Below are 72,089 nucleotides of genomic sequence, written 5' to 3'. Positions count from 1 at the left end.
GACAAGGGAAATAATGGCAAGGAGAGGGATGGTTCCGAAACAATTAAATTACTGTCTATTTTGTGAAAACATAGACCTCTCTGAAACTCTGCAGCACTTGCTAGTGAGCTGCCCAGCTCTAACTACACTAAGAAACTCCTTTTTCACTGATTTATTATGTGCTTATGTCCCTATGAATGAAAATGATATTTGGATCAGACTATTTAGAAGCTCCAAACTGGTTATTAGAATTGCAATAACACAATATTTAAGTGCTATTTTACCCAACGACCACAATGAAATCGAATGATCATTTCCTATATTATAACATATCAAGTTTGTTGTATAGATCGTGATTCTTGGTTAATTGAGCAATTTTATACTTTGATTGTTGTTTTAAATAATGAATGAATTGATAAAAATGTACATTGTAAGTTTGTATTTTCACATATTTGAAAGGTTGATTTTATCAGCCAAATCAAATAAAACATTTTTTTTAAAAAAGAAACATTTTTGTCTCCTATCGCCACCTGTATGCGTGGTTCCTCCGCAGTATTAGGTGTTTCTGATAGGATGGGACACATCAAAGACATCTGTGGCCTGTCCTATTGTGGATGTAATGACTGACCACTTCCTGTGTAAGGGTTGTGACCCAATATTGTCACCTTCCCCAGCTCTGTCTGCTGTAGTGGTGCATCAGTTGTTGATACTGCATTGTCCTGTATTTGTGTGAGCTGCTGTACCGGTTGTACTTGATGTTGTTGCGTTGCTATCGCCTGTTGCTGTGGTGGTGTGCATGTTTGTACCTGTTGCTGTGGTGGTCTGTATGTTTGTATCTGTTGCTGTGGTGCTGTGTATGTTTGTACCTGTTGCTGTGGTTGTTGCAGTGGCGCTTGTTGTTGTGGTAGGCATTGTTGTATTCCTTGTTGTTGTTGGTAAACTTGTTGTTCCCCCATAGGCTCTTGTTGCCCTTGCTCCCCCCAGGCTGCTTGGGTGGGCCTCATCCTGCAAGTGCGTGACATGTGTCCCATCATCCCACAAATCCAACATATTGGTGGTTCTCTGGCCTGCCATGGGAAACCCCCCGTGTTGTCTTGGTATCCTTGGTGACCATTTGGGTAGTAGCCCCGGAACCCGCCCCCTTGTTGTTGTGCAGGCGGGCCATAGCCCCTCCCTCTCATCATGCCGCCCCTCCCCCTGTAATTGTTTGAGTACCCATTTCCCATCAGCATATATCCTCCTCCTGCGTATGCCGTGTATGGTGGGGGCGAGGACATCTGTTGTGTTATTATTTGTGTTGGCTGCTGTAATTGTGCTACCTGTTGTTGTGTTGTGTCTTGTGCAACGTGACCTGCGTGGGGATTGGTGTTGCTACCACGGGTGTTGTTATTAGTGCTCCTTCCATGGCATATTTAGATAGCTTTTTCTGCACCAATTTTGCCTCCTTTGACTTTCTATCTTCCTCCTTTTGTTTCATCTTTTCCTGCCACATTCTGTAGTGGTGTACTATAGTTAGTTGTATTTCCGGCCAGGCCTTAACTTCCATCCCCAGTATTTTCTTCAGCTGCCTTTGTACTTGCTCCGGGAGCCCTTGTATTAATATACGGTAGAAAATTGCTAGTGTTTTATCCCACGGCTCCTGCGTTTCCAGGCGCCACTTCTCCTGAATCTCCTGGATGTAATCAACAGGATCTTCATTCTAACGCATCTTGCGTGACGTTATTGCTCCTATGTCTGACGTGTCTGGGTACTGAACCCTCAAAGCCTGACACAGTGCATGCCTGCAGTTGGCAAATGGCGCTCCATCATGTGACATGTCTGTTATTGTGACCCCTGGGAAGCCCGCCCTTTTCCAAATGTCATCTGCAGCATCCCCCAATATTGATATTAGGAGCCCCTTCACGTCCCCCACCGCTAGTTTTTGCCCTGCAGTGTGTTTTTCCATCTCATATATCCACTTCCCTGCTCCTCCACTTAGTGATGGGAGTCTCCATTTTATGTTCTCTTTATCGGCATGCTTCCAGGGGACATATTGTGGCCTGGCCCCTCCCCTTTCCAGAAGTGGCATTAAATTGTATCCCCTCATTTCCCCCAGTGCCCATGGGGTTATGTCAGTGTATTCATCTTCTTCCTCTGTGTCAGGTAACTCTGTAATTATATCAATATTACAGTGGTTTGTTCTATCGTCCCCTTCATCCTTACTCCCTTTCCTTTTACCCTCTTGTCTCACCATGGGTGTGCTTGCCCTTTCTTCCTGCCTGCGTCCTGGGAGGTCCCTAAGTCTGCCGACATATGGGGTGTGCGCAGGGGTGGGTGTCAGTGGGCATGGTGTTAGTGGGCGTGGTGTTTGTACTGGTGTCGGTGTTAAAGGTGTGGCGTTCTCCTTGCTACCTCTCTTACCTGTGTGTCACCTATGTTTCCTTCTTCCCTTCTTCCACATGCCCATGGTGACTTGCAGTTAGTGCGTGTAATGTACAGTTTATCTAAACTCTCTCTATTGCTATCTCTTCCACCTTTTCCCAAACAAACATTCTTCCTCCTCGCTGCAAAATCCATTAGGAAAAGACAATCCCCACTCTGTTCTTTTTCCCCCCACTGTTACCGTCCTTAAATCTATTAAGTCCGCTTCCTTGTGCTCACCTCCTTTAACAGCTGCCCCCTGTGTTGACGTTGTAGCCACCTCCGAGTCCTGGCGTGTATATGTTTTTACTCTGTGCTCCACTCTCCTATCTCCTCTCTCCTCTTCCTTCTTTCCCATTATTTCCCCACCTATTTCTGCTCTCTTCCTGTGTAATTCTTCCATTACTTCTGCACTTACCTTCTCTAATATCCTCTCTTCTTCTTCCTTTCTCCGCCATTTTGCCCCTTCCCCTTTTAATATGCTCCCTATTACTTTACCTTCTTCATACTTCCGGGCGCTTTCAGATAGTATCTTCTTTTTCCACAGTTCCATTTCCCTATCCTTCTCTTCCTCTTTCCTTTTCATTTCCCGTTGCTCCACGCGTGACACCCTTTCTGCTATTGCCCTCATCCGCTCCTCCTCCTTCTTCCTTTCTTCGTTCCTTCATCCTCGCCTGCTCCTCCCTATTCTCCTTTCTTTCCTTCTTCATTCCTCGTGTTTCTTGCTCTAACAGTCTGATCAGTGCGCTTAGTACTTCTCTTAATTCAGCCAACCTTTCCTCAAACATGTCTTCCTCTACCTATGACAGATGGCCTTCTCTTGTCTTACTCACCTCGGTCCCTGTCTGTGTGTTTTCCATTTCTTCCTTGTTCACCTTCCTCACTGCGTCCTCTTCTTCCCCTGTTAGCGTCCCTCTGAGCTTTTGGAGCACCTGTGCTGCTATCCATTCATCTGGTCCTATGTTTGCGATGTGTTCCCCACTTTTCTTCCCTGCCCCCGTGCCTGCCTGTGTGGTGTTTAAGTCCATTTTGCACGTTGCCGCCACTCCCCCTCTGGTAGCTGTCTTTAGGGGCGTATGGTGGAGGGCTGTACGCAGGGTTTGAGTACCCCTCAGCGGCTGTTAATTGTTGTCTGGCGGCTTCTCTTAATTCTGTTACTGGGTACAACCCTCCTTCTTCCTTCTTTAATACCTTCGCCAGAGGCGTATCGTCTGTCCCTTCCTTTTTCACCTTTGCTTCTGATACTGCAGCCGATCCTTCTTTTTCCTTCTTGCCCTCTTCTGTGCATAGTGCATTACTGCTCGTCGTGTTCACGCCCCCTCCGTTCTCCTTCTCCTCTTTACCCTCCTTTGTTTCTTTGCTCCCTTTCTCCTCTGTTGCCCCTTCCATAGTAAACATTCCCATTGCCCCTGGCCTGGCTCCCTGGAACATCTTCCATAAGTTAAACATCTCTATATGGTGAGCTAATTTCTTTCCTTTGTACGTTTTGTGTATGTATGTCAATAGCGAGTGTTGGGTGTATGAGTCAAAGCTTCCGTTAGGGGGCCACGGTGTTAGTATTTTATTGTCTGTCCCTTGTGTCCAGTCAATGCTGTACTTTATAATTTTCTCCTTGTGTGATTATAACGACGTGCAAAGGTGCTGGAGGGGTGTAGTTAAAGCGTTTTCCCTCACTCCAGACCCCGACCCATAGTATGTGGCCATGTTACAGTTTTCTTTTTCCCAATATCAACCTTCCTTACCTGGCCCCATAAACTGGGGACTTCCGACTGTCCGCTGAAAAGTAATACAATTGCAAATATACAGTTCCTTCTCCTTTATTATTTGTCACCCTTGATGTCACTAGTATGGCCCCCTGCGGTTTCGTCAAACCTCTCCCTGCCCTTTTTCAACCCGCTTGCTGAGCGTGACCAGCGTTCTCCGTGCGCGGCCACCTCTCCCTTTTTTGCCCCTCCCCCGTGTGCTGCCTTCTCTCCTCTTCTGTCCCAGCCTTTCCCACTTCCTGTCCCCCGGCCACCCCTTGATCAACACGAGATGGTCACAGTGTCCTATACAAGCCCTACGGGTGACGTCACCAACTTCTGCAAACTATTACCGGTAAAAAAAATAAAAAAATCTTTATAAAATCAGAAGAGCGTGCAATATGTTCTAACCCTCTTATCCCCCATAAACCCCACAGATGTCTTCCCACCAAGAGTGGAGGATACAACAATCAATTAACTTATTACAATCACTGCCTTGTGTGTGATACGCCCCCCCCTCCCTCGGGGAGCTTAACCATCCAATCGTCTTGCGCTCTTGGGAACAAAACTAGCTCCCTCCTGCGGGGAAACTTCATCTACCTAACGAGCTTCAACACTCAATTAGTAGGGATCCTCGTCTACTCATTGATCTATAACGCCAATTCATAGGAAAGCCACACCCCTCCCCTACAGGTGCCCGCAATCTGGACAAATCAGTGCCTTCTAACAACCACACGTGGTACCTTTCGGCTCCACCCAATTCGCTTTGTGACGTGGTAGAAGACGGCCCTCGTGCCTTTCTAGCTACCGCTCACTCGTCTATCATCACTTATTAATCGGCTCCCGAGGGCCAATATCCGGGTTGCGTTGTCCGGTCTTCTCACAGTTCCGCGATGGTCCTGTAGTCCTCAAAAGGGGGCAATGGCAGAGGGGGCCGCACTGCCGGGTTGCCTCATTGCAAGAGGCCTTGGAATTCTGTTCTAGGGGAATAGACCTCAAACAGATCTCAGCAGTGCCTCCAACTTGTCGGGGTGATTTCCCAGGAGCCGGCAGAGCCATCTGCGGACCTCTGGGGCTGGGGAGGCCCCAACTCCTCCAGCGTCCCAAAAGGAGTATGAGACACACACAAGGAGCAAGGTAATTACTGCTGTTTATTATAGTAACGGTAGGGATAGTTCTCAGCTCGTATGCATCCGGTGAGACTCTCGTCGTTAGTGGGGCTCGCAGGCCCTTTTTACAGCAGTATGACACGCAACTTGCGTCACCTGGGAAAATCATCACAAAAACTATCACCACTTCGGGTTGGTTTCCCGAGTGGTAGGGTTAGTATAGTTACCCTATTTGAGGAAATGTTAGTGGATAAGGATGGGTCAGGCGGTGGTACACTTGGGCTGTCAGAATCACAGTTGCTACATTGGAATTGTTACAAGGGGACCCTTGGTGATTGGTTAAGAGTAATGGCGTCAGTGATGAGCCCCCTGTATTCTGATTGGTTCTCCTGCGAGCCCCCAAGCCTGGGACCATTGCCGTTCCCAGCTCGCGGTGTACCTGACATTAGCAACAATGTGCAACTATGTGTTTGTGGCGGACAATGGACAGGTCTGCTTACGGGCTGGTAAACAGGTCTTTCCCATCGCTGTAGGTGTCCAACTTGCAGCTTCGTTTTTACAATCTGTGTCCCAGACGTGGGACCCTGGCGATTTTCTGTCTCATGAGCTTGGCATCTTGTCAGTTCGGCTTGGTCACGTGTGGGGAGACTGTAGCTGAAGCAGAATTGTGAGCATTAGATTTGTATTTTTCGGCTCTGATGGCTTGGCACCGGCAGGTATAACCTTGGCGCTGGGAGCGCGGCATGGGGGTTGCAACATTGTGGCCTTGGTTACGAGCTCTCGTTGGGGGCTTGTTCTGCATGATCAGCACTTGCATTTTCATTCTGGGAGGATTTTCGTTTGCGAGGCTCCTGCCTGGGGACTCTTGCTTGCGGCCTACTTGGGCCTAGTTCGTGGATTGCCGGTACATGATCCATACTATGGAGGTCGCGGGGTGACAGAGTGTCATACGCAGCATTAGATATACATGGTGACATCTTCATAGTGATAGGTAGCGAGAAAGCATCAGCAAGCATATACACAAGCTCTTCAGGCGTCTTGCATTTCTGCGGTGCTGTTGAAGGCCTATGTGAAAAATAACAACGATGCATGTCCGTGGGTATGTCAGTCCGCTACGTCATAGCACTGAGTATATTCTTTGTGTTGGTTGGTGTGTGAGTGACCAGTGTGCATGGTGACACGTGTGTTCTTGTCTGTTGGCTATGTCGTCATGGCATCTCTAACGATGAGGATTTCCGTGGTTGGTGTCTAATCGAGCTGGTCCATGGCGCAGGCATCGGCCTGACCGGGCGTGCTAGTGGGCATACTCCTCATATGTGTATGCTTTTGAAGCAGGATACTTTGTCATCCGGTAAGGAAGGGAATTGTTGGAACTCCTCTCGTGGGGGGTGCTTGGGCCTTGATCCCCTAGGCCATGGTCTGGATGAGACTGGGGGGAGGGTGTTTTCCCATTCTCCTACTTCAAGACGATTGAAGGATGTGATGTAGGTTAATAGATCCTGTTTTCCCTGTCTGAGTGACAATAATTAGTTGTCCAGAGCTTGTCCTTGAGTATGTTGTGCAAACAATTTCTCCATCTCGTGCTGAAAACCCCCAAAGTCCTTTCCATTGCTGTAGCATTGCGGGCACAGATTCTGTTTGTTGCACATGGTAATCTTTGCTTCTTTCTCTGTGAAAAAAACAGCATAATATGTTAGGTAAGGTACTTCACAACATAGCATTGTACATAATGTCACATATTAATGTACTTTGTAGATCCTTATAATGAGTACATTGCAAGTACTATGCTTCAAACAACATTACTGTGCATTTTGCACAGTTGCTGTGTTTGGTTGCATAATCATTGGGTCTGTGGGAAAAAAAATCCATGTAGGATTTTAAAAAACGAGGACATTTATTTGACGTTTCGTGTGACACTATGTTTGTTTGAAGTGTGCGGTACTTACAGGAATGTTTAAGGTGCACAAATATGTGCTTTTGCTGTTACAAGCACTGTTTCAGTAGGAGGAATTGAAATGGTGTTTGTGTTTTGCTTTTCGCACGTTGTGGTGGTGACATGGTTGAAGTTAGATACCAGTTGGTGTTTTCTAACTGTTTATCATTTTGCAGTTTTTAAGACTATCCTTTGATGCAGTTTGATTCCTGTTGGTGCATTTTAAGTATTTTACTATTGAAAACTAATATTGTAGTACTGTGGGTGCAGATAGATACCAGTTGGCTCATTCCAACTGTTGCCAGTTTTACAGTTTTCAAGTGTATGTTTTGAAGCACTTTCATTCCTGAAGGTGGATTTTAGCCGTTTCCCTATTGGAAGTAATATTGCAGTACTATGGGTGTAGTCATATACCAGTTGACATATTCAGACTGTTGATAGTTTAAGAGTCTTGAAGGGTATGTTCTGAAGCACTTTCCTTCTTGCTGGTGGATTTTAATTTTCCCAGTATTGGAAAGTGATATTGCAGTATTATGGGTGCAGTTAGAGACCAGTTGGCGTATTCATTGCAGTGGTATGGGTGCAGTTAGATAGCAGTTGGCGTATTATAATAGTTGATAGTTTTACAGGTTAGTGACTACAGTTTGTAGACCCTCATAATCAGTACATTTTAAGTACTATGGGTAAAACAATGTTAGTGAATGTTTTGCACAGTTGTTGTTTCTGTGTGCATAATCATTGGGTTATTGGGGAAAATAACTGTATAGCATTATCAAAAATTTACAAAATGCACATCTGTTGACATATTGAAACTGTTTTCCATTTCACAAACAGCATTGTAGTGCTATGGATGTACTCACATACCAGTTGGTGTATGCTAAGTTTTTATACTTTACAGTTCATAAGGGTATTTTTCTTTAGCACTTACATACCTGTTGATGTCTATCATTCAGTAGCTTATGCTACTTTGAGAGGTCAGTGCGTAAATTTAGGTTGCAGGAATATTAAGTAGGCATTCGTTAGATTTGCTGGTAATCTCTGTTTTAGAGTAATGGAAGTGTCATTGCCTTCAAACCAACCACATTTTATTAAGATATGCTGTATAGTGACCTGCACTGGTTGTGGCACCCGTGTGGTAGATTATGCCTACTGTTGTCCAGGTTTTCTTGGCAAGCAATACTTGCCCTTGTGTAAAGCTAGTAAGCTTGCAGTTGTTTTTGGTACGATCTGTGTTGCATCTTAAAAGAAGAATTACTATTACATATTGTCTTATGTGAGTTTATGTGTAAGGTGGAACGATTGAAATGCAAACAGTACATAATATGCCATGATTTACATTACGCACCAGCTGCTGAAATGGAATGGATTCACAATTAGGTATAGATACATACACAAATCGTTCATTAGGGACTTGCTCTTGCCCAACATGTTTGCAGAGAGTGCATGTGTGTTTCCACGTATATGAAATCTGGTTTTGTGGATTATCCTGTGTGTTTATAGTGAATCTTACCCTTCCCGCACAATAGTCGAATTCCTACCTTATTCCTGAGACACTGTAAATGGTTTCACTACAGCTACCACAATTCCTAGAGACTGCAACAGCAATTATATTGGATTCACAGAAAGGCAACTCAGCCTCCCTGATGAGTGTTGGCAATACGAAAGCGCTAGCAGGAGAACAGCAGTGCAAGAAGGGAATCAACCCTGTGAACAATTGGGCAGCAATTGGGATTTAACCCTGTGAAATGTAGGGGCACTTTGGGATTTAACCCTGCAACCTTTTTTCAGGTAATATATTGGCCAGGAACTGGAGTGCACGCCTCGCCCCTTCTTTTTTGACCAGTTGTCAGGATTGTTTGTTGCATTTCTATGAAGGAGGAACATTTGCAAATACAACTGGTCTGTGCCGTTCAAGTAAGTGTTTTGGACAATTGGTGGCAATTGGAACAGCCCATTGATTACTACATTTGAAAAGCAATTTACACCAGTTGTGTTGGGAAATTTAAATGGACCACAGAGTTCTGTGTCTGTGTTATTTGCTGGACCGCCTCTTGTTTTTTTAGAAGACATATTTCTCTTTGTTTGTGCTGTTGGATGTGCACTTGCATTTGCACTACATAGTTAGGTGGCTGAGCTACTTGATGGAGTAGGAGCTGCTTTCACTTTCTTTGGTGGTACTGTTGGCAGATCTCTTATAAGTTCTGTTTGCATTACTTTTCTTTTAACACGTTTTCCTTTTTGAGGAACAGGGTACATATCAAGAAGGGATGTGTAGAGTGCACATAGTCCGTTGTACTCCATGATGCAAGGAATGGCAGCCTTGACTTTGTTTATATCAAAATTGACTAGAAATAGTCCTTCCAGTATACGAAGACATGACAGTGCTATGTAACTCATACCTTCTTTAAAGACTGTGCTGCCAATGTCAACCAATGCCTGATCTAGGGTTAGTCCTTGCGATTTGTGTTTAGTGACTGCATATGCAAGAGACAGAGAGAATTGTTCTCTGTGTATGTACATGTCTTTGCAAAGAAGGAATTGTGCTTTTGAGCAACCTATCCTTTTAATTTCTGAAAGTTTGTCAAAGTGGATGTTGACAATCTGAATATTGTTGTCACATGGATATGTCTGGAAGCCAACAACTGTTCCAAGTGCTCCATTAACTAAACCTTGCTCCAAGTCCAGTTACATTTCAGAATTACTCTACAGTTTAAAAACAATGTTAACATTTTCTCAAAGCCAGCTGTGTTGGAGATACAGTTTTCTAAGCTATTCAGTCGTGCTGTTGCCAGTTGACAAATTTATTGGGAGTGTCATGCTGTGCACTTCCAGTTTGTCTGTAGAGGTAATATGCACTATTGGTTGCATTTCTTTTTTTTAACATTGTCTCATTGAATTGCGTACAGCTTGCTAGGGTTGGCATTAATTACATACAGTTCACATTTCTGTGTGCTAATTGTTCCATGACATCAGGAGCAGATGTGTCATGCCCATATAGCTCATGGATGTGTCTACTATTTAGGATAGATGGTGCATCCTTAGAAAGAGGACCAATCCAAATGCTTTTTAAAATGTTTGCATAGGTGAGGTCTGCAGACTGATGCATGTTTTGTGTTTGTTCTCTGCATTGGAAATGTTGCCCGATATTTACGTTTCCTATGCTGCCAAGTGTATTACAGCACAGTTTGTGTCCTAAGGTTTTAAAGATAGGTTCACCTTTCACTGGTGTTAATTGTAGGAGATCTCCAAAAACAATAACGTGTTTTCCTCCAAAGAGTTCTTCGTAGTTCGTTTTAAGGAACACTTGCAATCTGAGGTGAATCAAAGCTAACATTAGGTTGGAGACCATGCTCACTTCATCTATTAGGTGCATTTTCATTTGTTTCAGAATTCGGTGGTGCTCAATAGCCGCTTCTGGTGAAAGTTTGTAGCACTCTTATTTTTTTATGGAGATCCACTGAAAGGAGAAGCAGTAACACCACATATGTTGTAGGTAGCTAAACCTGTGGGGGCTGTTACAAATTTGCAGGTGATTTTTATTAAGGAGATTTTGCCTGAACCACCTTCACCCCTTACATAGAGGAGCAGAGGCTTATGATTTTGACAGCTACAAGTTTTACTTTCATGCTGCAAACCATGTTACATTTTTTTAGTTACTTCTAGGAAAATGCTTCGTTGCTCATCATTGAGTTGTGATTTCAGCAGAGCAAAGTTTCCTTCTGATTCCTCATATTGACACATGGTGTTTTCTACTTCAGTCATGGCTAATTCTGCTTCATTTACTATGATTGTCTATCCTGGTTATTCTTGGCTTCCTGTAGGAGAAGGTTGACTGCCCTTCATTTAGTTGTGTTTCTTCCTCTTGTTGGCGTTCATTGTCCAACATGTTTTTGTACTTCTTGAAATTGATATTTGTTATACTGCTTTCATTTGCAGTGAAAGCATCTTCAAATGAGTTATGTGTGCCTAATAAATCTTCTTCTTTTCTGAATGGTTTAAAAAGTTTGAGTAGGGACATGTAGTAAAGTTCTCTATGTTGAGGAGTTTTAAATGATAACTTTATATGATTAATTAGGCTGGGTTTGGTAAGTTTATCAAGGCTGCCTTCACAAGTTTTGACTATGTATTTACATTTCTTTTCATCTGGTTTAAAATTATTCTTGTATGAGAATTTTGGGCTATGTAGTACGGGCATATGTTTTCCGAAGCACTACTTCTGTTTGGGTAGTATGTGTCTACTAAATTGTTTTTCAAAATGTCCTGGCTGTTGGGATCGTGTTTGGCTATCATTTCTATGTCTTAGTACGATTTCAGCACACTTTTTCTTGATGCAGCAGGACCAAGGCTTGGTCAGACAATTTTGTCAGATTTGCCAAATGAGGCTGTGCCTGTTAACCAGTCTGTGGTTTCGTAGCATTCACATTCTCTAGGGAGAGCATTTTGATGCCAAAGCTGTACAATATTTGTGACAGTGTTTTTTCAGATGTTATGTCATCCCAGAGGTCTTTTAGCTCTGTTTTCTCAGCGTTGGTTAGGTAGGCTGTGACATATCCTGCAACAGCAGTGGAATTGTCTGCAATGTACTATAGATCTATGTTTGCATTCCACAAGAGGAATTGCATTGTAATCATTGATGTACTTTGAAGCTTTGTTTCCTTTAATGCAGTATGTGTTTTTAGGAAATTTGCCCTTCACACTGTGTATAACAGAAGACATGAAGCTGTTAACTTGTCCTTTTGCTGAAACTGGTTTAGGGAAACCAAAGCAGCATTTGGTGTAGTATTTGCCTTTGTTTTTATATCTGTATTGACAATATTTGCCACAGTTATGTCTTTGGAAGCGTAACCTTTGTGTATGTAGCTCACTATGTGTGCTTTCTGAAGGGATGTTGCAGGTTATATATTTGTGAATGAACTGCAAAACAGTGGCATCACTGTCCTGACCAAATTTATGAGCATCTGTTATCCATAAAAGCATGTGGATGTGTGGTGCTCCTCTGGATTGATATTCTTTTCTCCGAGGGGAGGAATTGTTTTATTACAGATGAAGTGGAACATGGTAATAAAGCGGTGGTGAAAGTATCTTGATACATTTACAGGGTCAAGAGAGTCGAGTTCTCCTCGAGTACTTAAGTCTATACCTTCTTTGTTTTGGTTTGCTATGTTCAGGAAGTCGTGCAAGTCCTCCCATGCATATTCTGCACAGCTCAAAGTGACAAGGCATGTGGGTGGGTCAAGGTTCTGTAGCATACACCATACATCAGTGTGACGTCGGAACCAGTACTCTTTTGTACCATGCATGTTTGCCAAGAGATTTGTGATACTTGACTGCAATAATTCATCTTTGTCTTTTACCTTTTGAAGTAGTTCGTTGGCAGACATGTTTAAAAAAAAGTGGAACCTGTTTTCAATGTGTGTGCAACTCCATAACATAGAGTTGCTAATTCACTTTCAAGCAGGAGGTGGAATATGTATTCAACGTTTTGTCTGAATATGGGATCTTCAGAATACATTCGTAAAGAGCGGTAAGCTAATGCTGTTATTTGTTCACATCTTTCATCATACCTGCCCTCTTTTCCAGTAGGAAAGAGTAGAAGAAAGGCTTGTGCTTCTACACTTTTCCCCATATGCTGATTGGAGACCCTTTGGCTGCCGCATTTGATATCTGTCTAGTGCATCGTCTATGGTGTCTATAGTGCAGTGGTGAATTGTACACTGGTCTAAAATATTGGATGCCGTAATAGGATCTACAATTTAAAATTGGCCAGTTGCTGAGGAATCCTGAATTATTTCGGTGGTTTCCCTTAAGTTTTGTTCAATGTGTATTTCTTTGTAGTACTCATTGTTCTCTTTAAGATATTGTAGGGCTTGTCTAACTTTGTTTAAGTCTACTAGTTGTTGCCAATTTTTTTGTCTTTTTGTCTTTCGTATGTACACCATTAACTTGGATAATCAAAGATTGATCTATTGGCTGTTGCACTCCTAGAGTGTGTACATTTCCTTTAAGATCTAATGGCAAATAAATTACTTTGCCACAAATGCCTTTCAGTAATTCAGAAGGAGACAACTTGTCTGTTTTAAGTTGAAGGGGTATTATAGCTTGAAATGGGTGTACTGTTTGGACTATAATGCTCTCATATAAATTAAGCTATTGGAGTGGAATATTTCCAAGCTATTAGTGATAGCCCGTGAAGGGAGTTGGTTGTTATCAAGCTTTATATTGCAGTATGTGGAAATTAATGAGGGTTTAGTAATTTTATATTTGTTTTCTGCTATAAGATAGAGAGCTAATTGGAACCATTGAGATTCCTCGTTGTCTTCTATTTTGTACTGTATATCTACAGTTTTGGTGCTCTTTGTTTAAAAGGTTCTGTGACAATATACACATACTTGGTTTGGTACTTCAGCAGATGTGCTTTTAAATGTGCTATTTCTTTTTTGTATGTGTGTATTAGAAGTTTGACATTTGTAAGGTTTTCGCTACTGTTCTCTAAAGTTACTGGATTTTCTAAGTGATCTTCACTTCCAAAATATTTGCTTTCGGTGTGGTCTATTTCTTCAAGGAGTTCTTTGGCTGTGCCATGTAGGAGAATGTTATTGAAATGTCCCAGTTCTAAATCAGGACTTTTTGCATAGTGCAGTCTATGGAAAGGGTTCTGTATAGTGGAATGGTGTGTCGCTAACATTTTGATGTGGTGGAAGGTGCTTTTGCAAGCAGGTCCAGAAATCCAGGCTATTGAATGTCCTTGCAGACCTGTGTAATTGCACACTGGACAGGAGTCCATGGTTTGCAAAGTTTGTATTATTATTTTCTGTTTCATTTTTACATAGTGATTGAGGAATTGCCGTAAAGATTTGAAGGATTGTTTTAGTACGTTACACATTGAGGTGCAGGGCCATTTGTAGATTGGATGGATTGGTTCGGCGGAATGGAGTGTTGACTGTAAGTTTGTTGGGGACATTTTATCAATGAGGGTTTCTTCTGCCATAATGGTGTTGTCTACCATTTCATACCCTTGGCCACTGATATGTATGGCAATTGGGGTTGTCTTCTCTTTTTTGTATGCCTCTTCATTGAAATATGGCTCTGTGCTGGTTGTGTCGATCCACTCACCTGCACAGAAGTTTTAAAAGGTATGTATATTGATTTTGCGCATGTTACGAAGTACTTTTAGTAGTTTACTGATTAATTTTTTTAGTGGTTTCATTCTGTTTAAATTAATATATACAATTTTCTTTTGAAGAGCATTGCACTGTCAATGGGAGCTTCCAGGATTAGTTTTCTGCAAATTTTTTAAGTGTTGAGCGTGATTTCTCTGCTGTTTTTATAAGATTCTGAAGTACTCTACGGTGAAACATTTTTTATAAAATACATTTTTTGGAATGCTTAACTGTGGCTACGTTAACATTGGTAGATGCAGTGCTAGCGCTACTGGTAGTTTTATTCTTCTTAATACATTTATTTTTATTTTTACTTTTTGGAAGAGGAGCCATATGTTTTTTCCTGCTAGCTGGTTCAGTTTTGTTCAGTGACTGCATTAGGTGATTTGTTTGAACATTTGCTCCAAACTCTGCTAGAAGTGGATGACTATTTTTCATGCTTTTAGTTTTATCTGCTGTATTTTTGTGCTGTTTTCTGCGAAGTTCTTTTTTGGTAGACATTCTCTTTTGCCTGTTGGATAAAAAAGGAAAGTGTGGGTTTGAAAGTTGTGCAATGTATTTGTGTGCACTGTGCATGTGTGTCTGAATATCAGGGCAGGCATAAATAGAGTGGTGAGTGACTGTGCAATGGGCTGTTATTTCTGGTTGGGAAAGTTGTAATAGTAACTGTGTGTGTTGTTGTGAGAGCGTTTGCTTCAGTGTGTATGACAGTGTACTGTGCATGAATAAGTAAGGACATTACAATGTTTTCACAATACTAGTGGGTGTTACGATACAGGTGTTTAGATGAGAATACAAAGAGTGTACCTGCTGAGGTGCAATGAGTAAGAGTGAAGCAAATGCTGTTTGATTGGATAGAATTTTGTAGGCTACTGTACGACAACACTGCACTGTATGAGATACAGAAAGAATACTACTACACTACTGCACTTACTTGGTTGGATGTGAAGAATAGTTTCCTTCTGAGTTTTATCTTCTAGTAGAGACATTTCTGTCTTTCAGGAGGCTGTTCTTCACTGCAATTGCGAAATTGCAATTGCAAAAGAAGAAAATCAGTGGGTATGTGTGGTAATGGCAAAATAATTGTACTAGGAGAACACATTATTTTACACTGTAGGATGATTTGTTGGGAAGAACAGTAACATTGCACGTGATTACAAGTATTTCTGCTGTTGGTGCTGATGGGTTGCCACCAGATTCCTAATACTTGTTTGGCAGCAAGCTTCCCAGGGTCACTAGGATATTACAGACCATGTTGGCCTGGAAAGTCAGGTGTTGGAAAATGTTAGTCTTTATGTGTGTGCAATTGTACGGCACTGTATAGGAATGGTACGTGAGAGTACCAGCATCGTTGGTATTGGGGCTGGTGGTCCTGTGATAAGTATCCCCAACGGGGCTGCAGTTTTCCAGGTGGGAGAGTTGCTGGTGCACTTTTTGTATTGGAAATGGAGTAGTGCAAGTCCTAGTAGGCTGAGAAAAAGGCAGAAGCCAAGAACGATGTACACATTAGAAAGAAGAATGTTAGTGTGTGCAATTTTTTTAACTGTCCCACACATGGATGCTTGCTCCATGAGTCCTATTGCAGTATATTGGAGAAATCCTTTCCTGTTCCTTTCATTTATTTATTAAAATGTACAGACAGTACTGTTGTAAATGTGCACATGCATTTATTTGGTTTCCTTCAAATGGTGCTGAAATTAGTAGTTGTAAACGCAGTGCATTTTGTTAATTTTGCAATCCATGTCCCTGGCATGCTTTGGTGACCTACATGCACCTTTCATTTTCTGTGTGCATTGTGGAAGCTTTACTGCAGGTGTGTTAGTGGGAGAAGTGGTATTAAAAGTGACAGAATGAAAGAAGAAAATAAGAGTTTGCACATTAGAATGGGTGATATTGGCAAGCATGCATGTTGTGGTAATATATTGAAGTCTCACGGAGGATCTGGCACTTGAACATGCTGTGGAAATGTTCCTAATGTGGTTTTCTTTTTTTTCTTTTTACAAAATCAATCACAGAGAGTGCTGCTAAAATTGAAATATGTGGTTTTAAATTGTTATGAAAGTGGGCATTAAAAGAAAACTTTGAAAGCACACAGCATTGTAACTAACTGCCACTTGATGTCAGGAGATGGGACAAATGAGAGTATCATTATTGGGTAGGTAATGCAGGGTAAGTGTTGAACAGTACATCTGAAGTGTTGAACTGTGATGACAGAGTTAGATGTAGAGTTCTTGGATGTGATTGGTGGATGGGTGTGGAACTAATTAACAGTAGCCAATGAGGGAATGCTGCAAAGAGTAAAGTGGAAAGGCAAGAAGGGCTGCTCTGTGTTACGGGGTCCGCAGACACCGCAGTAGACCACTGACAGGGTGTGCCACATCTGGGTCTTCTCAGCACGCATGGCATGCAAATGGGACTGTGGGGATTAGCCAATCAGGTGTTCAGGTTGTGCTTTATAGGAAGAGAGGGTAATACGTTTTTCATTGCTGTGTGTAGTGAAGATGGCTGTTGTTCGAGAGATGGAGAGAGTTAGTGTGTGGATGGTGGGAGATTCCTTTGTGAGTGATCTGCAGAGGTATGCAGAGAGAAGTGGCATTTATGCCAATCTTGTATATCAGGGAGTGGAGCTTTTGTGGTGCGGTGTGCCTGGCCGCAATTTGCAAGCAGTGCTTGCACTTTGCAGAGATATGGCCACTCCTGATGTTCTAGTGGTGCACTGCGGAGGAGTGCATTTGGGTTATATCAGTGCTGCAAGTATGCTCAGTGCACTGAAGGACTTGGTGAAGGCACTGATGCTGCTTTTTCCCAGTGCAAATGTGGTTTCCTCACACATACCACCTAGAGCAGTATGGAACAGCCCCAATGTCTTCTGTCCACAGCAAGATGCAGGAAGGTGTCTTGTAAACAGAGGCATGTCTTCATTTTTGTGTAGGGCTGGGATGTTCTCTTTCCACAATGAGAACCTTAATTCTCTGAGTGTGAACATTTTCACTGCAGATGGCATTTCTTTGTCCAACATTGGAAATGCCATTTTCCTTTACAATGTAAGGGATGCTTTGAAGAGGTTCATGTAAGCCTGTAAGGAAGAAAAGAAAAGAAAATGGCAAAATAAATATAAAACAAAAGGTGTTTGTTTACAAGCATCTTATAAAAAAAGGCACTTTTCAGAGCTACCACTAAAGAGGAAATCTCCTACCCTGGATTAAATTTCTGTCCCCACCCACTTGAATTGGATGATATGCCGCAGACACCGTGGTAGTCCATGGATCGCACATGCCACATTCACGGCTTTTGAGTATGGAAGGCATGAAAATGGGACTATGGAGGTCAGGGGATTGGCCAATAAGATTTCCTGGGTGTGGTATACAAGGAGAGATTGTGGCAGAAGGTTTGTTTGCTGAGAGGAGTGCAGGTGGCTATAGCTATAGCTGTGTCTTTCAGGAGGCAGAGTGAGTGGATTTTGGGGGACTCATGGATACATTGGTTGCAGATGTATTCAGAGCACTGTGGAGTGACAGCACATTTTGGATTTGATCATGTTGATGTGCAGTGGTATCGAGTGCGCGGCATGAAGTAGGTGGACTTGCTTCCACTTTGTGCCACTTTGGTGATGCGCCATCATCCGGCCATTATTATTGTTCATTGTGGAGGGAACAGTTTAGGGCATGTTACTGGAATCTCACAGCAGTGTGTGATGAAGGAGGCATTTGGGAAACTCATGGACACGGTTCCAAACTCCCGAGTAATTTTTTCCGCATTGCTCATAGACAGATGTGGCTGCACTCCAGTTCATTTGGTCCTCAAATGGAGAAAGCAAGGTGCAATGTCAACAAGGCTGTTTGTGCATTTTTTAGAGATGTTGGCATGTCGTCCTTCCACAATGAAAACATTACATTTCATAGCACCAATACCTTTCGCAGAGATGGAGTCTATCTTAGTGATGCTGGCAATCAGCTTTTTTTTGCAAAATATCCTAAATGCTTTGCAGCCCTTTTTTGCAACTGTAGCTAGCATTATATAATAAGTGTTTTCTACTTTACTCTAAACCTTGAAAAGAAACTTCCAAAAACAAAAAAAAACAAAAAAGGCTCTTTTCGGAGGCACCACTTTCTCCCACAAAAGAGTGCAATGGTTTAGATGCTGCCACCACCTACATATTTTTGGATTTCCAGGGACGACCCCGCTGTCTGCAGACTTCGCACGATGCGCAGGGGCCTGCTCAATTCTTTGGTACTTCTATTTTTCAAATGTGAAAGGTGGCTCTGAAAAGAACTGTTTTTTTCTTTAACATTTTTTGTTGTTTTTTGATTTATTTGGTATTTTTATACAGGACACACAAGGAGGGAAGTGAAGGGAGGGTAGGGCAGCAATCACAGGGACGTAGGGGCAGGTTGAGGCAGGTGGGGCAGGTGGAGAGAGGAAGATGGTGGGTGGGCCTGACTTAGGTAGGGAGCAATGTTCCTCATGCTCCCAGACCCTAGCCTCGAAAGCACTTCGAAACTGTTCCCCCCTGCAGAGTACTGTGTCACAGTACATACAAAGTACAGTGACCCTTGAAAGGCAAGGGTCCACTGCGTTCTGTATCGCCTGTGAGGCATGTTCAGGGATCTGCTGCCCCACAGGAGTGTCTCCTGTGGTGGCAGGAGCAGATGGCGAGGATGTGACAGAGGAACTCAACCTACTACCGCCTCCGAAAGGGACGACCCTCCGAACTGCTGCCTTTTGGTTCGACCTATGGTGTTGCCGCATGGAGGTGGTCCCGTAGCTGTACAACCCAGTCTTTCCATGACTGAGTGCACTCAGTGCATCAAACCTTGGATGCACGAGCCTTGGGTATGCCCCCAATGCTGGTAAATAGCCTCCACACCCAAGACTCATGCTGGCCGCTGGTAGTAGGGACTTCCACTACCTCATCCTCTTTGTCTTCTTGATCCCTCTCTGCATCACCACGCCTTTTCCCCTCTCCAGGCTCCCCAGAAGATGGTGGTGGAGGTGGTGATGGGGGTGGTGGTCAGGAGGCAGCAGCCATGGATGCCATAGTATGGAGTAGTAGGAATCAGCAACACCAATCCCAATCTCAGAAAGTGCTCTGTCCTGGTTAGCCAAAAGCAGAATGAGGAGCAGCAGTGGGGTGTGCCCTTTTATAGGGGTGCGCTCCGTGGACAGTTGCATGCTCTGCGGACACTTAGAGTCCCAGGGCATCTCAAGATCGACCAGGGCATGGTCTAGGAACTCTGAAAGGGTGAAGTTTCATTTTAAAACATCCTGGAATGGCCAGAAATACACTTTTAAACTGTTCGGGGTTAAGGACAGTGTCTGTTGATACTCCCAGCGCGCAGTGCCAGTAAGGTTACATGGTGACGTCCCCAGATGTCAGCGGATAGGGTGGCTGTCTGTAGAACACCTATTGCGCGGGATGTAGTGTGCGCAAGCGCCTAGGTGTCCGCAGGACAGGAATGGGGTCCCCAAACTAAGTAAAAGAGTGACACATGTGCAGCAGACAGTTCCGGACAGGCGCAGTGTTCGAAGGGCACATGGGATCAGATGCGCATGCGAACAGGTGTCCGTAGGACAGGGGCGGGACTCCCGAACTAATTAAACGTACACCACAAATTTATGGACATCTGCGGACAGGCGCAGTGTTTCGGAGAGCACAGGGGATAAGAGGCACATGCGCCCAGGTGTCTGTAGGACAGGAGCAGGACCCCCAAACTAATTAAAAGTACATCATGAGTTTATGGACATCTGCGGACAGGTGCAGTGTTTGGAGGGCTCAGGTGATCAGATGAGCATGCGCACAGGTGTCCGTAGGACAGCGGCTGGGCCTCCGAACTAATTAAAAGTGTGCCATGACTTTGTGGACATTTGCGGATGGGTGCAGTGTTTGGAGGGCGCAAGGGATCGGATGGGCATGTGGCAAGCTGTCCGCAGGACTGCATCTGGTTCCCCGAATCATATAAAGGTGCATCATGATTTTGCAGACATGTCTGGACAGGCGCGCTGTTCGGGGGTACCTCCATTTTGATCACGGTCAGGCTCCAAACAGGGCTTTTTAAAAAATACACACACACTCACAGCAAAAGTAAAGACATAGAAATGTATTAAGACACAGAAATACACTTAATTAGAAAAGGGACGGGGTAGCAGAATGGGAAACATATACAGGGTATATGGGGGAATTGGGGTTTTTCACAGGCTGTTCATCAGGGGATGAATGGATTGAGGTCTCATCATAGCGTCGTTGCTTAAAGGGATTTGGGGAGAAGATTGGCTGGGACAAGGGGAAGGAGCACAGGTACAAGTGGAGCAGTGGTATTTAATATTGTCCATCATATGCCTTTCTACAAATGTCTTCAACTGTGCAAAATTGGTGTTAGGCTGATCCATTTTTAAACAGAGATTTATCAGCTTAATTTGCTCCATTTGTATTGTGGGTCTGTCTGTGCCCATCTTCTTGCACATTCGGTGGTAATTTCATCCCACTTTCTTAATGTGCACTATGGAATGTTAAATAAAAAACATGTTTAAGTGACATGTGACGCAATGTACATTATTTTTCTTGCTTTCAAAATTGTACTTTGTACCATTAAAGTTACTTCCGTCACTCATTTCATCATGGGGGACATTTTCCTCTGCCACTCCACGGTGCTTGCCATTTCTGTGTAAAGAAAACAATATTTCTTACAAGTCATGTACATACAACAAACTCTAATTTTACAGGAAGAAATGTAGTGTATGCATGGGTTTCTTCTTTGAAGGTTGGACTTGCTTGTGACAGTTGTTTCTGACTGTTGTTAGATGCACAGGTCACTTTTGTAGTTGGTGCACACCATTATGTTGCAGGATCTATGTACTTGCACTTTCTGGTTTTATAAGTACAGAGTTTGTAGACATATTTAATTTTTGATTGTGGTACATATATATATGTGTGTTGTCCTTTAAATATCTTCTGTTTGTTCGCTGCACGCTCCAACAATGTAAGGTAACCCCTGTCTGTGCTTTTGAGCAGTACAAATGCTGTCCGGAATTCTGTGGCCATGTTGGGGCTGGGGGAGGTCAGTATAATGTTAGGTACATGTAAAAAAATTAAGGGTATCCTGGCAAAAACCTGTGAAATTCAATGAAAAAACTTTGTTAAAGGGACGTTATGGTTAAGTTGCACTAATAAAAACCTATCAAATTCAGTGGAAAAACTTTGTTAAATGGATATTATGGTTACAATTAAAATCGAAAAACCCCAGAAATTCACCAGTTATGGTAAGCTAAGCAACCATAACTCACACCACCACCGTGCCCTGCTAAAACTAACACCCAGGAAATCAAAGATGACATCACAAATGTCATGGATGACAATCCTTAAAGCTAAGAGACAAATACACCATCCATTTTTACTCCCTAAAAACAGGAAAATGTGCCCAACAAATATGGCAAAATTGCTATGCAATTCCGCAGCGGCCAACATGTAATGAGGCCAAATGCTATGAATCTGCACAATTATTTAGCAGTGCATACTTGATTTCTTGCAACATACCCCTTCAACCAAGTGCTCAGTGAAGCCATTTTTGTATAGCAGCGAGTTACCATATTGTAATAACTCGGTACCTGAAAAACACCCGGACCAGCAGGTAAGTTATTTGTAGGTTTAGCGTATGCAAGTTGCTAGGAAGAAACACCGGCACGTCCCTTCATGCCAGGTAAGATCTCAAACTGTAAAGTATGGAACCTGCATTCAGAGCATAACATTCCAACACTACATACATATTGACATCACCACATTCCACACACACTGACATCACCACATTCCACCATCAGTGATGTCACCACCTAACATACACATTACAACACCTCTCCCTCCTTACACTTCTTGAACAAGAAGGAGTTAACTAAAATATCACCCAACACAATCCCCTACATACATGTGTGGCCAGCACGTAAATGCACCAACAACCATACTCCACTGGCGACGAGAAAAACTGACACCTGGAGCTCGCCAACACCCCCAACACCACACATTATCTGACACTACAGAGATGCTTAGCCCTAAAACCATGGAACAAGCATAGCCTACGTGGCACCCCAAGAATACGCACCCTAATTGTGCCTACAACAAATTGGAAAACACAATCAAAACCATGTCACAAGGACAAATCCAACTCCAACTCCAACAAATTGGATAACAAAACCAAAACCTTGTCAACAAGGACACATCCCACTCCAACTCCACTCCTTCCCCACAAAACACAAACAATGAGGAACCCACCGAAGTAGAATAGGGGCTAACACCTAATTTAAGACCTGAACTGGAAATACATTTGAGAAACAAAAATAATAAACTAAGCACTACGACCTGTTTCAAGCTGCCTCTTGAAACCTAGGGCCTGCCACGCCCCAGGGTTCCCCAAAAGTATACTACCTAACACGCCAACCCAACCGTGCAAAAACAACATTCCACCCTTGTCTGCACCCTAGGGCACCATGGCTGCCACCCCCGGGCACAATCCCAGCTCACCAAGAGCAACAACAAGCACACCATCCCAACATCACCCACACAGAGCACACCTAAGACAACCACGAACACCTAAGAAACTACAGTCCAACTAGACTGGCAAAAGCACGCTCCTTGACCACCAGAATATGACACTCACATCCCAACCAACTGCCATTGACAGTACACCCACACACACCTAGGACCCCTAGTCCAGCCAAACTGCAACCCCGCAGCACACCAACACTACCCCTGGGGACCCCTAGTCCAGCCAAACTGCAACACCGCAGCACACCAATACTACCACTCAGGCCCCCTGGTCCAGCCAAACTGCTCCACCGCAGTTTACCACAACTACACCGCAGGACCCCTAGTCCAGCAAAATGCAACATTGCAAGGACCACCAACCTATGGGACCCCTAGACCAAGCTAGGCTACCATAAGAACTCCATTCCGCAACACACCATGTCACAGAAAACATCCTTTATGCAACTCACGTAACAGGACCACTCAGTCACTCAACATCATCACTGAGCGACGAAATATTACAATTCTCCGGTTGGCATTCCATCATGAATAATGTTGATAAAACACAATGCAACATAAGAAATTGAGCCATCACCCCACAAGTCCAACCACCCACGAGTCATTTGTGGACCCACAAACCACTAGTCCAGACCCACCCGTGAGTCCAAATCGGAAAGTAATTTGGCCCCTCCTGCAAAAGAAATCATGTTACAATGAGAACCAGATAACATCAAAACAATTCTATGCTATTGTATTAGAACCCGCCACCCACAAGTCGAAAACCGAAATTTTAGGTCAACCTGCAAGAACAATAGTTACGACTAGCATATTGTAACATATTAAATTCAAAATATAATTTGACTGAAATCACAATCCGGGCCACAAGCAGAACACCACACACATCCACACTGGCCCATAACACCATTCAGAAGCCCAGACACGCAAAACAGTTCAAACACAGGTCACGCCACTACACGCCATTCATACCGACCCATTGCACACACGCGCCGGTGCAAAACACATACAGGCCACAACAATTAAACAGGACATCACACAACAGGCCCTTGACCATACTCTTACTATTGTCTTTGACAGACACATGTTATCCTTGTCCTCAAGAACAACACGAAGGAAACCGAACAGAACACCTCCAGGTTTCCAAATGCACACCAGAATTCCTGTCGGTCTCCAGAGAGGAATACGCTCCAGCAACTCCAGAAGTATAGTCTGTCCTCAAGGTGTTCCACCTCGCACGCTCCAAGTGACTTCCACCAATCACTGTCACTGGGGCACGAATCATGCCAGTCCCATAATCACTGGCTGGCCTGCCATCCGAGCCCCTTGAGCAGTCATCCGTACCGCTCCATGTCCGATTCCGCACTCCAACACGCATGTCTCCTTCAAAAGTCGCATACGCAGCACGTTCGGAAGTTCTCACACGTTGCAGCTCCTCACGCTGGAACACAACACGATGACGCATCAACGTCATAATTTCTCCACGGATCCTGCAGGGGACGCATCCACGCTCTCTCCCCATTGCTGTCAGCAAGTTCTCCTTGGTCACTGCGCCGGGAACCCTGACTGGGGGCACGGCTCTCTCCCTACTCACAGCATAGGGAGCTTCCCTCTGGGTACGCTCCATTCGCCCCTCTGCCACACGTACTCTGCCTTCCTGTTGTATGGAGCAAGGCGGATCTCCATGCACCGGATCACTTCAAACAGCAATCTATCCAGTCGGGCTCTGCACTGCCTGAGAGGAGCTGAACTGCGCCACCCCCCTTCGGGCAGACTCAACATGGAGTGGCTAGAACACGCCTTCCCTGGCACTTGCTGCAAAACTCCAGCAGCTACCAACACCGCCTGACGTGCTTGGGCATAGGCTCCTGGAGCGCAGCAACCCGCTTGGTCACTTTCTCAAAGGGTACCAGCGAATTCACCGCACATCGAACTGTGTGCCGACCAGCGCCCCCCTTCCCACTAGCATGGGGAGGGTCACAATGAACTTGCGTCTTGGTCAATCCAGAGACTCCAAAGAGGCACAAGTCTTAACAGTACCCCTTCGTCTGCACAGGGCTTGATGTGCAAATCAGCACCACCCGGCCTGCTGAGACACCATCCGCAGGTCAGGGAACCAAGAGCAATATCAGGGAACCAAGAGCTATAACTGGCTTCACCCATGGAACGTGGGTACATGGAGGGTGATGTTCCTGGACTTCAACTCCTGTCCCCTCCTCGACAGGATCCCATCCTCGTCGCCAGTGTAATAACTCAGTACCTGAAGAACACCCGGACCAGCAGGCAAGTTATTTGTATTGTAGGTTTATTGTATGTAAGTTGCCAGGAAGAAACACTGGCACATCCCTTCATGCCAGGTAAGATCTCAAAATGTAAAGTATGGAACCTGCATTCATAGCATAACATTACAACACTCCATACATACTGACATCACCACATTCCACACACACTGACATCACCACATTCCACCATCAGTGATTTCACCACCTCAGATACACATTACAACACATATCATTTGTAAAGCTTTTTTACCCAATGGAACTCTGAACTCTCAGAAAGGATGCAGATTGTATGAAAAGCATTCTACTATCTGAATATCCATCACCCTAATATTATAGAGGAGTAATGCCAGGCATATTCCATACCCATTATCCCTTGCAGGCCAAGTAAATGATATTGCAATGTTGCTCTCCACTTAGAGGGTAATGCTAGCAATACTAAAGTGGGAGATGCTTAGATGACATTTGTCTACTCAAAAACCTTTTGTGGCAAATTATATTTGAGTTTCATAATGTGTTATCTTGCAAGGGGACTTCTGCAAAGCACTTGCTTGACATATGTACAAAGAAGAGGAAGCATCGGATAAGGCTACACATCCAAGTAGTTAGCTTAAAGTCAGTATCCAATATTTGGCTGATAAATGTGATATAGTGTGGGTGACACTTTTGGTAAGGCACCATGAGCAACAGAAATTCTGGCCCTTGAACGTTATCCATATTACAACAAATATAAAACAAGTGGATGTAGTTACAAGTCTGGTAACCTTTCATAGATACAAGAGAGGAAGAGTCAAGGTTGATATCTAAAGGTGTTCTGGGGCAGAAGTTAGTCATTAAGTAAAAGCACTGTAGAGTCAAGCATCAGAGTCATGGGTGGGAAGGGTACATTATTTGGTTAATCTGTGCAGGCACATCTTGGTTAGATTCTTCGGTTTATGGAGCCCCTTTTTCATATTAGTTTTTAACCTCTTGTGTGTGTATTCTGTTGTTGGGTTTTTTACGTTTTTAATGTCACACTTGCATAGTAGGGTAATGCAAATGATTACCAGAATATCAAGATTAGTTGTGGCTTGTACCTTATTAAATCTTTTAGAATAGGTGAGAATTGTCTGTGCGCGCTGCTTAAAATCTTCTGAGCAGCACCCAGAAGCTAGCTGCGCAAGCGTACATGCATACAGCTTAGAGGGAACATTGGCTACAACCCAGGATGAGCGCAATTGAAACCGGCACGTCTCTCTAATTACTTGAATTTACACTAGGAACAGGTCAGCCTAAACAGTGTCGGTTGCTGCAGCTTATCCTACACTAAATTGGAGCACTCATGGATCAATGACCTAAGCGCACCCACCACCTAGTTTTGACCCCACCCAACTGTTGACATCACTGATGACATCACATATCTGGCAACTTGTTTTTGTGCACTGACATATCTAGGCCAGGCGGTTTTGTTCACTCAGAATATTAAAATAAATTCAAAAGGTGCTGTATATCTAGACATTAACTTTGTCGCATGTTCTTAAACTACTTTCCTTAGGGTTTGGTCTCAGCTCATGGTGCACATAAGCAGGCTTCAAACACACAATTCATTTGTATACATGAAGATAAACTTAATGTTATCAACATTTTCTGGTGATGCTGGTTTTTTCTTCCTTGTTTTAGTTTCCCAGTATGTGCCTCTGCTTTGTATGCATTGTGGCTAATCATATGCATTGTTTGTACTAACACAAGTGTGTAGTAAGTCTTGAATTGGTAGCTAGTTATTACATGTTTAACATTACTCAAAACTCTGATAAGGTAGCATTTATTATTTTACCATCAAAAATCACAAGATTATAACTATTGTACTTCTATGGTGCATGATGCAGCCATTGCTTATGTTTATGTGTGATAAGGTTCCTGTATAAACAACAACACTGCAATACAATGTTGTTTAGATGGGTACGTTCTTTAACAGATTAAGTAGTTCATGATAGGTCTCCCGATCACCCCTGACATCTTATAAACACAACCCCTTGTAGGGACTTTTCATCAAAATTAATTTCACATGTGATGTCATCAGTAAATGTCATCAATGACATTTGTGATATCATTTTTGATGTTCTGGGTGTTAGTTTTAGCAGTGCGCAGTGGTGGCGTGAATTATGGCTGCTTAGCTTACCATAACTGGTGAATATATACATATATATTCAAGGAAAAAACTTTTGTTGCAGGAACGTTAAGGTGAGAACTTAATGCAACAAAACCCTGGAAATTCAGCTAAAGCCACCCTAACTTTGCGCCCCCTGTAGTGCAGACTATGACTACAATGATGACATCATAGATTACATCACTGATGATGATGAAAATCATTTGAGGACCCATCAGTTGTGACGAATCAACTTCTGCAGCACCAGTCGTCCACGGATGAATATCGGTTTCTAAACCTTCATTCAGCCCCACACCTCTAGTACACCAGAAGGGGGTACGAACAGATTGGAAACACAAGCAAATTATAAACTTCCTTGTCCCATTTTGGTAATGTGGACTGAACAGCAGGCTTATCTCTGAAGGATCATGGATCGTTTGTTAGTTGCAACACAGCAAAAATACAATTATTACCCAATGATAAAAGGGACTGTTCAGTCAAGATTGAATAGAAATATCTACTTTACTATTATCCCAACAGTGGTGGAGAGGGGTAATCTCCTCTTCTAATATATGGTCTTTTTCTAAATATCGACCAACAATTCAAGTTATTTGATCAATGAAATCAATTTAATTGTGTCACACACATTTTATAAAAAAATTCATAATAAATATACAAAATACAAAATACATTATACATTTAAACAAAGACCTGTATTACTTCCAGGTTGATCATAGAACACCAAAGCTCACATTTCACATATACTACCACTCATTCACTTTCATTCTCCATACCATTCAAACTCTCAGGGGGTAATTCATAGAATTCAGCGCACAAGTGGCGCACGCGGCTGGCGCAAAAGGTGCGCGTGCGAATCCCTGCGCCAGCCGCGTGCGCTAAAATCCATTTCCGCGCACAGCGTATTCATGGATTCCAGCCACCAAAACCAGCCGTGGCGCACAGTGACGCAGCGACCCTGCAGCAGCGCCAGTCACGCCCCCAAGAACGCCTCTCGCACAGGGAAAAGCCATCAATATACCCAATCCAGCGCAAAGGGCTGCGCTAACCCTGTACCAGCAGGGCAAGCGGGCTACGTGTATCACTGGGGTGCGCGGGAAGTACCTCACACGATTGGCCCCGTGCAAGCAGGGTACGCGTATTTCAGGGGTGCGCAGGAATTTCCACACGCGATTCCATCATGGTACGTGTATTTCAGGGGTGCACGGGAAGTTCCACACGTGATTCCATCAGGGTACGTGTATTCCAGGGATGCGCGGGAAGTTCCACATGTGATTCCATCAGGGTACGTGTATTTCGGGGTGCGGGGGAAGTTTCACATGCGAAATCTGCAGGGTACGTGTATTCCAGGGGTGCGCGGGAATTTCCACACGCGATTGGGCCCGTGCGAGCAGGGTACGCGTATCTCAGGGGTGCGCGGGAAGTGCCACATGCGATTTCAGCAGGGTACGTGTATTCCGGGGTGCGGGGGAAGTTCCACATGTGATTTCAGCATGGTACGTGCATTTCAGGGGTGCGCGGGAATTTCCACACGCGATTGGGCCCGTGCGAGCAGGGTACGCGTATCTCAGGGGTGCGCGGGAAGTGCCACACGTGATTTCAGCAGGGTACGTGTATTTTGGGGTGCGGGGCAAGTTTCACACGAGATTTCAGCAGGGTACGTGTATTCCAGGGGTGCGCGGGAAGTTCCACACGCGATTCCATCAGGGTACATGTATTTCAGGGGTGCGCGGGAATTTCCACACACAATTGGGCCCGTGCGAGCAGGGTATGCGTATTTCAGGGGTGCGCGGGAAGTTCCACAAGCGATTCCATCAGGCTACGTGTATCACAGGGGTGTGTGGGGAGCACCACACGTGAATTGCACAGGGGCCTACCCTGCACATGTCCTGCAGGCACCCCATCCACCATGGCCATGCCCCCCAGCCAACCCACATGTCAACTTGCACTACTGCCCACCAACGCAAGTCCCCCTGCACCCCCAGCCACCAGGGGCAGCCTCCACCAGGCCCCCACCCATGTCTCCCACCACCCCCACCGCCCAGCAGTGCAGGGGCAGCCACCACCAGGCCCCCACCCATGTCTCCCACCACCCCCACCCCCCAGCAGTAAAGGGGCACCCTCCACCAGGCCCCCACCCATGTCCAACTCATGTTCCCCACCCCCCCACCCCCCAGCACTGTGGGGCACCTGCCAGCAGGCCCCCACTCATGTCCAACTCATGTTCCCCACCACCCCCACCTCACAGCACTGTGGGACACCTGTCACCAAGCCCCCACCCATGTCTCCCACCACCCCCACCCCCCAGCAGTGCAGGGGCACCCACCACCAGGCCCCCACCCATGTCTCCCACCACTCCCACCCCCCAGCCACCAGGGGCAGCCTCCACCAGGCCCCCATCCATGTCTCCCACCACCCCCACACCCCAGCACTGTGGGGCACCTGCCAGCAGGCCCCCACCCATGTCCAACTCATGTTCCCCGCCACCCCCACCCCCAGCACTGTGGGGCACCTGCCAGCAGGCCCCCACCCATGTCCAACTCATGTTCCCCACCACCCCCACCCCCCAGCACTGTGGGGTACCTGCCACCAGGCCCCCACCCATGTCTCCCACCACCCCCACCCCCCAGCAGTGCAGGGGCACCCACCACCAGGCCCCCACCCATGTCTCCCACCACCCCCACCCCCCCAGTCACCAGGGGCAGCCTCCACCAGGCTCCCACCCATGTCTCCCAGTACCCCCACCCCCCAGGGGCAGCCTCCACCAGGACCCCACCCATGTCCAACTCATGTTCCCCACCACCCCCACCCCCCAGCACTGTGGGGCACCTGCTTTCAGACCCCCACCCATGTCTCCCACCACCCCCACCCCCCAGTCACCAGGGGCAGCCTCCACCAGGCCCCCACCCATGTCTCCCACCACCCCCACCCCCCAGGAGTGCAGGGGCACCCACCACCAGGCCCCCACCCATGTCTCCCACCACACCCACCCCCCAGCAGTACAGGGGCACCCTCCACCAGGCCCCCACCCATGTCCAACTCATGTCTCCCACCACCCCCACCCCCCAGCAGTGCAGGGGCACCCACCACCAGGCCCCCACCCATGTCTCCCACCACCCCACCCCCCAGCCACCAGGGGCAGCCTCCACCAGGCCCCCACCCATGTCCAACTCATGTTCCCCACCACCCCACCCCCCAGCACTGTGGGGCACCTGCCAGCCGGCCCCCACCCATGTCCAACTCATGTTCCCCACCACCCCCACCCCCCAGCACTGTGGGGCACGTGCCACCAGGCCCCCACCCATGTCTCCCACCACCCCACCCCCCAGCCACCAGGGGCAGCCTCCACCAGGCCCCCACCCATGTCCAACTCATGTTCCCCACCACCCCACCCCCCAGCACTGTGGGGCACCTGCCAGCCGGCCCCCACCCATGTCCAACTCATGTTCCCCACCACCCCCACCCCCCAGCACTGTGGGGCACGTGCCACCAGGCCCCCACCCATGTCCAACGCATGTTCCCCACCCCCCCACCCCCCAGCAGTGCAGGGGCAGCCACCACCAGGCCCCCACCCATGTCTCCCAGCATCCCCACACCCCAGCCACCAGGGGCAGCCTCCACCAGGCCCCCACCCATGTCTCCCACCACCCCCACCCCCCAGCAGTGCAGGGGCACCCACCACCAGGCCCCCACCCATGTCTCCCACCACCCCCACCCCCCAGCCACCAGGGGCAGCCTCCACCAGGCCCCCACCCATGTCTCCCACCACCCCCACCCCCCAGCACTGTGGGGCACCTGCCAGCAGGCCCCCACCCATGTCCAACTCATGTTCCCCACCACCCCCACCACCCCCAGTCACCAGGGGCAGCCTCCACCAGGCCCCCACCCATGTCTCCCAGCACCCCCACCCCCCAGCCACCAGGGGCAGCCTCCACCAGGCCCCCACCCATGTCCAACTCATGTTCCCCACCACCCCCACCCCCCAGCACTGTGGGGCACCTGCCAGCAGGCCCCCACCCATGTCCAACTCATGTTCCCCACCACCCCCACCCCCCAGCACTGTGGGGCACCTGCCACCAGGCCCCCACCCATGTCCAACGCATGTTCCCCACCACCCCCACCCCCCAGCAGTGCAGGGGCAGCCTCCACCAGGCCCCCACCCATGTCTCCCACCACCCCCACCCCCCAGCCACCAGGGGCAGCCTCCACCAGGCCCCCACCCATGTCCAACTCATGTTCCCCAGCCAACATGTCATCACAATCTAGATCCCTGGTCCCTATGGTCAGCCTCCAAATGCAAAACACCCACCTGAGTATTGCATCCACCCACTCATAATTTGCAATTACATCACAGAACACCAATTGCAAGTTCCGAAACAAACACATTTCCCTCACATACACCCAATGGGTGTCAGTGAATCTCAAAACACATATCATGAAATGCATGAAACCAATGAGATACCACACATTGAATTTCACCCAAAAAAATATGTATTAAAGGAAACATAAATAGAAAAAAAAATTAACAGAAACGTGAATGTACAAAAATGAAAAGAAGCATGTCCGTTAAAAAAAGCAAAACCAAAAATAAAATTCCAAAGTAATGTTGTCCAAAGTCAATGTCCACAAAACAAAATCCAATGGGAAATAAAAAAGAAAGCCATTGCTCCATGGTCAAAAAGTGAAAAAAAAAATACAATACAAATGTAAACTATGTACATGGGAACAAGCCAGGGTCCATTATCCCAACAAAATAAAGGAAACCTATCTAACTACACTAACTAATAAAATAAACTATATACAAAAATGTGGCCAATGTTCGAAAGGTCCAAATAAAATAAAAACAAAAATGAAACCTAACACTACCTACATAACTATGTACAAGGGCAGCGGGCTAGTTTCACGGCTCACTTGTGGATGTCCCGGGCCAGGGCATCATCAAACTCCCCCTCAATGTCCCGGAGGCGGTCCTCCTCCATGGCCCCGAGGGTCCGCAGGGCCGTCGACGTCTCCACCTCCAAACCCCTGCGGATTGCCTCGAGGCACTCGGCCCGCCTCAGGGCCCTCCGCATGGAGTTCTCCGCCCTGACCATTGTGAGCCGTGCCTCTTTCGCCCGCTGCCGCTCCGCATCTATGGCGTGGCCCAACCGCTGCCACACGGAAGACACTCTCTGTCCTGGGACCTCCTGCCCTCCGGCCGATGCCTGCCCCTCCGATGTTGAAGGCCCCGAGCCTTCATGGCTCCCACCACGTTGCTGCTGCTCCTGTGCCTCTGCCCGTGCACTGCCTCCTGCTGCCTGCACATCCTCCGTCGGCTGGGGTGCAGTTGTTGATGTGGCCACCCCTGCTGGAGGTCCGACTCCCGACTGTGGCAGGGATGCCTCCTCTACCAGCCTGGCCGCACCGTCAGAGGCAGCTCCACAGGGCACCCAGGTGACTGATGGGTGGGAAGATGGCACAGAGAACGACTGGCGCGTAGGGGGTCCAGTTGAGGAGGGGGTCGGAGAAAGCCCCATCAGACGGAGGAATCCGGCCTCGGTGACCTGTCCCAGCAGGCTGACGTGGTCAACGAGCGATTCGAGATGACGTGCAGTCTCTTCATGAAAAGACTGCAGGTCACCTCGCATGGCCCGTTGACGCAACGCCACACCAGCCAGGACAGGCTCAACCCGGACCTGGATAGCCACGTCCGCAGGCAGAGGAAGGCCAGTTGACGTGAGCTCACTCCCTGCCTGAAAACGGGTCTGGACGTAGGCATCCCTGCTGGTGCAAGATGATGCAGGGACAGGATCAGGGACAGGATTGCACACAGGCACCTCTGCGGCAGCCTGTGCTGCCTCCTGTCCCTGGTCCTGCACTGCACTACTAGCACCAGTGGGATCCCCACCTCCAGACCCCGTCTCCGGTGCTTGCACGGCCTCCTCCTCCACCAAACCCCCCACCAACCTGGATGACTCCGTGCCATCTTCCCCTGTTGGGCCCTGTGGGGTCCCAGCTGCCCCTTCTGCTGCCGAGGAGTCCAACTCCAACCTCCGCCTCTTGGACCTCCCCCCGGCAGCTGCGGCCTGGGACGCGGCACCGGACTCCTCACTCCCCGACGAGATGACAACATGGGAGGGGAGCCGGGCCTTGTGTCTCCGGCTGGCGGTGGGATCCCCGCCGCTGTGCTCCACAGCACCTTCTCCGCCCTCTTCATCAGTTGACGCTGCAGACAGGGAGAAACAAAACACAGGCATCAGGGCAGTGTACAATGGACACATACACACATGACAGTTGTACATGAGTGGCATTGGCAAACCTCAGACATGTCATCACAATCCCCAACACACATGTCATTACAACTCGCACACATGAGCCATACCACAGCCATATCGCAACTGCCACCACCATCCATAATATACAACAGCATGAGCAGCCAAAGGTGAGCCAGACATCACATGCAACACAGGAAGTGCACCACACATGTACACACACCACCACACTTGCATGCATGTGTACACCTCTGCCAAGTGTCGCAGTGTTCAGACGGGCATCCATGTCACATCTGCCGATCAGGCTTCCACATACCGCTGTCACATGCATCCATGTTGCATCACTGTTGCACCCTTGTCAAATACACACACATGCACATGTACACAGTGCTGATACATGCAGCCAAAAACAACATACATGTGTGACATCACGGACATGTCTACTTACATACACATTCATCCAAACATGTGTGCCCACACAACTGCATTTGGCATGCAAGCCTACACACACAAGCACCATCCATGACTCACACATTACAACCCTCGCATGTGTCAGCCCCACGGCCCTGTACACCCCCACCCATACTCGACCCCATACAAACAGATGTGCAACGTGCACACTACTGAATAATCACCACACGCACTGCTCACAATCAGGATGCATGTACACTCACCGCTCGACTCCAGACGGGTCTGCTTCTCAAGGACCTGGACGTGGAGCGCTGGGGATATGCGTTCCAGGACCCTCATCTGTTCTTCCGACAAGTGGCCCCGGTGCCCCTTGGCATCCGCTGCCTTCAAGAGGCGCCGGGCCTTGTTCAGGGTCCTGGACCTGAACTCCTCCCAGCGCTTCTTGACATGTTGTAAGTCGCAGACTGCCACCCCCTCCGCGTTGATGGCAGTCACGATGTCAGTCCAGATCCGAGTCCGTCCTTCCTTGTCGGCGCGGGAACGTCCGAAGAGGGCATCATACTGCCCCAGGACTTGCTCCACCAGGACACCAACTTCGGTGGCACTGAAGCTGGTGCCCCTCTGCCTCTCTGGCCGGGGGTTGTCGGTGGTCCCAGATGGTGTTTGCCCCGACATGACAACCCCAGAGGCAGGAGTGGGTGGGCAACTGGGTCCTGGGGCTGGGCTGTGGAGCGATGGAATCCCAGTCGGGAGTCTTCGGTTCCAGCAGGGGTGGTCACAGCAACAGCACCCCTGGCTGATGTGCAGGCAGCAAATGGCAGGGCACGTGGGCAGCAGGCAGTCAGGCAGCAGCAGATGGCAGGTGGGAGCGTGCTCGGGGCTCTGGGGGCAGTAGTTCGGCCTTCTGGGCAGGAGCGTGGTCTTCCGTGTGCTTACGCGTGGCCAGCTTGATACTGAGTGATTTGGCACGTGAAAAATCTGCACGTCAGCGTGTAATTCGAGGAAAGGCCCTTAGCGCGTAAGCGCGTCTGCACGCATACGCATTTTCATTGGACCAAAGGCCCCTAGCGCGTGAGCACGTCTGTGACGTGACGCGCACAGGTGTTTCCCTCATTGCACGTGATGACAGAACACACGTGGATTTTCACCAATCGCGTGTGAAAGTTCCCGGCACCCTGGAACACACGTACCCAGGCTAATCGCGTGTGGAACTTCCCGCGCACCCCGAAACACACGTACCCAGGCCAGTTGCGTGTACGCTCACTCCCCTCCGATCACACGCGATGACTCTCGGACCGTATCCGAATACGGGAAACCCGCGCACGGCAAAAGACGTGCACAGGCGTCAACGCGTCCGCCCACACGAAGGCAGGTGGAGCCATCCCCGCGCACAGCATAAAAGTGCGCGCAAACAACAAACTCGTATATACAGCTACGATGAATGCCCCATTTGTCGCTGCACTGATCGTGGGACACCGCAGTAGGAGGAGAATAGCCAGGGCATGCATTTTCGCACCACGGACAAGCCTTTTTGGGATGCCTGACGACCAGGTCTATGGCAGGTATAGGTTTCCACCCCATATCATCCTAGACCTGGTCAGGGAGTGGGAAGATGACCTCACATCCCCCACCCTTTGCTCCCAAGCATTGAGCCCCTTGGAGAAGCTGCTCAATGTCCTGCATTTTTTGGCCACTGGATCATTTCAGCGGACCACTGCCATAGTGGGGGGGGTCTCACAGGCCACGCAGTCACGCTGCCTACACCAGGTACTGGCAATCATGACAGCGCGCCCCTCAGTCCGCAGGCACATATACATGCCCAGAACACCCGCAGAAAGGCAGGCCGTTGTCCTGGATTTTTTCTGGGTGGCACACTTCCCCAAAGTGCTCGGTGCCATAGATTGCACCCATGTGGCCCTACGTCCACCTAGGGCCATTGAGCACATCTACCGAAACCGCAAGCACTGGCATTCCATCAATGTACAGGTGGCATGCGATGCAAAGGGAATCATCACCTCTGTCTATGCAAACTACCCTGGCTCCACCCATGACAGTTTCATATACAGAATGTCCGCCCTGAGCCGGGCCCTGGAAGCTGGGCAGCATGGCGAGACATGGCTCCTAGGTCAGTACAAATGCCCTTGCACATGCATGCAAGTCACACACAGACAAATATCCAAACCCTAATAATCTCAACTATCATCACCTCCCCAGGGGACAGTGCCTACCCTCTGAGCAACCACATGATGACGCCAATCCGGAACCCCACCACACCACCCCAGGTAAGATACAACGCCGCCCATATTGCAACCAGGGTCATAGTGGAGCGCACATTCAGAGTGCTCAAGTCACGTTTCTGCTCCCTTGACCGCTCTGGTGGGCAACTACTCTATGCACCACCAGTAGTGTGCAGGATCATTGTGGCAGCATGTGTCCTGCACAATGTTGCAACACGGCAGGGCATCCCGGTGGACATGGTGGTGCCCCCACATCCCCAACCACAGGCACAGGCGCTGCCCATGGGAGGGGACAGGGCACGTGGCGAGGAAGCCCAGAGCCAGCTTGTGGCCACATTTTTCACCTAAACTCCCACCCCTGCGGAGTGCAAACAGGCCTGGCACATACCAGGTGACAATCGATGATGACAAAGAGACAGTCAACTGTCACAACCCTACCACCCTGAGATAGTTGCCATGGAAGTGCCACATCGTCTGCATCCCTAGCTACTTAAACACAAGCTATCCTGTGTGACCAAAAGGCACACATATGACATATGACATGATATGGGCCATACACAAGTATTCCAAGGCGCAATGAGGCAGGGAGGGGGGAACAAGGGAACACAGAGAACGGTACTACTAGGCCAGGTGTCATTGAGATCGTGCAAGTGCAGGGGTAGGGGGAATGGGAAAAGTGCAAGGGGAAGGGTGGGGGGGAGTCCAGTACAGGGGAAGTAGCCCAAAAAAATAATACATAGGTCGCCTGGTGGCAACTACAAAGGTAAGTGCAGACAAGTGCTGGGAAGGGAGGGCTGTAGGGATAGAGAGACAGTACTGCAGTGCAGGGGTTGCCAGGGAGGCAGTGCAAGTGGAGAGTGGCTGGGCCAGGGACCAAGGTTGGTGAGAGTGGCCCAGTTGCAGCTCCTGTGCAGTTCCAGTGGAGAATTCTGCAAGGGAGAGGCAGACAGTAAGCAGAAGCAAAGAGGAAGGTCTTGAGGTGCTTTCAGAACTGGAGATGGTTCCCCTCAAGTTCAAGTCAGGCCGGAAGTCTTTTCCAGGGGGAGGGCCCTGCTGTGGAGAGAAATCTACCCCCAGCTCTGAGAAGCGGATGACCCGGACTTGCAAGGTGTGCATCACACACACCTGCAAAACAGGCCATGGCCATCACTGTCATGTCACTCAAACCCTCCCAAACATCAACATGACATGGCAAGCAATACCCATACACCAATGCAGTAACGATAAGGTACACATTGCCATGTCCTAAATGTACAGTGGCATCGGACCCTGCTGCCTGATCCGGAATCAGATGAAATGACAGATCAACAAAATCTCCCACCCAAAACAAGTAATTTCCAAATGCATTACAACAGTCGTAGACGTAACATCACAATGAATGCCTGTCTACATGCACATTATGCATTGCAAAATCAACACTGCAGCTCATGTGTGCAGTGTCCTACTCCTGCATCACACTGCTCAGCGCACAGCACAGTGAACAGCCATTGTGTGTGATGCACACCCTGAGCATCACATCTAAGTGACAGACCACGTCAAACATCAAATTAGGCATGTACTGGATCCATGATCGGTCACAGAACATGTGCTGCCAGGACACAGTGGGCACCAGAAGGCAAACAGTGTACACATGGATATGCAAGGGTGGGAGTACATGTAGTGCATCAGAGTGCAAGTGTGTGGTTCTGCAAGGACATGCACTCCACTTATGCATGTGCACTCAAGTGACCATCAGTGTTCCCTACACATCACATGTGAACATCCACCATGTGTACATCCTAGCATGTCAAACCACAACTATCCCCTCGCACCTGAAAGGAAAACACAACACATGAACAGGCATTGATCAGCAGAACACAACATGTACATAGGATACCACCATTACTATGTCAGAGTTCCCATCACACTGCAGGGCAAGGCAACTATCAACAACAACCCCCCCCCCTCCCTCACAAATGACCATGACCCACTGAACAACTGCACCTGGGTCATGGAGTCTCCAAACCTCAATTCCACCTGGCCACAGGATCACCTTTACCCTTCGTCACCATCTCCCACCTTGTGCGTAAAAAGATGCCTGAACCCTCGGAATCCACACTCATTTTCAAAATCACAAAATCCAAGGCATAAAAATGAACCCGAACACCCTCCAGTAGATGACTTGATGTAGCAGTACCTCACAAAGGCCAAGTACTACCACAATGATGCAACAACCAAGGTAGCACAGCAAAACAATGTCACGACAGGATGTGAGACATGTGTTGTACATGACATAGGATGATGCACCATGAAGGGATGTGTACTGTCACAGGTCCCCTGTACAGGCGCGGGAGTGTCACGAAACAACCACCCCCACCATGTCCCGGGTGCCTGCAAGGTCAAACTCACACAGGCCCCTGAGACCCTGGTGGGGAATGAGGTTCAGTGATATGCAGTCGGGACAGGTGTTGACACACTGGATGACTGGAATGAGTGGCAGGAGAGGGGAGGAGGAATGACACATGAAACTAGGGAATGCACGAAAATGTACAACCTGCATGAACACATACACAATCCAAACAAACTTGGACATCATTGTCATGGCCTTCTGTAGTCCAGGCTCAGGAGTGGTACGAACCAACCACCCAACTAGGGTTTTGGCGCCTGCAAGTTCGGGGCTAACACAGGCATCCGCAACCCTAGTGGGGAAAGAGGGTCAGGGAACGTTGCTTGGATAGGCATGGGAAGCAGGAACACCGGGTAGAGGGTACAGGTTTCATAATTGCATAGGATCACGGGTGATTAGGGAGAAAAAAAACATACCAAATTGAACCACACAGACATCCATGCATCAGTACTCTCCCCAGCAAGCCTATGCAGAGGAGTTCGTAAGAAAAACAACAAGACACTTAGCTCTGGTTTTGAGTGCTGGCCTCCTGCCTGCGCACTCTCAGGTCCGGTTACAGGAGCACTGCAATGCTGCAAAGAGAGCCACAGTCAACAACCTGTACGTGCCAATAACACAAAAACACAACACCAAACATGCCCCATAGCAACAAACTACTCTACAAACAGACAATCTGTGGTTGATGCTTCGTACCCATATATAACATCACCCCTGTGATGGGTCATACACAGTCAATGCAGTAAGGCAGCCGCTGGTCGGTGCGTGGCAAATGGAACACCAATGTAGCACAATTCACACAACATGCAATGTTCCCTGGGTAAGCAGACAGACCCATATAGCAAGCCATGACTACAGAGCAAGTTGCGTACCACCATGACTGGAACAAAGTTGGCAGTGCATTTATCATGAAGTACGTGGAAAAGACATGCACTACACCCGAGTATGTCCCTTGCTGTATGTCCCTGTGAGCTGCCCCTTTCCATGTCTCGGAAGGCTACATGGTTGATACAAGTGCCTCAATGGACCTTGGTGTACCGGAGGGTATGTGCCACTGCCCCTGCATGTGTCCCAGACAACCCTACTATCAACAGCCATCAGTCCACAAACACATCTGAGTTGCATTGTGTGCTTCAACACCAATATTCGTCTAAGCTCACCCTCAGTGCTGTGACTAAGCCTGCATGTGCAACTCGCCTGGTGCAAGCTTTGCTGTGTCGTGGCCCCCCTGTGATGCTCACCTTGCCTGGAGTTCCTTGGAACATCTCAGCAGTTCTAGGATGTGGGTCTGCAATCACTGTGCCTCTGCGTGTGCACACATGTGCATGTGGGCACCAACAAACGGGTCCAGAATTCTGTCGTCCAATGGGCCATGTCTGCTGGCAAAGGTGCTCTGGAGGCTCATCCCCCTGCAGAAAGGGCATGAAACACATGATTAATGCTTCAAAGTCATCTGTGTGTGTCTCATTAGGCATCTCATTACTTGACCATGTCAGAGAGTCACATCACAAATCACACCATCAGTCCGTCTTTCACCTCCAAAGTGTGAAACACTATCTACAGCATGAATTGCAACAAGCACATGTACAGGAAAGATATGAAACATACTACACAATGCATAGCAATAAAGGTCCACATTAATTATGACACACCCCATCTAGCAAAAGCTGAACAGTGGACAATGACACCTAAATCATCCCCACTAGGGGTGTCAGCACAAGTCACACAGCACCAGACATGCCACAGATATGACAGTCCAATGCCCTTGTGTAAAATGCTGTAACACCGAACCATCCTTGCGAGCCCATGGATAAGGGAGGAAGGAGTGGCATATGTGAGTAAAGGACCCCAAGCAGCAAACACATACACAAGACAAGCATGAAGGGCCCAGCTGGAACAGACAGTGGATGCCTTCAAAAGCCACAAAGCACCGCACAGTCACATGAAAGCACAATAGACTAGCAATTTTAAACTAAATCAACTATTAACTAATTACACTAACTATGGAAAACCTACATTACCTATTTAAACTAACTATCAAACAGAAACTTAACTAACTAAACTAAAAGAAAAATCAAAAATGGCCACATACGACCCGGGGGGAGGGGAGGCACCCAGGAGGGGGGAGGTACAGGGTGCTGCTCAACATCCACATGCGATGATGCTGAGCCAAAAAAAAAATCCTTCATGGGCTCAACGCCTGCATAGCACGACCTATGTGGGAGATAGATGGTCGTCTGAGTCTGGCTCATCCTGGAAAGGAGGACGTGGCACAGTAGCCTGGCCACGCCTAGCCGCAGCTTGCCCCTCGTCGGCAGCACGTCTGCCGGACGTGTGAGCCTGGTTCTGTGTGGCGATGTGACGTAGGTCTGCATGCAGAACCTCACGTGATACACGTGCTTCCTCTTGCAAGGTAGCACGTGTAACACGGAGTTCCTCCTGCAAGGCCTGGCTGGACAACCGCTACACCTCCCGGTAAGCCTGTAGCTCAGCCGAGATGGTACGCTCGAGCTGTGCAAACATCTCCTCTGCCTGCTGCCTCTGGGACATCATAAGGACACCCAGAGTGGATCTGAGGGAAGCATACTCCTCCCTCAGGGCATCCATGTGCGCCTCTGCGTGAGCAGCAATTGCTTGACGCAGAGACGACATTTCAGCCTGGCGTGTCCTGTCTGAGGCCGCCATGCCCAGCCTGAGCGAGTGGGCCGTGGACCGTGCCGCCTGCTGCTGGAGAAGCACCTGCCTGGCAGTGGGGAGCACAGATCGGGCCACACGCTCCATGCTCTCAGCGATGTTCTCCATTGCTGCCCCCTGCCGTTCAGAATTGGCAGTCATGTCTTGCTCCCACTCAGTATACAGTGGTTGCACGCGGCGACCGCGTTGCCGGGCTTGACCCCTGCGGGACCCAAGGACCGTGGGTCCTCGCTGTGTTGGCACCGCCTGCGGCTGCACGACTACATGCCCCCGTCGACGTGATGTCCCAGGCACATCAGTGACTGGTGTGGAGGGTGACCCTGCTTCCCGATCCACCACGGGCGGAGGAACCAAGACTGTCTGATCCCTCAGTGCAGGTGTCGCAGACAGAGGAGTGTCCACATCAGAATCACTCACCCCTGACACATGGACTTGATGCTCAGCCAACTCAACATGGACGTCAGAGTCGTCATCAAGGCTGGACTCATAGGCAGCCAGAGACAAGATGGACTGCAGCACTGGGGGGTTTTCGTGGCCTACCACCCCACGACCCCCACTAGTGCTGGGTTGATGTGGCGTTACCAACCCTGTGTCTGGCATGACAACACCATCCTCCGCCTCCATTACGTCATCACCTGAAAAATAGAGAGATAAAGGTCAATACACAGGTCAGAAGCACACGACACACACACACACCGACAGCAAAGGCATCCGGCAGACATGTGACACACAACATATGACCTGGCATGCATGCTGGGTCTACTTTGAATAGCTTCTGTGATCAGACCTGTTGAAAGGTGGCAGTTTCCATGGAAGTGGGTCTATGCAGTGCAGAAAATGTGTACGCCACTCACTACCTACATGTACTAGCACTACATGGTCTGTGCCAGGAAATGTGAAGGCAGTGCAATGTCAAATTCAGACATCACGTGCATTGTGCATTCAATGTGTACCATGTCTAGAAGCCAAGCACCCCTCCACCCCAGTACCAAAGCAGGGATGCCTAGCATGGTATCAAAAGGCTGACCATACACCTGTGTATTGACAGGCAGTGTTGACTGGCATCAACGGCTTTATTTGATTCAAATTACAACACTGCAAATGATGCTGGGACAGTGGGCAGGACACATGATGGAAACTCCGGAGGCCGCCCACGTGTGAAGTAGACACAATAAGAGTTGGACAGAGTCATTGGCCATTGAACAGGCTGAGGCCTGTGAGCCACACAGATTGTCAGACCGTAAACATGTGTGCAACGCAGGACTGAGCCACAGTTGACATGGGAAGGCTGATGAGATGGCAGGCAATGTATGTAACCAAGGACTTATATTACAGTGATCATCCAGTCAAGGACACATAGGGGCATGCGTGCAATGCACATGGAGCATGAATGGGCACTCATGTCCCTGCGGGACATCTGACCCATGCACAGTACAAGTGAGATACCCTGCATCGAGTACTAAGGCTGTACCACACGGCATATGTCTGGCAGATTCTACGCTGGAAGTTAGCATCTACACAGGACACATGAACAAGAAAGTACACATTGGCAAGATTGAAGCAGACCAGTGCAAAGGTGGAACTGGGGTGCAGAGTGGCGGAGGAGGGGCAAGGGAGCATGCCTACATGGAGTCCCGCATGCAGGCAGAGGAGACATGCATGACTATAGCATTGCATTACTTACACATCAGAACCATGTACACGTCACATGTAGCAGCAATCATGCACAACACATCCCACAAGTGCAACACACACGTCCTCAACAAACACGCATCAACACTCACTGGACTGGGCATCAAAGTCCAGCTTCTCTCCCACTCCTTCGGCCAATTCAGGTGGTATGAACTCCGCAACGAGAGCCTCATGCGGAGTGAGTTCTTCCTCCTCTGGTGCAGGCCCACCGCCAGTCACCAGAGTCAAGTTGTAATTTGAGGCACGCTTGGCCTTAGTGCTGCGCTTGATGTCATTCCAACGCTTTTTGCACCTCTTCGCCGTGCGCACCTCATGGCCGAATGAACTGACATGTTCCGCAACATGCTTCCAGTGGGTGTCACATTGGGCAGCCGTAGTCTGACTATTGGCACCCACTAGCATGTCACGGCTGTGGCCCGCACGTAGTCCACGAGGAAGTCCAGTTCCTGCTTACAGAAAGGCTTCTTCCTCGACGTGCAGGAGGTCGTGGCTGTGTGTGGGGTCCCAGGATGTGCTGCAGGTGCAACCTTCCTCCTCTTGGACTGTGGCGCAGACCCTGGCTGGCTAATGCCGCCCTGACCAGTATGGCCAGTGGGTTTGGTGGATTGAGCCGAGGGAGTGGCAGGTGTAGGGATGACCAAAGGCCTGACTTGTGTCAGTGGCAGCTGGGTGCCCACTAATGGACCCTGCACAGCAACATCAGCTGTGGCAGGGTCTTTGACCGCAACGGTCCTGGTTGGCAGACTCACAACCGGGGTGCTGTTGGGTGCATCTGCCCCTGCACTTGCCAACACCCAGCTGTTCGGGGAAGCAGATGACATGACTGCCCCAGGGACACGTGTCTTGGTCTGAGCAGCCCGGCCTGCCCCTATGGTTTCCCCCCTGGCCTGTTGGAGATCTACCAAGGGATCTTCAAGTGCCAACGCAGCCTGCGCTGGCAGACTCTGAGCCTGGGTGGCGGTGTCCACAGCTGCACCTGCAGCTACCACTACCCTTGGGCCCGTGGCAGTCGATGGAACGGACTGCCGGGTCATATGGGTGCCAGTGCCAGATGCAGGAGCTGCATCCCCCGGAACCACAGGGGGTGGTGGCATGGCTGCACCGACACATGGCACAACATTGTGCTCAAGTGGCGCACCCCTGCCTCTTCCCCCTCTGTGGCTGCCCTGGACACCCTGGAGTCCCCCTACTCCCTGGTCACCACGGCCATGTCCCCGACCACGCCCGCCACGAGGAGTACGCCCAGCTGAGGCGCCCCTCACCTTTGGTGGCCTCCCAACCATGGCACAGATGTAGTAGTGCTGGCACAGATGGAGTGGTGCCAATGGGAGGTGTACACCACAATTGACCTGGGCAATTGGGGTGAAGGGGGTGGGAAGCAAGATGTTAACAGCCCCCCTGCACCTGCAAGGCTATATGTGACCCCGGTAATGTGGTGACGGGTCACGCAACGCTCAGGCACCCCAAAACTGCAGTAAAACCGTGCACGCAACCCTGCAGCCTACGTGCGTGGATTCAACCTCCCGCAGTACGCGGTGGCACCCAGTAACACGAATAACGCGTACGCGTGGGACTCACAAGCTACTATGACATCGAAAATGGGTGCGATACACAGGGGCACCCGCAGTGGGAAAAAGAGCGTGTGCGACTCACCATCTGACTAGCGCAATGCAGAAAAACACGCGTAGCCAATACCCCCGCCAAAAGAAGAGATACGTCCTAGATAGCTGTGAAGTTGTGATGGCGTGCGAAACAACAGGAAGCAGCAACACAGGTCGGTCTCCTCTCCACTAAAGGCACGTACAGCGAACTGCTGGGCCCGCTCACCTTTAACCCGTGCTGAGGGAAATGCACGCGCGCGTCACGTCACTTACGCGCATGGGCCCTTTCCTCGTATTACACGCGGACGTGCTTTTTTTCACACGCGCTTACGCGCATGGGCCCTTTCCTCGTATTACACGCGGACGTGCAGTTTTTCACACGCGCTTACGCGCATGGGCCCTTTCCTCGTATTACACACGGACGTGCAGTTTTTCACACGCGCTTACGTGCATGGGCCCTTTCCTCGTATTACACGCGGACTTGCAGTTTTTCACGCACGCCTAAATGCCCATGCACGTCTGTACGCGTCACGTCACAGACGCGGTCACGCGCTAGGGGCCTTTGGTCCAATGAAAATGCGTATGCGTGCAGACGCGCTTACACGGTAAGGGCCTGTCCTCGAATTACACGCTGACTTGCAGATTTTTCACGTGCCAAATCACTCCGTATCAAGCTGGCCACGCATAAGCACACGGAAGACCACGCTCCGGCCCAGAAGGCCGAACTACTGGCCCCCAGATCCCCGAGCACGCTCCCACCTGCCATCTGCTGCTGCCTGACTGCCTGCTGCCCACGTGCCCTGCCATTTGCTGCCTGCACATCAGCCAGGGGTGCTGTTGCTATGACCACCCCTGCTGGAACCGAAGACTCCCGACTGGGATTCCATCGCTCCACAGCCCAGCCCCAGGACCCAGTTGCCCACCCACTCCTGCCTCTGGGGTTGTCATGTCGGGGCAAACACCATCTGAGACCACTGACAACCCCCGGCCAGAGAGGCAGAGGGGCACCAGCTTCAGTGCCACCGAAGTTGGTGTCCTGGTGGAGCAAGTCCTGGGGCAGTATGATGTCCTCTTCGGAAGTTCCCGCGCCGACAAGGAAGGACGGACTCGGATCTGGACTGACATCGTGACTGCCATCAACGCAGAGGGGGTGGCAGTCCGCGACTTACAACATGTCAAGAAGCACTGGGAGGACTTCAGGTCCAGGACCCTGAACAAGGCCCGGCGCCTCTTGAAGGCAGCGGATGCCAAGGGGCACCGGGGCCACTTGTCGGAAGAACAGATGAGGGTCCTGGAATGCATATCCCCAGCGCTCCACGTCCAGGTCCTTGAGAAGCAGACCCGTCTGGAGTCGAGCGGTGAGTGTACATGCATCCTGATTGTGAGCAGTGCGTGTGGTGATTATTCAGTAGTGTGCAGGTTGCACATCTGTTTGTATGGGGTCGAGTACGGGTGGGGGTGTACAGGGGCGTGGGGCTGACACATGCGAGGGCTGTAATGTGTGAGTCATGGATGGTGCTTGTGTGTGTAGGCTTGCATGCCAAATGCAGTTGTGTGTTTGGATGAATGTGTATGTAAGTAGACATGTCCGTGATGTCACGCATGTATGTTGTTTTTGGCTGCATGTATCAGCACTGTGTACATGCGCATGTGTGTGTATTTGACAAGGGTGCAACAGTGATGCAACATGGAAGCATGTTACAGCGGTATGTGGAAGCCTGATTGGCAGATGTGACATGGATGCCCGTCTGAACACTGCGACACTTGGCAGAGGTGTACACATGCATGCAAGTGTGGTGGTGTGTGTACATGTGTGGTGCACTTCCTGTGTTGCATGTGATGTCTGGCTCACCTTTGGCTGCTCATGCTGTTGTATGTGTATGGATGGTGGTGGCAGTTGTGATATGGCTGTGGTATGGCTCATGTGTGCGAGTTGTAATGACATGTGTGTTGGGGATTGTGATGACATGTCTGAGGTTTGCCAATGCCACTCATGTACAACTGTCATGTGTGTATGTGTCCATTGTACACTGCCCTGATGCCTGTGTTTTGTTTCTCCCTGTATGCAGCGTCAACTGATGAAGAGGGCGGAGAAGGTGCTGTGGAGCACATCGGCGGGGATCCCACCGCCAGCCGGAGACGCAAGGCCCGGCTCCCCTCCCATGTTGTCATCTCGTCGGGGAGTGAGGAGTCCGGTGCCGCGTCCCAGGCCGCAGCTGCCGGGGGGAGGTCCAAGAGGCGGAGGTTGGAGTTCGACTCCTCGGCAGCAGAAGGGGCAGCTGGGACCCCACAGGGCCCAACAGGGGAAGATGGCACAGAGTCATCCAGGTTGGTGGGGGGTTTGGTGGAGGAGGAGGCCGTGCAAGCACCGGAGACGGGGTCTGGAGGTGGGGATCCCACTGGTGCTAGTCGTGCAGTGCAGGACCAGGGACAGGAGGCAGCACAGGCCGCCGCGGAGGTGCCTGTGTGCAATCCTGTCCCTGATCCTGTCCCTGCATCATCTTGCACCAGCAGGAATGCCTACGTCCAGACCCATTTTCAGGCAGGGGATGAGCTCACGTCAACTGGCCTTCCTCTGCCTGCGGACGTGGCTATCCAGGTCCGGGTTGAGCCTGTCCTGGCTGGTGTGGCGTTGCGTCAACGGGCCATGCGAGGTGACCTGCAGTCTTTTCATGAAGAGACTGCACGTCATCTCGAATGGCTCGTTGACCACGTCAGCCTGCTGGGACAGGTCACCCAGGCCGGATTCCTCCGTCTGATGGGGCTTGCTCCGACCCCCTCCTCAACTGGACCCCCTACGCGCCAGTCGTCCTCTGTGCCATCTTCCCACCCATCAGTCACCTGGGTGCCCTGTGGAGCTGCCTCTGACGGTGCGGCCAGGCTGGTGGAGGAGGCATCCCTTCCACAGTCGGGAGTCGGACGTCCAGCAGGGGTGGCCACATGAACAACTGCACCCCAGCCGGCGGAGGATGTGCAGGCAGCAGGAGGCAGTGCACGGGCAGAGGCACAGGAGCAGCAGCAACGTGGTGGGAGCCATGAAGGCTCGGGGCCTTCAACATCGGAGGGGCAGGCATCGGCCGGAGGGCAGGAGGACCCAGGACAGAGAGTGTCTTCCGTGTGGCAGCGGTTGGGCCACGCCATAGATGCGGAGCGGCAGCGGGCGGAAGAGGCACGGCTCACAATGGTCAGGGTGGAGAACTCCATGCGGAGGGCCCTGAGGCGGGCCGAGTGCCTCAAGGCAATCCGCAGGGGTTTGGAGGTGGAGACGTCGACGGCCCTGCGGACCCTCGGGGCCATGGAAGAGGACCGCCTCCGGGTCATTGAGGGGGAGTTCGATGATGCCCTGGCCCAGGACATCCACAAGTGAGCCGTGAAACTAGCCCGCTGCCCTTGTACATAGTTATGTAGGTAGTGTTAGGTTTCATTTTTGTTTTTATTTTATTTGGACCTTTCGGACATTGGCCACATTTTTGTATATAGTTTATTTTATTAGTAAGTGTAGTTAGATAGGTTTCCTTTATTTTGTTGGGATAATGGACCCTGGCTTGTTCCCATGTACATAGTTCACATTTGGATTGTATTTTTTTTTCACTTTTTGACCATGGAGCAATGGCTTTCTTTTTTATTTCCCATTGGATTTTGTTTTGTGGACATTGACTTTGGACAACATTACTTTGGAATTTTATTTTTGGTTTTGCTTTTTTTAACGGACATGCTTCTTTTCATTTTTGTACATTCACGTTTCTGTTAATTTTTTTTTCTATTTATGTTTCCTTTAATACATATTTTTTTTGGTGAAATTCAATGTGTGGTATCTCATTGGTTTCATGCATTTCATGATATGTGTTTTGAGATTCACTGACACCCATTGGGTGTATGTGAGGGAAATGTGTTTGTTTCGGAACTTGCAATTTGTGTTCTGTGATGTAATTGCAAATTATGAGTGGGTGGATGCAATACTCGGGTGGGTGTTTTGCATTTGGAGGCTGACCATAGGGACCAGGGATCTAGATTGTGATGACATGTTGGCTGGGGAACATGAGTTGGACATGGGTGGGGGCCTGGTGGAGGCTGCCCCTGGTGGCTGAGGGGTGGGGGTGGTGGGAGACATGGGTGGGGGCCTGGTGGAGGCTGCCCCTGCACTGCTGGGGGGTGGGGGTGGTGGGGAACATGCGTTGGACATGGGTGGGGGCCTGGTGGCAGGTGCCCCACAGTGCTGGGGAGTGGGGTGGTGGGGAACATGAGTTGGACATGGGTGGGGGCCTGCTGGCAGGTGCCCCACAGTGCTGGGGGGTGGGGGTGGTGGGGAACATGAGTTGGACATGGGTGGGGGCCTGGTGGAAGCTGCCCCTGGTGGCTGGGGGGTGGGGGTGCTGGGAGACATGGGTGGGGGCCTGGTGGAGGCTGCCCCTGGTGACTGGGGGGGTGGGGGTGGTGGGAGACATGGGTGGGGGCCTGGTGGAGGCTGCCCCTGGTGACTGGGGGGGTGGGGGTGGTGGGAGACATGGGTGGGGGCCTGGTGGTGGGTGCCCCTGCAGTGCTGGGGGGTGGGGGTGGTGGGAGACATGGGTGGGGGCCTGGTGGAGGCTGGCCCTGGTGGCTGGGGGGTGGGGGTGGTGGGAGACATGGGTGGGGGCCTGGTGGTGGGTGCCCCTGCCCTGCTGGGGGGTGGGGGTGGTGGGAGAAATGGGTGGGGGCCTGGTGGAGGCTGCCCCTGGTGGCTGGGGGGTGGGGGTGCTGGGAGACATGGGTGGGGGCCTGGTGGTGGCTGCCCCTGCACTGCTGAGGGGTGGGGGTGGTGGGGAACATGCGTTGGACATGGGTGGGGGCCTGGTGGCAGGTGCCCCACAGTGCTGGGTGGTGGGGGTGGTGCGGAACATGAGTTGGACATGGGTGGGGGCCTGGTGGAGGCTGCCCCTGGTGGCTGGGGGGTGGGGGTGGTGGGAGACATGGGTGGGGGCCTGGTGGAGGCTGCCCCTGGTGGCTATGGGGTGGGGGTGGTGGGAGACATGGGTGGGGGCCTGGTGGTGGGTGCCACTGCACTGCTGGGGGGTGGGGGTGGTGGGAGACATGGGTGGGGGCCTGGTGGAGGCTGCCCCTGGTGGCTCGGGGGTGGGGGTGGTGGGAGACATGGGTGGGGGCCTGGTAGAGGCTGCCCCTGGTGGCTGGGGGGTGGGGGTGGTGGGAGACATGGGTGGGAGCCTGGTGGTGGGTGCCCCTGCACTGCTGGGGGGTGCGGGTGGTGGGAGACATGGGTGGGGGCCTGGTGGAGGCTGCCCCTGGTGGCTGGGGGGTGGGGGTAGTGGGAGACATGGGTGGGGGCCTGGTGGAGGCTGCCCCTGGTGGCTGGGGGGTGGGGGTGCTGGGAGACATGGGTGGGGGCCTGGTGGTGGCTGCCCCTGCACTGCTGGGGGGTGGGGGTGGTGGGGAACATGCGTTGGACATGGGTGGGGGCCTGGTGGCAGGTGCCCTACAGTGCTGGGGGGTGCGGGTGGTGGGGAACATGAGTTGGACATGGGTGGGGGCCTGCTGGCAGGTGCCCCACAGTGCTGGGGGGTGGGGGTGGTGGGGAACATGAGTTGGACATGGGTGGGGGCCTGGTGGAGGCTGCCCCTGGTGGCTGGGGGGTGGGGGTGCTTGGAGACATGGGTGGGGGCCTGGTGGAGGCTGCCCCTGGTGACTGGGGGGGTGGGGGTGGTGGGAGACATGGGTGAGGGCCTGGTGGAGGCTGCCCCTGGTGACTGGGGGTGTGGGGGTGGTGGGAGACATGGGTGGGGGCCTGGTGGTGGGTGCCCCTGCACTGCTGGGGGGTGGGGGTGGTGGGAGACATGGGTGGGGGCCTGGTGGAGGCTGCCCCTGGTGGCTGGGGGGTGGGGGTGGTGGGAGAAATGGGTGGGGGCCTGGTGGTGGGTGCCCCTGCACTGCTGGGGGGTGGGGGTGGTGGGAGACATGGGTGGGGGCCTGGTGGAGGCTGCCGCTGGTGGCTGGGGGGTGGGGGTGCTGGGAGACATGGGTGGGGGCCTGGTGGTGGCTGCCCCTGCACTGCTGGGGGGTGGGGGTGGTGGGGAACATGCGTTGGACATGGGTGGGGGCCTGGTGGCAGGTGCCCCACCGTGCTGGGGGGTGGGGGTGGTGGGGAACATGAGTTGGACATGGGTGGGGGCCTGCTGGCAGGTGCCCCACAGTGCTGGGGGGTGGGGGTGGTGGAGAACATGAGTTGGACATGTGTGGGGGCCTGGTGGAGGCTGCCCCTGGTGGCTGGGGCGTGGGGGTGGTGGGAGACATGGGTGGGGGCCTGGTGGAGGCTGCCCCTGGTGGCTCGGGGGTGGGGGTGGTGGGAGACATGGGTGGGGCCTGGTGGTGGGTGCCCCTGCACTGCTGGGGGGTGGGGGTGGTGGGAGACATGGGTGGGGGCCTGGTGGAGGCTGCCCCTGGTGGCTGGGGGGTGGGGGTGGTGGGAGACATGGGTGGGGGCCTGGTGGTGGGTGCCCCTGCACTGCTGGGGGGTGGGGGTGGTGGGAGACATGGGTGGGGGCCTGGTGGAGGCTGCCCCTGGTGGCTGGGGGGTGGGGGTGCTGGGAGAAATGGGTGGGGGCCTGGTGGTGGCTGTCCCTGCACTGCTGGGGGGTGGGGGTGGTGGGGAACATGCGTTGGACATGGGTGGGGGCCTGGTGGCAGGTGCCCCACAGTGCTGGGGGGTGGGGGGGAACATGAGTTGGACATGGGTGGGGGCCTGCTGGCAGGTGCCCCACAGTGCTGGGGGGTGGGGGTGGTGGGGAACATGAGTGGGGGCCTGGTGGAGGCTGCCCCTGGTGGCTGGGTAGTGGGGGTGGTGGTTTGACATGGGTGGGGGCCTGGTGGTGGGTGCCCCTGCACTGCTGGGGGGTGGGGGTGGTGGGAGGCATGGGTGGGGGCCTGGTGGAGGCTGCCCCTGGTGGCTGGGGGGTGGGGGTGGTGGGAGACATGGGTGGGGGCCTGGTGGTGGGTGCCCCTGCACTGCTGGAGGGTGGGGGTGGTGGGAGACATGGGTGGGGGCCTGGTGGAGGCTGCCCCTGGTGGCTGGGGGGTGGGGTGGTGGGAGACATGGGTGGGGGCCTGGTGGTGGGTGCCCCTGCACTGCTGGGGGGTGAGGGTGGTGGGAGACATGGGTGGGGGCCTGGTGGAGGCTGCCCCTGGTGACTGGGGGGGTGGGGGTGGTGGGAGACATGGGTGGGGGCCTGGTGGTGGGTGCCCCTGCACTGCTGGGGGGTGGGGGTGGTGGGAGACATGGGTGGGGGCCTGGTGGTGGGTGCCCCTGCACTGCTGGGGGGTGGGGGTGGTGGGAGACATGGGTGGGGGCCTGGTGAAGGCTGCCCCTGGTGGCTGGGGGGTGGGGGTGCTGGGAGAAATGGGTGCCCCTGCACTGCTGGGGGGTGGGGGTGGTGGGAGACAAGGGTGGGGGCCTGGTAGAGGCTGCCCCTGGTGACTGGGGGTTGGGGGTGGTGGGAGACATGGGTGGGGGCCTGGTGGTGGGTGCCCCTGCACTGCTGGGGGGTGGGGGTGGTGGGAGACATGGGTGGGGACCTGCTGGCAGGTGCCCCACAGTGCTGGGGGGTAGGGGGGGAGACATGGGTGGGGGCCTGGTGGCAGGTGCCCCACAGTGCTGGGGGGTGGGGGTGGTGGGGAACATGAGTTGGACATGGGTGGGGGCCTGGTGGCAGGAGCCCCACAGTGCTGGGGGGTGGGGGTGGTGGGGAACATGAGTTGGACATGGGTGGGGGCCTCCTGGCAGGTGCACCACAGTGCTGGGGGGTGGGGGGGGGGTGGAGAACATGAGTTGGACATGGGTGGGGGCCTGGTGGAGGGTGCCCCTGTACTGCTGGGGGGTGGGGGAGGTGGGAGACATGGGTGGGGGCCTGGGGGCCTGGTGGCTGGGGGTGGCTGGGGGTGCAGGGGGACATGCATTGGTGATCAGTAGTGCAAGTTGACATGTGGGTTGGCTGGGGGGCATGGCCATGGTGGATGGGGTGCCTGCAGGACATGTGCAGGGTAGGCCCCTGTGCAATTCGCGTGTGGTGCTCCCCGCGCACCCCTGTAATACACGTAGCCTGCTGAAATCGCGTGTGGCACTTCCCGCGCACCCCTGAGATACGCGTACCCTGCTCGCACGGGCCCAATTGCGTGTGGTAATTCCCGCGCATCCCTGAAATGCACGTACCATGCTGAAATCGCGTGTGGAACTTCTCGCACACCCCTGGAATACACGTATCCTGCGGAAATCGCGTGTGGAACTTCCTACGCGCGCCCGAAATACACATACCCCGCTCAATCGCATGTGTGACTTCCCGCGCGCACCCGAAATACACGTACCCCGCTCAATCGCGTGTGTAACTTCCCGCGCACCCCCGAAATACACGTACCCCGCTCAATCGCGTGAGTGACTTCCCGCGCGCCCCTGAAATACACGTACCCCGCTCAATCGCGTGTGTAACTTCCCGCGCGCCCCCGAAATACACGTACCCCGCTCAATCGCGTGTGTAACTTCCCGCGCGCCCCCGAAATACACGTACCCCGCTCGCACAGGCCCAATTGCTGTATGTTGCCACTTTTGTGATTCGCTGGGACTCTACCGCCTGCCATCGTGTGACGGACGTGTTTCTGCTTGTGCGTGTCTTTGGCTGTGCGTGGCTTTGCCCTATTCGATTCCATGAATACGTGTGGTTCGAGTGCGTGTGGGCGTTCCGTCTGCTTCCCTGCAGTGCATCCCCAGTTACGCCCTTATTTTCGCGCGTTGTTCCCCATTCCGCGCGTTACGCCCCGTGTCCCGCCCACTTTCTGGTGTATGCGCCGTGGTTGTGCGCTTTCACTGTGCGCGTCGCGCACGCCTTTCGGGATGTTGCAGTGACTTGTGCGCCATGCACGGGTTTGGCGCACATCCTGAGGTGTACACGCGCAGGGACTTCCATGGATCGCACGCGTGCGCATGCACCTGTTTTTTTCCGCTTGCGCCTGCTTGCGCCTGCTTGCGCGAAGATTTTCGGCGCACGTTTGTTCCATGAATCGGCCCCTCAATCTTCTCTCTCTAACCTTCCTTGGTTAGATATAACAGTTTCACTATAATGATTCCTTTCTGGGTTCGGATCTGTTGCTCAATCACCCATTTGTGTAAATTGTATTTTCACAGATTCAAAATGTCTACATATGTATTGGTTGTCCATTGACCCCTATTCGGGTCCCTTCATACAGCAACCTTCTTCAGGACGAACAAACAGCAACCCTTTTAAGTGCTGTCTCTTATGGTAGGGTGAGCCAAGGTCCCTGCACTTATCAATTGAAGCAGGTGGTTCAGATGTGGGTATTAATCCATATTTCTGTATGGGTCCTTGTTTCCCAAAATGGCACGACTGTAATGGTTCATGTTCAGCACGCAACCACTCTTATTCAGATAATACTCTTCTCGGGAAATAATTTGGTCCACTGTTTATTGTTCTATTGTTTACAGCCTGAAGGACCAGGTGTTAGAATCAGGCGTCCCCATTTTGTTGACCTATTATCACAACAGACAGTTCTTGCAGCACACTACGAAATACAACCCACCCTGTAAAGAAATGAAGAGGACAGAGAGTTTCAAAGAAGGAAAAGGGATGTAATCTAGATACTGACATCAGGGTAGTCGGTATAGTAAATAATCACAATAGTTCAAGGATACTTGGTTTCAGCACAAAGGAAGCAATGGGTCATAGAATGTAACTAGGGGCCTTCAGGGAAGAACCAGGTGGACAGAACCACAATGTACCTTGTGCTGTAGGAGTTCTTGGTGCTCGACATGGTCAAGTCAGTTTCATGGCGCTTTCCAGCTTGTGCAACAGAGTTCAAGATGGGAGATAGCTGCGGGTATCAGGCAGCAGGCAGTTCGGCGAGCGATACTGGATGGACACCTGCAGGCTGGCCTACTTAACAGCTTGGGGTCAGGAATCATTGTTTCAGTGCTAGTCCAGGTTTCTGAATCACTGGTGGAGGTGTCTTGGATGGCCTTAGCGACTGCGCCATAGCAACAGTCAGCGATGCAGTTGGTTGCAGCTCGAAGGGCTCGACTGGCTCGAAAATGTCCTTTAAGGCAGACGTCGGTAGATGCTTGTCGAAGCACCTGTCGTATCTTCTTCATTGGGCTTGTGTCGTCTTTTAAGGCGGACGGCCCAAAGCTGAGGAGAATATTGCAGACAGCTCTTTTGTCCAGTTGTTTGGTTTAGAGACTCCATGGCACTTGCCACCTAGAAACCTTGCTGCATTGCCTAGCAGGGCACGCTATGTGCTGGCTTGATACCAGTTGTGGAGATGCTGGCGGGTCATCCTCTGTTGCTTGGGAGATGTTTATGGGGGGGATCTTGCTTCCCTCTTGGAGGTCCTGGCCTTTTTTCACTGACGGAAGATGTAAGGCAGACTGTACCTTCAGCCAGGGTCCAATGCTGAGTTCTTCTTGTTACTCCTTGCAAAGTATTCAGATGATCGATGAAAAAGGGGGCTCAGCCCTCTTTTAAAGCCAAATGGACCACAGGGATAGGTGTAGGCTAAGTCTACTTAATGAACCAATCCTGGGTTCCCACTGACAATCTCCTTTATGCATGAGGTCATAACCAGAGTGCTTTGCAACAGAAAAGGTAAAGAGGTGAACACATTTAATACTACGTCTCACCTATCTTCCTGTCCTGTCTGTTGTGGATCAAAGTGTCCCTCTGCTTAACAGAGCTCTCTGTAGTGCCTGATTAAAGCTGGAGCACTCCCTTGAAGCTGCAGCGAGACCAGACATTTTGGCTCCAGCAAACCACACACTTGTACCTTATGATTGGGGTCCCCCTACAGGGATGACTACTGTAAACATGCAGTCCCAGACATGAAATTTAACTGTCAATTGATACTGAGGGCGGGAGCTGGCTTCAGGTTGGCACAGTTGCATATGAAAAGTTGTTGGAGTCTCCTGTCCCCTTTGTTAGCCCCTGCAGCCAGGCCCCATGTGGGCCTGTTTGAATTACTCTGTGATTAGTATGCAAATCGCTGTCACCAGCTACAGGGCTCAACAAAGGACAGGGGGCATCCATGGAGCCTTTGTTAATTAATTAGGCTGGCCATGGCAGGGGAAAGGTGCGGCCCTCCCTCCTCTGTAGATGCATTGTGTACTCCTCCTGTCATATCCCAACTAAATATGACAGGGGGTACTGCGCCTGTAGACTGTATCCACCCAGAGTACACGGGTCTGTGCGTATGTCGTGCGGTGAGTATAGGAAAATGTGCATGACTTAGCCCCACACATTTTCCAGAGATTGATCTACCATTATTAAATTTCCAAAAAAAGCCCAGGCGAACGTACACCCACCGTGCAGATAGCTGAATTTGTCACATGCCCCCAGCCTCAGCATTTGAACCACCACCCTACTGAGGTTCTGATTGATTCGTCACCAAGGCGAAAGTACCACCTGAAGCCATCTGCATTTCCATACTGGGAGCCTGGCTTGTGCTGAATGCCCATATCTAATCCATGAAGGGATTTGGTCCAATGCAAAAGTTTAGTATTCTCCTCTTGCATGACCATTAACCATTGAAGAGGCTGGTGGTCTGTCTGGATTGTAAAGTGTGTCCCAAAGAGGTAGGGTTTCAGCTTCTTTATGGCCCACACAAGTGTGTAAACCTTTTTTTCAATGATGGCCCAGTTCCTTTCCCTTTTGTCAATCGCCTACTAATGTAGGCAACCAGTTGCTCTACCCCTTGAGAGTTTAGCTGCGTTAACACTGCACTAATCCCCAAATCACAGGCATCTGTCTTGATAATGAACTCCTGACCAGAGTCTGACACTTTCAGAACTGGGGCCCTGCACAATCCATTGTTTAAATCCTGAAAGGAGGTTTGACAGGCGGGGTTCCAAGTTCACTTCTTCAGCATTTTCTTGGAAGTTACATCATTCAGGGACATGGCAATGGTCCAATGCCCCTTGATGAACAACCAGTAGTACCCAGTGATACCTAGAAATGCTCTCACCTGTGTATGTGTGGTGGGGATGACCCAGTCCTTCACAGCCTTTTCCTGAGTTTTGAGAGATTGTTTCTGACCTCCACAGACCAGGTGGCCAAGATAGGTTACAGTGCCCTGCGCTATCAATTCCTGGCCTTGATAGTCAGTCATGCATTCTGCAGCGCCTGAAGCTCTTGCTTCAGGTGGGATAAGTGATCCTCCCAGGTGTGTCTGAACACTGCAATGTCATCTAAATAGGCGACACTGAAGTTTTCCAGTCCAGACAAAGGGCCTCATCATGAGTTGGGCAGTAACGCCGGCGCTATTAGCGCCGGCGTTAATAGCTCTACCGCCAAACCCCCTGGCGCTAATAGTGCCGGATCACGGGTTTGGCAGAACGGGTATTGCCCATTTCCCATTGAGCCCATTCGGGAATTCCTCATTCCCCTTTGGGCTCAATTTCTGCAGAGCCTGAAGCTCTTGCTTCAGGTGGGATAAGTGATCCTCCCAGGTGTGTCTGAACACTGCAATGTCATCTAAATAGGCGACACTGAAGTTTTCCAGTCCAGACAAAGGGCCTCATCATGAGTTGGGCAGTAACGCCGGCGCTATTAGCGCCGGCGTTAATAGCTCTACCGCCAAACCCCCTGGCGCTAATAGTGCCGGATCACGGGTTTGGCAGAACGGGTATTGCCCATTTCCCATTGAGCCCATTCGGGAATTCCTCATTCCCCTTTGGGCTCAATTTCGCGGTAAAAGCACAAAATTTCGGCGGATTTCCCCCAGCTAGAAACGGGGGGCTAGAAGCTGGGGGGAAATCACCCAAAGCCGTGATTTGGCAGACCCTTAAATGCGTCAGTAAATGCGCTACTGCCGCACTTAAGGGTTACCGCCAAACTCGTGATGAGGCCCAAAATCTGGTTAACCATCCGCTGAAAAGTGGCAGGGCCATTCTTCAATCCGTAGGGCATCACAGTGAACTGATAGTTTCCTTCTGGAGTTGAGAATGCTGACCTCTTTCTCACGATATCTGTCAAGCCGACCTGACAGTACACTGCCGTGAGGTCAAAGGTACTCATGTACTTGGCAAGTTTGAGCTTGCCAATGAGCTCATCTGCCCGAGGAATACGGTGAGCATCTGTCTTCATGACTTACTTTAGCCCACTGTAGTCCACACAAAAGTGGACTGCAGTCTTCCCACCACTGGGACCAGTAGCACTGGGATAGACCAGGGCTCTGCAATGGCTCCCTCATTCCTAGGGAAAGCATCTTGGAAACTTCCTCCTTGATGGTGTCCCAGACCTTATCGGACATCCGACAAATTCTGCTCTTCACCGGCTTACTGTCTACAGTGTCCACATCATGGGTGCACCAATCTGCACAACTTGGAGTCAGCGAGAACAGACCAGAAAACTGTCCCCATAAATGGCAACAGTCTGTCAGTTACTGTTCTGACAGGTCCTTTGCAAGGTTGACACCTTCAACTGACCCATCTGTGACTTAAATGTGCAGGAGGCCTGGGAGGGGACCGGTTTCCTCCTCAGTCTCTCCATCAGTCACTAATGCAATGACTAAGTCATCCCGGCTATAATGGGGGTTTAGCTGGTTGACGTGAAAGACCCTGCACATCTGTTCAGGTTCTTTCACGTCAATGAGATAATTCACCACACTGACTTTTTCCAGCATACTGTAAACTCCAGTCCAATTGTCATGAAGGGCGCTGGGTTTGACAGGCTCCATAATCCACACCCACTGGCCTGGAGAGTCGGCTGTTACTGTGGCCTTATGGTCATGCCAGTGCTTCAATAGCTCAACACTGGCCCTTAGGTTTTTCGTCGACTGTTCCATGTACGTTGTGTAAAGGCCCATCCCTGTTTTAGCACATGCAATACAAATAAATAGACACACCCCTACGGGGAATGAGACTAGGAGAACAGGCTGCGAGAGTTAGTCTTCCTTTATAAAGAAATGGCATCCAGAGAACTCTGCTGCCCGAGAGCGCTCTGGCAAACAATACACTTACAATTGATTATAAGGGCAGAAAGCGTCATAAGTGATGTCAAAAAAAGGGGGCTCCTGGTTTGGAATCTATTCTGCCCAGGAAGGCTGAATATTGAAATAACGATACATTTGAATAGGTTAGGGTATGTACCCGAAAACTCTCCTTTACCCCTAATACCCACTGTGTTCACCTGTGATTGAAAAAAGACAGCCTCTCGTAATCAATTTAGAAAAAACTTGATTTTTTAATAAAGTTTTAGGGCTCAACTTGCATAAAATACGAGAGATATAGCATCCATTGATCATATACAAAATGATCCACCAATATACAGGTTAAGTAGTGCAATGGTTTGTGTAAGGAAAGAAATTAGTGACCTTTACTGTCAATGTTTGTGGTGGCAGTTTGTTTTTTCAATCATAAGTGATGTCAGACATAAATGTTGCAAAGTTCATCATGGTTGGACACAAGCTCGTGTTGTATAGGCGCATATAGGTGGTGCTCCTCCGTGGGTGGCTGCTGGGTTGGCGGGAGGGTGAGCGTCACAAGGTCCATCTGTCTGTGTCCAAGCAGGGGTGAGGGTCAGGTCGCTGTGAGGCAGGGTGGCCGCTAACTAAGCTAACATAATACACTACCATAAGCATGCACTAAATAATAGCCATTACAACTCCTTTGATCAAATCATCATAAACCTATAAATTGTATTTGTGTGATCACAGCATTACTTATTGGGACTTATTATGGGGTACCATTTTAAGGGTCCTGACCAGTATGATAATATCGATTGCGGGGTGGGTCTGGACTTATCAAAGAGGCTGGGGAGGGAAAGTTGATGTTTGTTAGTTGCAGGGAGTAATATACTGTGACAGAGGTCTGATTTTAGCTAAGGGCATGCTGGGGTGGGCTTCACGCCAGGGTCACATATCTGGTACATCAAGAGAATACCTTGCAGGGACACAGGGTTACACTGGCAGTAATTTTCCAACAGCGAGGGTGAGGGGGGCATGGGCAGGTTTGTGGAGATGGATGAGCTACAAGGCCTGGTTTAGGCCGGTTCGCACACGGGACTGTGATCTCACCGGAAGAGCGAGATGTTACATTTGTTTTTGTTGTAATTGCCTCCGGCTTTAGTGTGAGAATGGAGCTGCGAAGCTTTCAGACACAGTGAGAGAGGGTGGGGGCCCTGTGCGCAGTGTGCGCGGTGCTGCTAAGGGGAGATAAGTATTTTCGTATTATCACAGTGAGGCCTAGTTCAAAAGATAGAGTCGAGGGTGCACAAAATGAAAGTCACACGTTTTGCGCAACAGCCCCATCTACACCAATGCCAGCATAAGGCTGATATTCACAAATGAGGGCAATGGAGGCGTCCCCAACGATTGGAAGAGCACATGGTCCAGGCTGTACTGAATGTATGGCGGGGGCCCAAACAACCCCTCACTTCCACACAGTTGCCATTCTAGGACAAATGCCAAGTGCATAGTCCACCAGATTTTGTGTAGGGGATGAGGAGTTGTCCTCCCATCCCTATTTCACTAGACTGAGGGGACAATATACAGGGTGTCCAAACAGAAGCTCAAAAGGGCTAAACCCTGATCCGTTCTGTGGCACCTACCTATAGGCGAACAGCAGCAGACTATCCCATTTTCTCCTCAGGTGCTCTTCCAAGCCACCTATCATGCCTTTATGGGTCTTGTTGAACCGCTCAACAAGCCCAATTTTTTGTGAATCGAAGGATGTATAGACCGCTGGGTGACTCCACACTCATCCCACATAGCCTTCATACATGCGGATATGAAGTTTGATCCCCTGTCAGTAACAACTTCTTTGGGGAAACCAACATGGGAGAATATCCAAATCAGAGCCTTCGCCACCACGGAGGAGTTTGACGCTCCAGAGAGGCACAGCCTCCGGGTACCTTGTGGTGTGGTCAACCCCCACCAAGATGTATCTGTTCCCTGAGCTGGTTTGAGGATCCAAAGGACCCACAATATCCATGCCTATTCTCTCGAAAGGCTGCCCAACCACAGGTAGTGGAATTAAGGGGGCCTTTGTGGCACCTCCTGAGTTGCCAAAAGCCTGACAAGTAAGGCAGAACCAGACAAATTCCTTAACTTTAATGCCGAACTGCAGCCAGCAAAAGTACACAGACAACCGGTCCAATGTCTTAGTCATCCCCAAGTGACCCGTTAAAGGAATTTGATGAGCCAAATCCAAAACAAACTTTCTGTGGCATTGGGGAATCACCAACCTTCTGGTGCCCTCACACACAGAGTCTTTTGGCTCATTGTACAGGAGTCCATCCTCCCAGTACACTTTGAACAGTCCAGCGGCCTCACCCTTAGCCTGCTTTTCTCCACCTGCTTCCACAGGCCTGCCAGGGTGGGACACCATTTCTGGGCTTTAAAGAAGTCAGTCCCCCAGCTGATGCAAACTCATCCAACTTGGGCAGCACTTTCAGATCTGAGCTCACCTGGTCCTCCACCTCAGGTTCTTGCACTGCGCCAGGCAACTCTGATGTCACTGAGTCCCCTGCTATTAATGTTGAGTCCTCAGTGGCTACTGGCCCCTCTCCCACAGGAGTAGGCGACTCAGAAGTCTGCGCAACTAGATTAGGGGCTACCGGCCATGCTGCTCCCTCTAACAAGCCCTCCGGAAGCACTCCAGGCCCTAAGGCTGTGAGAGTATTCAGTCGGGAGATCTCTTTGGCTCTCGATCGAGTAGCCACTGCAACTATCTCATGGATAACAAGATAATCACACAACAGACATGGAACAGGGATGGAGTCTTTCACCGCTGAAAGGTGCTGGGTCGTTTCACCTTGCCAGCTGAACTCTACTATCACCAAGTGGCACTTATCAGGCCCATTGATATACTGGCTTGGCTGTTCCCACTGACAGGTGACAGCAGTGAGGCTAGCTGCAGTGTCTCAAACGGCAGGAGTTTTGTGTCCATTGATATACACATGTTCTTCTGGAGACCTGGTACCGTTCCCACTCAGGGTAACCAATCCACATTCAGCCACTCTTTGGCCTAGTGCGAAGTACTTCTCTAGGAGGCCCACACTAATGATGGCCTCATCCACGAGTCCAACAACATTCACTACGGCTTGCTTGGGTAAGCCCTTGCAAGCAGGATCCTCTTTCTTATGGCTGAACTCCTTACACACGAAACAACAATTTGGGTGGTGAGAACGTAAGTGTCCCAGTGTTAGGGTGCCAGTGCTCTTCTTTTCAGTGTGTACGTCTGAATTTAAGGTTTGGGATTTCCCTTAATTCTTTTGAGGACCTGACTTCGAAGAGGATTGAGATAGACCTTTGTCCTTCCCACCATTGTTAACTTTTTTGTCTGAAGATTTCTCTTCTGGTTTGGGTGTGCTTGTCTGAACCTTTTCCTGGATTCTAGTACTCAGCAACCTGTCGGCAGCCTTTGCAAGCTCCCTATGGTCTGTGATAGTCTTGTCCACAAGATGCTGGTCTAGGTTAAACTCACAATTCTTCAATACAAACTTGCATGCAATCAAATTGTGCATCCCTTTAAATGTGTGAACTTTGTTACCAGTCACCCACCCGCTCAGATATTTCAATGACAAGTTTGTGAACCCCTCAAATGTCTGGCCATATTTCTTTCCAAGCTCTCTGAAGCTCTTGAGATACTGTTCTGGGTCTTTACAGAACTTCCTGGGTAGGGCTGCCTTCCTGCTCTCATAAATGGGCCTTTTCTCTGGAGTAAACTAAAGAATGGCATCAGTCCCTGGTGCCGGTAAGCAACTCCTCAGGGCTGCACCCCACAGTACCCAGTCCACTTCCTGTAGCTGAAAAGCAAGCGTGAGTGCTTCAAAACAGTCAAAAATATAATTCCCCACTTCGTAAATCAGCACTAGATTTTTGAGGATGTGCCGCCGGGGCTTAACCCTGGCATCCTGGTTTGAGCCACTACCACTGCTCTCACTAGAGGGGGATCTGTTGGCCTCATCTTCTCTTCGAGCTACAGCTTGCCCAGCTCTATGGTGACCTTGTCCTGCTGTTTTTGTTACTCTAGTGCTAGTCTCCTCTCCTCCAGCAAGAGCTTTCTAGCTGCTACCTTGTTAATAGCCAGAAAAATTGCAGGACGAGGTAGGGACTGTGAAAAGGCCTGTGACCTGCGGGATGCCGTACTAAACCCTGACCTCACGGACACTCTCAAGTGTTGAGAAACCACACTTGCCCCTTGGTGGGATGGCTGGTGAGAACACTGCTCATACTGTCTTCCTTGTCATCACCCACTACCCCTTCTGGAAGGTCTTCTTCGTTCAGGTACACAAAGGCTAACCCATCCCCTGGGGTCTTCTCCCCATCCGCCCTCGCTTCTACCCAAGCTTGGAGACTTGTTTACAGCTTTGGAGAATTACCCTCTCTTGACCTAGGACGCACAGGACATCCTTGCTCATGCCTTTCACAGTCTCTATGTCAAGATCCATGACTATCACAAACACCTAGCAGTCTCTAAACATTGCCTGCAACAGTACTTTTATTGTTGGGTGACTAAGCTGTGTGCTGTAAGAGGATTCAATTCAGCACTACAGTCAAGTCAACGCCTAGTCTAGAATAACGAATGAAAACCCTTATTGATATATCTTTATGTCCAGTTCATGCGTTCTGGGTGACTACCCCTATATAACACCCCTCTCTCAGAATCCCCCTGACCCCACTGAGCCAAGAAGTAGTTCTGTTTTGCAAGTTAAAAGGTTTATTTGAGAAGTAAAGCAATATATATCTATCACACTTTATAATAAATTAATAATTGAATATCACACTTAATCTGAGATGATAAAGATTAACAACGGAGAATCCGGCACTAGCACACTTCTTGATAATCACTAAGGAGTTGACATGAAATGGATAAGATAGCAACAATACTTTTATGGTTTCAAATGGATGCAATGTGGAATGAAATGCAGTAAAGAAAATAACTTGATAGGATTTCAGCAAAGACAATGTAATCACTTTCTTGGACAATTCACCCCCCCCCTTTTATGCAATGCAAGGAAATGGAAGGAAGGCACACAGTTCTCAGAAATGCAATTAAATGTGATTCAGTTAACCCCAGCAAGCTTAGACTACAGAAGTTGGAAACACAGGCCCAAAATGCTTTTATATGTGCTGGCAATGGAGTGAAAAATATGCTAAAATGCTTTTAATTCCCTCTAGAGGTTCAGGGTGAGTGGTATATGATTTGAATAAGTTCAGGATCACTTTAGCAAGGTGTTTCCTTAAATTCTCCACATACTCATGAGTAGTGGAGGCATTTATCAGTGTCTGCTCTTGGGTCCTGTAGAGCAAATGCTGCGGAAGCACCATCTTGCGCCCAGTCATCAACTCAAATGGTGACATTTTGGTTGCAGATGAAGGGGTAGATCTGATGGCCATTAGGACCAGAGGTAATCGGATATCCCAACTTGGCCCAGAATCTGCCACAAACTTCTTTAATATACTCACAATTGTCCGGTTATATCTCTCTACTGCCCCAGAAGAAGCTGGTCTATAAGCAATATGCAACTTCCTTTTGACCCCCAGTATCTCCCACATCTTTGTCATTACTTCACTGGTGAAGTGGCTACCCCTGTCTGACTCAATCCTTTGAGGTAGACCAAAACGGGAAAAGATGTGGTTAATCATCAAGGCAGCTGCCGTTTCTGCCTTGCAGTTTGGGGCTGGGAGACATTCCACCCACTTGGTAAACAAGCATGTCACAGTCAACATGTACTTATTCCCCCTAGCAGAGTGAATCACAGGGCCTACAAAGTCGATTTGTAAATCTGACCATGGCAGTGTCATCCCCCTCTTTTGGAGAGGCGCACGATGCGTGAGGGATGATGGCTGAAATTGTGCACACACAAGACACCCCTTCAAGTATTGGTCGAGGTCCTGCCCCATGTGTGGCCAGTATGCAACCTCTCTTAAGATTTCCAGTGTTGTTTGAAACCCCCTATGACCGGCGGTGGCCGCATCATGGGCGTGACTTAACATCAGGCTTCGGAATGAGGTAGGAACCACCCACTGATCGTGGCCAGCTTTGGATTTCCTTACCAACAAACCGTCTTGGATTCGGAACATTTTTGGACATTTCATCAACACTCTTAGGTCCTCTTTCCCAATCGGTATCCGTCAGGGGAAAGTTCTCAGGGTCCTCAAGGTGTTGGTAAAACTTACCAATAACTGGATCCCCCTTCTGAGCGGTAATCAAATGAGCATCAGGGGTCTCCTTGCTCCATTGGGCAATTGAAAGGTCGTTGTAAGCATTTGTCTGGGACCTAGTGATAGCAGTGACCTGGATTTCCCCCAACAGGGACTCAATCTCAATTAGATCCCTTTGGATGGCCCCGGTTTTGGCCAGCTGATCAGCTAAGTCATTTCCAGTTTTGTCTGGTCCCTCTACTTTGGAATGACCCTTGATCTTCTTCCAATAGATGGTCATTCCCTTCGAGGTGACCAGATCATCAATGTTTTGAATCAACTTCCCATGTTTCAAGGGTTTGTTGTTAGCACATAACATGCCTCTGGTTTTCCAATTAACCAGGTGCTCCACGAACCCGTTCCGTACATAATCCGAATCTGTGATTATGACCAGTTCGTGGAGTTGATGCTGGACAGCAGTGAGGATGGCCTGATGCACAGCCATCAATTCTGCCACCCGACTACTTCGGGGACCAATTTTGTATCCAGCGGAGGGTTCTGGGGACTCATTCACCCATGCATTCCCTACGCCGGCCACTAGTTCTTTCTCCCCGTTGTTGTCAACATGGTACGAGCATCCATCCACATAGACAGTGGGCATTCCCTCACACTTGTCCTCTTCAAAGACTTTGTGGGGGGAATTAAGGTATGCCTCCATGTTGTCCTTGATTTTCAGACTTTCGTCCTCGAGACAGTTTTCTCTGGCACAATCATGCAAGTCAGCCAGACCTTGCGCGAGGGGACTCTTCTTGTTTTGGCCATATCTGACCTCCACAGGAAAGCCTTGCATTGACAAAATCCAGGAAGTAATTCGGGAATTACTCACATTTCCGGGCCGGATTCTGTCACTTTGGAGATATTGCAGAGGCTGGTGTGGAGTCTCCACTATGATGTGTTCCCCCTGGATAAACGGGCGGTAATTCTTCAATGCCCACACCGTTGCCAGGAGTGCCTTCTCACAATCGTTGAATTTTTCCTCCACAGAGGATAAAGTTTTGCTCGCATAGGAGATTACTTTATTGACCTTGTCATGCTTTTGGTATAATACTGCCGTCAAGCACGTATTAGAGAACCCCGTCTCCAGGAAGAACTCCTTGTTTCTGACAGGGTAAGCTAGGCAAGGCGCTTGTGAGAGGCTTCTCTTGAGTTGTCTTACTGCCTCGGCTTGTTCTGGACCCCATTCCCACTTGACCCCCCCCCCCTTCAGGAGATGAATCAGGGGTCTGGTGATCTCTGCGTAGCCCTCAATGAACTTTCTGCTGTAATTAGTCAGTCCAAGGAGGCTCCTTAGTTCCCGCAGAGTTGTGGGGTCTTTCAATTTTTGAAGTGCTTCCACTTTCTTTTCCTGGGGACAGAGACCCTGAGGAGAAAACTCATGCCCCAAGAAATTAACACGGGTTCTACACCACTGTGCTTTCTGAAAGGAAAGTTTTGCTCCGGCGGCCCTCAACTGTGTCAGAACATAACGGATCTCCGCTATGTGTTCCTCCACAGATGAACTTTTGATGAGGACATCATCTACATAAGCCAGGTTACCCCTCGCATCCAGGTCGGGCATGGCCTTATGTAGGAAAATGTTGAATTCATTGCCGGAGTTGAGGTATCCGAAGGGAGTCCGGGTCCATGTGTACTGCTGGCCCCCAAAGGTAAAAGCCAGTTTGTATTGGTCCTCCCTGCTGACAGGCACGGACCAGTATCCATTGGTCAGGTCTATTGCAGTGAATACCTGTGACCCCTGAATCTGGGCCGGCCCTTGGTCAATGTAGGGCAGAGGCCATCGGGAAGTATGGACCCGTTTGTTGAGCTCCCTGAGGTCGGCGCAGAGTCTCCACTGGCCGTTTGGCTTCAATATTCCCAGCACCGGATTATTGAAGGTGCTGTGGACTGGACGGATTATTCCCCGGGACTCAAGGTTCTTAATTATTTCAGTAAGGGACTCCATTGATGCGAGAGGCAAGCGATATTGCTTCACAAACACAGGAGTCATGCCAGGGTCCGTGGGGATTGTTGTTGTGTGGATGTCAGTGCGACCACAGTCATATGAGTCTACCGCAAAGAGATCTTGGAAATCCAAGAAAACTTGTTTCAACTTTTGCTTTTGTTCCAAAGTCACACAGGCATCAGCTAGGTTGACTCTCTCTTCCACCATCTGCCTGAAGCCTGGAAAGACTTCTGGTTTGGCTATCTCAGCGGCCTCCTCCAGCTGGGTGGAGAAGTCCCTGGTCAGAGTGCTGATTTGGACTGGAGGCTTCAGGTGGGAAAGGCAGCCCTCATGGACTTGGAAAATCACCTCATCCCTCCTGAAGTCACAAGTCACATCTTCCTTACCATAAGGGCAAGAAGTGTACACCAGGAAGTTCCCCGCATGCCGGGTAAAAATCCTGTCTGGTGTTGTATTGTCGTCACTGTCACTGTCAAAGCAGTCCTTGGGGATTGGCCCTAACAGTTCATTACCTAAATCTATGGAAAAATGTCGGTCATCAACCGCCATTCCAATAATGGTGCCTGCGGCTAGAGTAATACTCTTTAAGTCGCTGTTATCCACCTACATTGGAATGGTGTCATGTTCTATGTTGACTAATGGTGTTGGGTTTACCCCTAACCCTTGCTGTTGGAGAGAAGCATTTAGATGTATGTAAGCATCAGGGTTTTGCAAATATTGTCCTCTTTTAACTTTCACTTCCAGGGAGAATTGTCGGGTCCTTTCTGGGATGGTGACTTCCTCTTTGATCTGAATTTCAACTGCATAAGGTAGCAATTGAGCTGACCTAAATGCTTTTTCTGGATCATCAAAGCCCATGGGATTATCCCCTAATCGGGACCAAGCTTTGAAGTTTATTAGGTCCAAACTAATGGCAAAGCGATTGAGAATGTCACTGCCTAAGTAAAAGGCGGCAGGGACGTCTCGCACGACCCAACAATTGTGGACTATGCTCTTGTTGCCAATGGAGATTTTGAGCATACACCTGTTTGGCAGGAGATGTTTGGAATTAGGTGCTTCCAGGTCCATTTCCCATTTGTCTATCAGTTTGAATGTGGGAATGGCTGGATCTTTTGGGAGTTGGCGGAACATGGCTTCGCTGATGAAGCTCTTACCGTTGTTCACACACACTCGAGCGAGAACAGAGTCCTTCCCATCATTTAACTGAACAGGGATGAATAACTGCTCTCCAATTTGCTGAATATCAGCCAGGCTCTGAGCTGATTTCACATCTTTCTGGACTATAGGAGTGGGAGTTTCTGATTGTGGATTAGTATAGAATTTCAGAGTGTTTCCTTCCAGCGTGGAGTACCACTTTAGACTGGAAGGAAGGTTGATTTTCAGAAATAGAGAGGACCCTCCACCACCAGTCTCTTGTCCTACTGCTATTACTGTCACGTCTGGAATCTGGTTATTCTGGAAGTGGAATTCTACTTGGTCAGATTTTTGTTCAACCATGTGGCAGGTGCCGTTTAAACTAACATGGTTGACACTCTGTTTTAATTTTATTGGTCGGCTAGTCTGGGTCCAGAGGACCTTGTTTACGCAATCTATTAGGGGTGACAACCTTCTCAGGAGGTCATTCCCTAGTAAACAAGGGGTGCCCTCTGGAGTCACAATTATGACCGGGTGTTTCAACTTGTGTCGCCCGATCTTAATGTCCAAGTCTGCAGTCCCCTCAACAGGAATTTCCTTCCCGTCAAAGTTCTGCAGTTGTCCAGGAAGAGAGGTGAGAGGAATTTGGTAATTCTCTCCCCTTCCTGCATTTAGTTCGTCAAAGGCCCTTCTGGACAGAAGGGTGGCTTGAGATCCAGTGTCCACCAGTGCCAAAATTGTACCCTGCCCCTGTACTTGTACCGGGGCATAGTATCTTCCCTCCTTCTCCTCAAGGGGGCACAGATAATGCACATTTTTGGACAATTGGTGGGCTAACTTTCTGGTTTTGGACATTGCAAGAGAAGAGATTTGGGCAGAATTCTGTGGAGAGCCTTGGGAATCTGAAAGAAAAAGTTGGCAACTGGAGATCAGAGCCATTGTGGGTTCCCCTGGCTCCGGTTCTGGGCCGCCCCCCCCTTTTTGGAGGCAGTCATCAGGATGGGTTTGAACCAGGGGATTTTCTTGCTGTTGGTTCTGGGATGAGATGGTGGGCGGCGGTAGCTCAGTCTCCACATCTCCCCAGTCTGGATTTGCATCCCTAGGGACCCATTTTTCTTTGGGAGGAGTTCCCCCCTCTCTGAAGGAGAAGATCCTTTTCCCAGGATACTCTGAGGATCCCTCTCCCTCAAATTGGAAGACCTGTACCTCCTCCTCAAACTGAGTCTGTTTGGGTCTTTTGTTTCTCCTACCCCCCCTCTGCTCCTTAGGAGGCAGACTTTCAGGGGCAAGAGATTTTGTTTCCGGTTCCTGGGTTTCCAGGGGCTGTTTACAAGTGAGGAAGGAAGCTTCCTCCAAGGCTTTACACCCCCCTTCCCCTTGTGCCTCCTCCCTGGGAACCGGTGTGTTATCGGGGTGCTGCCCCCGTCATTGTTCTGGGGCACCAGGTCCAGAGTTGGGTGCGTTCTGCGTCGGCATGCCGATCTGAGGGTTCTGCTGAGCCCTCAGTATGTGACCCAGATCCCGCGCCATGTTTTGAACCTGGCGCTCTAACTGGGACACCCGCTCAGGCTGATACGGGGCCCTGTTTTCTCCCCTGGGCTGATCCCGGGAAAGGGTAACAATCCCTTCTCTGGTAATACCCCGGATTGGGAAGATTTGGGTACCCCTCCACCCTTGGCCTCCCCTCTCCCGGATTAGGTTGTCTGGGCTCAGGGAATTGGGGAAAGAAGGATGGATGATTTTGGGGTTGGAAGTTGGGTAGATACCTGGGGAAAAAGTTCTGCCCAGGATTTGGAGAATTTCTGCCCTCCGGTGGGAAGTTAGGAGGGAAGTTCCCTGGGTTAGGTGCTTGGCTGGATCCCCCCCCTTGGGCTGGAGGAGTCCACACATAACCCAGGATGGGTCGACTTCCCTTGTAACGGGGACTTACATAATCAGGAGAGCGAGGGACCCCATTTGTGGGGCTGCCTCCCTGGCTCCCTGTCTGTGACTGGCCCGAGGACCTTCTGGGCCTAGCATTATTAGGTGCAGGTAGGTTTTTAGGCCCCCCCATCTCCAAATCCAAAACGGGGGTGACCTTTACCTCTGCCACCTTGGCAGCAGCAGGGGTGCTGTTGGCTTTGGGGTTTTTCTGGGCATTACTTTTGCTATCTACCGGTTTATGCACCTCATAGATCCGGGTAGCCTGTTCAATGACCCAGTCTAAAGATCTTTTCTCGTGAAAATCCCTCACGAGCTGGGTCATTATGTATTTGGGCAAGGCATGAAAAAATGTATTAATGATTTCTCTACTGTCTGTGCGCACCCTTCTGGTGGTCTGCGCAAAAGCACGTTTCAGTTCTTGCACAAATTCTTGTGGGGCCTGATCCTCCCCACATTGCAAATTGTAGGCTGCCTTGGGAGCCTCTTGAGGATTTCTGTGAACAGAAAAATGTTTCAAGATGGCCGCCTTATAGGTGGACCATCTTAAATGATTTTGGTCCTCCAGCCCCGCAAAGAAACTGGAGTATTCCGGGGAGAAGGTCCACTTTACATATTGAATACAGCTTTGGCTGTCCTTCAAATGGAAAGTCTCCATCATTTGCTCAAACAACTCTAAGTGCTCCCAAACAGAATACTTAGCGTTCTTATGGTAAGGCGTGATGACGCTCCTGATCGCCTTAATATGCTTTAAGGGGTCCTTAAGCAAGGCCCTTTTTGCCTTATTGGCCTTTTTGGTTCGGGTAAACCTTGTCCATTCATCCTCTGACTCAGAGGCACTGCTCCCAGAGGTTCCTGTCTGCTCTTCCAGGTTTTCCCGGACTCTGCAAGCCTGGGAATGGCTGGCAGAATGTGGGGACCTGGTATCCTGTGTCCTGCGCAGTTCAGAGGAGTCTTCAGATTCCTCCTTGCTGTCAGGATTTGATGGGTACCCCCCCACTGACCTAACTGGGCAGAGGTTTTCAGGATACCCTTAATGTGCCTACTCTCCTGGGGTTCCCCATTAAATTGCACTGTGCTGGGGTGCGCATACCCGGATGCCCGCCCCTCCATTCCTGGGTGGTACTGGCCTATGAGCCCCATGCTTCTTGCTGGATAGTAATCTGCCATCCCTGTGGCCCTGTGCTCATGTGCGCCAGGGGACATGGGGGTGGCAGAGTCCAGGGACTGAGAGAAATAAAGGCCTCTGGTACTAGGGCTCCTGGGGTTATGCTCAGGAGTTTCTCTTTCCCAGCGAACCTCATCTCTATCCGCCCCTGCTCCCTGTTGCAATGCAAGAGCCTGCGCCTTCAGTTCCTCAGTTAAGGCCTTACTAGACTCTATCAGTCTCTCCTGCATCGCTACCTGTTGTTGGAGCCTATCATTGTGTTGACAGAGGGCCTCATTTTCCCTCTGTGCTTCCTGGTTGGTCCTGGAGCACTGGGCCAGTCTTTGCTGCAGGAGGGTTACCTCCTGAGCTGTGTCCCTATTGGCCTGCTCCTGTCTTGCCAGAGCCTCCTCCACCCTCCTGGTGTGCTCTAGCAAGTCCTGGTGTTCTTTTTGGAGGTCACCCAGTCCCTGGTGGGCCAGGTGATTTTCTTCTGTTTTTCTTTTTAAATGGCAGACTTCCTGCCCTAAGGCGTCTCTTTCCTGGCTAAGAACCTGCATTTATGCCGCCAGGTCGTCCCTCTGCCTTTGAAAGGCACCAGCTTGCTGGCGTTCTTCATCAAACTCTGCCTGGGTATCCAGGTCTTTCAAAATCAGCTTGTTGCTCTCTGCCTTCACTCTATCTAGATGACTTTGCAGGGTGGCTACCTGCTCCGTGCATGCCCTGTTGAAGTCTAATTGTTGCTCCAGCTTTTTCTGGCTCTGCAGTAGGGAGTCCAAACCTTCTTGGTACTCCTTCTGCAAGGCCAGAAATCTGGTATCCTGGTCAGTCTTTTCCTGTTGCAGGATGTCCATATGCCTCTTTATTTTAATGATGTGCTGTCTACTCTCATTTTCTGACTCCTGGCTCCCCTGCAGCCTCTGCTCAGAAGAGACCAGGTCAGATTGGACCTTCTCTAACGCCATCTGTCGCTTATTCGCCAGATCTTGGCTTTCAGTACATTTATCCTGCATGTCTCCCATATATAGGTACAGGTATGCGGCTATCCTAACCATCTTGTCTTGTTCATCCTTAGCTTTAGAAGCCATGTATAGTTCACTCAGGGCCACATGTAGGGGACCCCGATCTCCCCATATATCTGACCCTGTTTCAGTGACCTGTTGCGTGATGGCCTGCAACCAGACCGTCTGGTCCTGGTGAGTCCACTCACCT

Source organism: Ambystoma mexicanum, chromosome 13 (genome assembly GCF_040938575.1).
Source record: "Ambystoma mexicanum isolate Mex_15411 chromosome 13, UKY_AmexF1_1, whole genome shotgun sequence".
Taxonomy (NCBI): Eukaryota; Metazoa; Chordata; class Amphibia; order Caudata; family Ambystomatidae; genus Ambystoma; species Ambystoma mexicanum.
This window is presented reverse-complemented; position numbering follows the sequence as displayed.